A 72,089-nucleotide genomic window follows, 5' to 3' on the forward strand; every position below is an offset into this window, starting at 1 on the left:
TTGAGGCAGAAAGAGAGAGAGATCATAAGCTGGGAAGAGAGGCAGAAGGAGAGGGAGAAGCAGATTCCTCACCAAGCAGGGATTCCCCGAACAGGGCTCAATCCCAGGACTTTGAGGTCATGACCTGAGCTAATGGCAGACACCCAACCGACTAAGCCACCCAGGCACCTCCAAACACATGCATTTTATGTGCATGAATTTTAAATGTGTGCAAATGGAATCATTTATAGATGTCACTCTTGTTTCTATCTTTTCTTTCTTCTTAAAAACTCAGCCATATAATTTTTAGCATTCATTCATGGAACTGTGGGTGTGCGTGGTCTATTACTTCTTTCACTGCATAGTCCTTTATGCTGGAAAGTCTTCACTTTCAACCTGTCTTCCCCCAGGACTGGACAGCAGACTTGCCTCTAACTTTCACCACCAAAGAAAAACTATGATGAGTTTCCTTAAAAAATGTTTCCTTATAGAACTGTGTAAATATGTCTTTGGATAGGTTATTCAGAAGTATGCAGTGGCACTGTCATAAAGTATGGGGATATTTATTTGAACCATGTATTACTAAAGAGTTCTCTGCACCAGTTTCTACTGTCCAGGAAAAATATCCCCATGTCTTCATCAACACTTGACAATGCACAGCTTTCTCTTTTTTTTTTTTTTTTTTTTGCCAGTTAAATAAATGTAAAATAACATATTATTTTTGATTAATTTAACTTTATCTGATTACTAGTGCATTTGAACAGCTCTTTTTTTTTTTTTAAGATTTTTATTTATTTGACAGAGAGACACAGCGAGAGAGGGAACACAAGTAGGGGGAGTGGGAGAGGGAGAAGCAGGCCTCCTGCCAAGCAGAGAGCCCGATGTGGGGCTCGAACCCAGGACCCCAGGACCATGACCCAAGCTGCAGGCAGACGCTCAATGCCTGAGCCACCCAGGCACCCCCTGCCTTTTTTTTTTTTTTTTTTTTTTTTAAGAGAGGGAGTGGGGTGAGGGGCAGAGAAAGAGGGAGAGAAAGAGAATCTTAAGAAGGTTCCATGCCCAGCACAGAGGTCAGTCTCACAACCCTGAGATTATGACCTGAACCAAAATCAAGAGTTGGACACTTAACCCACAGAGCCACCCTGGCAGCCCGTGAGCAGCTTTGCATATGCTTGTTAGTCCTTTCGATTTCCTCTTTGTAAATTGCACAGTCATGTGCCCTAACAAGATTCCTGTCTGGTTGTTGATTTTCATAGATTTATTTCATATCCTGCTTTTCAACCTAAAGAGCAATTAGGTTTGTGGTATGTGCTTAGGATTTCATAATTAGGCTTCTATTGCAAAATTACCAGAGCAATAGTAATAGGCGCTTTAACGTTCTGTGTGGCGCTCTACCAATGACACCGAGATCCAGAATGACACCATAGAAAAGTGTTCCTGCTCAGCAGGTAGTGGGAGCTGAGAGTAATGAATTCTGAATGGCCTTCTGGTCACTTAAAATTTAAAAAATCAAAATATGACCAATTTTTATGCAGGAGAGTAACATGTTTTGAGTCGTTTAATGAGATTGTTTTCCCTAATGGAGGTAATTTATTAAACAATTGTCTGAGTGAAGGCAAAAGTCACAAGGCAGAGAGTTCACTTGTTGGGTACCATTCTCTTTCCCCCACTGTTTCCCAGAGGGAACTAGCTGGCTCAGATGGATTTTACCAGGGCACTCACAAGGCCCAGATCGAGATTTCAGGCTTTTTTTTTTTTTTTTTAAGATTTTATTTATTTATTTGACAGAGAGAAATCACAAGTAGATGGAGAGGCAGGCAGAGAGAGAGAGAGGGAAGCGGGCTCCCCGCTGAGCAGAGAGCCCGATGCGGGACTCGATCCCAGGACCCTGGGATCATGACCCGAGCAGAAGGCAGAGGCTTAACCCACTGAGCCACCCAGGCGCCCCGAGATTTCAGACTTTTTAGAAGTTTTGTTTTGTTTTTGTTTCCCATCTGCTACATTCCAATCCTTTGCTCCATCAGGAATTCTCATCATCATCCAGTATTTGCTAAGTTAACCCAGGTGTTAATAACACACAGAGCACAACATGAGTTCTGCCCTGTCAAAGCTGAGAGAGCCACAAGAAAAACCAGTGATTCGACAGACCATGCCCCTCTCTACTTCAGAGATGCTGATCTTCTAGGTTTCCACTTTTGATAATATACAGACAATTGATATTGATGTCACTTTTGATAATATTTTGATAATATTTAGATTCAATTTGCAAGAATTTTCAGATTGCTCATTGTGGTACTGAGATTGCAGAAGGAAATCCCAAAAGTAGTTAGGATTTCAGTAGTTCTGAAGATGAAGCTCAACACCTAGATTCTAGCTTTCAAAGGTCGCCGTCATGCTTTGGCATGTTAAATCCCTGTGCTCACCTAAATCTGCACCCTATACATGATGACCTGAAGTGAGATCTTTCTTATGAGCGTTCGTGAATTGGGGCTTCCTCTCCTGTTTGGCAATCTGAAGCTGGAAAAGGGCTTCGTGCTGATTGACAGTCACCCTGAGGTTCACTTGGGAGTGCCCAGCTTTCGCTCAAGGCTGCTTTGTTGATCTGATACTTTCTCTACTTGAGTTTGCCTCTACCCCTTTCCTCTCCTAAATCCACTCCTGGTGACTCCATTCACACCACAAGGGTGAGAGGGAGGGTGAGGTTGAGGAAAGAGTTTCTTGAAGCCCTTGCCGGCCCTGCTGAGGCAATAAATCAGGGTAGTTTCTTAATCCCCGAAGGATCTGATCCTGCCAGTTGTCTACACTCCTCTCAGGTGGCTCGACCAGTGGAGAACCTGGTGTCATTCCTTGAAATGGCTCAATGTTCCCTGAGCATGAGAGAGACAAAAACAGGTTAGAGGATATCAGTCCTATTGGCAAGAGGGAAAACAACCAAGTGTGCATGTTTAAATATTGTAAAATTCCCGTAGTCTTTCGTTTTAATGAGATTCAGAGAGGGTATACATAAAAGAACTTAGAAAAATATTAAGCCTACAGGTGGAAAGCACTTTTATCTTGTGTTTCCTTGGCAACCCCTCCTTGCCATTAATTCTCAGTATATAAATGATCTTTGCTCCAACTCACAAATGGGAAAACAGAGAAAAGTTAAGCTTAACAACATGTTGAAGGTCAAGTACAGGATGATTTCCTCCTTTTCCTCCGACTCCCACACTCATTCATGTACTCATTCAACAAATATTTTGTGAACGCGGATTCTGTACAAATCTATACAAAATGTGTATGCTTTTCAATTGAATCTGGTCTTGTGGTTACATGGTAATTCTCTTCTTTGCCCTTGGACAATCCCTTCAGACACTTCCAAAGAGAAGGCTGAAACATATTTTCCTACAGTCCCATAGCAAGACAGGAAAGACGTGGGATGTGAACCCAGCCCCCTCGACTCCCCTCTCGCTGCTGCTTATTGTGACCTAAGGTCATCAAAACCCTTTTGCTCTTCTAATAAGAACATCCACCTTAACAAACTTCACGAGCATTCGTTTCTTCCTTCCTTCCTTCCTTCCTTCCCTTTCTTTATCCTCCTTTCCTTTCATATAAAACAGACACATGTGTGATCAGCCAATTAACAAAAATCCTCATTTGTCTAATTCACGAGCTCAACAGAGAAATCTAACAAATATACTTACAGTCTTATTACTGCACCTTTAAAATCCAATTGTATAGGGGCGCCTGGGTGGCTCAGTGGGTTAAAGCCTCTGCCTTTGGCTCGGATCATGATCCAAGGTCCTGGGATCAAGCCCCGGGTCGGGCTCTCTGCTTTGCAGGGAGTCTGCTTCCCTCTCTCTCTGCCTGCCTCTCTGCCTACTTGTGATCTCTCTTTCAAATAAAGAAATAAAATCTTTTAAAAAAAAATCTGATTGTTGAAAATTAATATAAAACAAAAACTTAAAGTAAACTTTAAAAAATGGCAGTTTGTGGTTTCTTAAATATCATTCTATGAGGAGTTGTAACCATTCTCTAATATTAATGACTCACTGTTGTACATGTTGCACTTAACACATTAAAAAAATACTTTGAGACACACCCCACTTGAAAACTTCCTATAACCTTTGGAAGATGAAAGCCAAAACAAGATTAATGCTCTCCATTTTGCAGGAGATTGATAAATGTGGTGAGTTTAGAGATAGGTGATCAGAGATTACACATGTTCTGTTTGGCAAATCCATGCTTTCTTATACTACTAGTGCATTGTCTGAGAATGCTTCTTTGAGAGAAATTTAGTTGTACAAAACTAAACTTTCTTATAAATCATACAAATCAGAACCATGTAATACAGACACAAGTACGTCCAGGTACCATTTTCTCATCATTTGATACAGACTTAGCCAACCATGAGCCAAAATGAAATGCCCAGTAAGTTTGTCTTTTGGGATCCTATTGTTCTCTTTCATCGTTTCCCCTCCGTGCCACCTCCCCTTCTCCCTTTGGACAGTCTTCAGCCTTCTGCTTTCTTCATACTTTTCCATCTATCCGAAAAGGAAAAAAAAAAGGCATTTCAAAGATCAACATGTTACCCTTCTGGTTGTATGAGGCACAAAAGGATATGCCCAGTCCGTAAGGATAATCCCTGTGTAATCCTAAAGAAGTAGCTCTCTTTTTCCTCTTGGAGAAATTGATACACATGTGCATCTGTGTGTGCATCTGTCAAGAGGTAGGTTGAAGGAGCAGATGGGTGACTTGAAGGGTGTTCCTGATATTCAGGAGAAAGTATAAGCTTTAAACATTTCTATAACTGAAAAACATAGCCACTCATGTATTCATTCACTCAACATTTACTGACGCAATAATTTATTGTGTAGCTACTTTCCATCTGTCCTATGCTTTACAGATCTGGTAATAATCTCCTAGGCTATTGGTCTACTATAGAATAGAAAACAAAACCAAACAAACAAACAAACAAAAAACCCAACTCATAATAATTTTGGTAAATGGTATGTATAATAGAGGCACAAAGGAGGGAAGAAATCAACTTGTAAAACAGAGGTCAGCAAATTTCTTCTCAGAGAAGAAATTTCAGCTGGAGTTGTAAAGAGAAATAAAACGTAGCCCTCCATGCCTTCCAGGCAGAGAAAATAGCACTTGCAAAATCAAGAAGGTGTGGAACGGACGGGCACATGTGCACGACGGTAAGTGGTCCAGGGATGGGAAGGAACAGAGATGGGGGAGACGGACAGCAATCAGTGAGAGGGCGGCATGGCATCGGAAGTTTACTTGCATTTTCTTGTAGGACCAACATCTCTTCACCCTTCCAGTGGTAGCAGCACTCTGAATTTCTTTGAAGAACCACATTTCCTTGTGGTCTTGGTTGGTTGTCTTTCACTGCAACCTCCTGGAGACAATGACTCAAGCTACCCAGTCCGTCTTCCTGGGCTACAGTGATTGCCTGTAGGTCATGTGCCTTCCTAGGCATATGACCTAGGCTAGGCCAATAAAGAACTAAGACTTGATGTGTGGAAATTGGGATAAAAGGTCCTGTCTTTCTTCCTTTTGAATCTTGAACTGTATAGATCATGCAAGCCTGTAGCTGTAAGTAGCTTCCTCCACTCATTGCCTACAAATTGTCTGCCAAATGTCTCAAAAACACAGGGAAAATAGAATCCAGGGACACTGAGAGAGCAAGGGAAAGGGAAGGACGGAGCCCTGGTGATAGCGCTAGTTCCCTGTGCTTGAAGATTTTGATCCATGCCTGGACATTCTCATTACATGGCTTCCACCTGAGCCGCTTTAAATTGTATTTTGGTAACTTATGACCAAAAACTGTCCTGAATGTTAAACTGTGTTAGGGACTTTAGGGGCACCTGGGTGGCTCAGTTGTTTGAGCATCAAGTCTTAGTTTTGGCTCAGGTCCTGATCTCATTTGAGATTGAGCCCTGCACCGGGCTCCACACTCAACAGGGAGTCTGCTTGAAGAGTCTCCTCCTCTGCTCCTGTTGTCTCACTCTCTCGCAAATTAATAAATAAACCTTTAAACTATGTTAAGGACTTTGGAGTTTATTACCTGGACAGTAAAAGCATCTTTGAAAAATTTGGGGCAGTGAACAGATTTGTGTTTTACAAAGCATATGCTGGCAACAGTTTAGAGAATGGGCGGGTATAAGGGAGGAATTGTCAGGGAACCCAGCTATGAAGCTAGTATGACCGTCTAGGTAAGAGAGCAGAAAAGCTTAAACTAAGGTGATGGCAGTAGGTATGAAAAGAAAGAATCTGTTTAGAGGAAGATTTAAGAGGTGATCAACTGGCTAAGTGGTGTGAGGGGGAGGGAGGAAGAATTCACAGATAATTCTTGGCTCTCTTGCATAGATTTTTAGGTTCAGTGGTTTTTTTTTGGTTAACCAGAAGAGGAAATCCAAGAGGAGAAAAATATTGGGAGTGGGAGGAGTTAAGTTTATTCAGGAAACTTCTAAATTAAAGATTTCTGTGGTGCATCCGTATGGAGCTATGTGGCAGTTAGTCATATGGTTCTGACGCTAGGACTGAGATCTGGGCAGGAGATCCAGATTTGAGCGTTATCATTATACAGATAATACCAGAAGCTTTTGCTGTGAAAGAGACAACACAGGGAAACTGGAAGGAGGGAGAAGAGAAGACCAAGGAGTGAATTTTGGGAAATGACAGGGTTTGGGAGGCGAGCCTGCAACAGGAAAAGGAAGGGGAGAGGTTGGAGAGATAGGAGAGGAAGTTGTGAGAGAGCCGTGTCCCGGGGGCCACGCTACCGAGAAGGAGGCAGTAGTCAATGGCATAAAATATCTCAAAAAGGTCAGGTAAGGTAAAGACTATAAAGGGTACTTTATTTGACTATTTGGAGGTCTTTAGTGACAGGAATCTGAACACTTTCAAGAGAGAACAGGAGCCAAAAAGACAAAACTTTATAAGCAGAGGAAATAAGAGGGAATGTGCTCATCTAAAATTAAAAAAAAAAAATTCAGATTCAATATTGATTCTATGTAGAATTTTGCTTCATGTCATACCATATGGAAGGTATGGCAGGTAGGATTTTACAGAAAATATTTAGTTTTTTTATTGTGAGGGCTCTACATCTAACATGGGAAATACCTCGTGTACATGAGTATGTCATAGGCAATCCAGAAACCCCAAAGACATATCTTCCAGAATCATCTAGTTACCACATTTGTGTCTATCTAGACTGTTCACCAATACCACGTGGCTCTCATTCAGGCTAAACACTTTCATTCTGATGAAATAATCAGAGTCAGACTCAGAGAGGTTGTTTAAAATGATCATTTGCTGTCTTTGGCTCAATCTAATTTTACATGGGCTGGGAATTAGATTGGGGTTTGTAGCTATGTGTTTTAATACCCTCCTTAGAGAGATCTCGTGCGTGCGAATCACAGAACAATAGAATTAGATGTGAAGACATGGTTCTAACATAAAATGAATGGGAAGTGGAGAGAGGAGAAAAAGAAAAAAGATAAAAGATAAAGTATAGGAGGGGGAAAACAGGAGAGAGGAAAAGCCAAAAGCAAGTGAAAGGCAGTCCTTATCATCAGAGTACATTCTTAGGATCCCATGAGGAAATGTTGCTAAAACCAAAGCCTTCACAACAGCAGAAAACTTGGCTGTCCTACAGCCTGACTGCGCAGCTAACATTCTTTTTTTTTTTTTTTTTTAAGATTTTATTTATTTATTTGACAGAGAGAGATCACAAGTAGATGGAGAGGCAGGCAGAGAGAGAGAGGGAAGCAGGCTCCCTGGTGAGCAGAGAGCCCGATGCGGACTCGATCCCAGGACCCTGAGATCATGACCTGAGCCGAAGGCAGCGGCTTAACCCACTGAGCCACCCAGGCGCCCCCGCAGCTAACGTTCTTTCAGGATTTTTCTAACACGGGAAGTATAGAAAAGGAAATAAATGGTTTTACTGCCCTTTAAGACCACACCATGGCAATAGAAGTTAAACTTTTGACTGCCCTGGGTTTAAAGATCAGTACAGCAGGTAGAATGTATGAAAGGATGAACCCTGACCATTCTACTATTGATCTGTGCAGCCACAAGACACATATTTGATAAACCTTTGATTTAGCCTGAGGACTGCACAGGTCTTGTGAATGAAGAAGGCTTAGATTCCAGCCTCTAGAGGCTCAAGGACCTTCCCCACACCCCCCAGCCCCCACTTACTTGAGCAGAGCCTGGAGCCTAAAGCCTGCCTCCTTTACTTAATATGCTCTGTGATCTTAGGGATGTCCTTGACCCACTCTGTGCTTCTGTTTACTTACCTGTAGAACGGAGGTAGTGCCAGTGGCTGACAGACTGAGAGATGTGTGAAGATTCGGTGAGCTAGAATGTGTAAAGCACCAAAATCAGAGTCTGGCATATAGTGATCACAATTAGCTGTTATTGCTCTTACCGTTATCATGATTAATGACAAAAGAAAGTGATTTTTTTCTTGGAATTTTTGCCCGGAACATTATTATTTTATCTTATCTAACTGAGTGAAACTTCTTGCACATACTGTGGTAGGAAACCCTACACTAAGCCACAGATTCTTGAGAAATCCTCAGCCTTGTTAGGCTCTGGTAAGTATAACTTCCTTTGTACTCCCTGTGGTTGCTCAGGAAATGAGAGGAGATTTAGAGAATGTCTTCCCTACTCTATCCAGTTACGGCTTTATTTGTTGTCAAAGAGGAAAATGTCTCCACATGTTCACATCCGCAACTTCGAGACATTACCTAAGACAAGCCCAGCAGCGGCTCTACTCCAGATGGGAGCTCTTATTTGGGGAGCTGTCTGCATTTTTTTGATTCTTGAGGCTAGAAAAATCTCTCCAGGCACAATCCTTTGATACACTAACAACCGTAAATTCATTTCCTCTCTCGGGTGGCTCCAGAGCATTCCAGTCGGCTCACAAGTGTGTTATGGAATGTGGAAAAGTAAGATCAAGATCCATGTGCATAAAGTACACTGACCTCCTGCTTTTATGCAAAGTACTGTAGATACTACAGCTAATTGAGTCAAAGGGTGGAATGTGCCACCGAAGTGCTGAGCTGGGAGGTATTCGAAGCATGTTTTGGTATCTAGCTTGTCTTTGGCTAAGAACCTTAAAGATCATCCATGCATATCCTTCTGAATACAGACTTCTTTTCCTTAGCCATCTCCTGAAATGGAAACTTGAACAGGACACCCATAAATGAGCTATATACACTATATACACTAGCAGCTAGCTGGTGGCTCTCTGAGTGTTCTACCCATCACAGCCATCATCCTGGCTGTGTTTTCACCTACTCTCTGTTCCTGAGTCTCCACTCCTTCACCCATCCTAGTTATCTATTGCTATAGGCTGCCACAGAGTTAAACAAACAAGCAACTATCTACAGGGCCCACTCGGGGGCCAGAGATTATGTACCGTCTGTTGTGCATGTAAAGAAATTCTGTGATATAGTCCTTTTCTGTACAGTTTGAAAGACAAAGTGAACACATCTGAAGCAATTAAAAAGCTATAAGTTATCTAAAGCATAATGCATACTTCTCAAAGGGACATCCTAAAGTAAGGGAGCTCTAGGCTTTCTTTAGATGTCATGGAAAGGACCCAAGGAAGAGGAATTCAGCCACACCTTAGAAGACTTAGCAGGCTAGAGAAGGAACACAGGGAGGCTGTTCCAAACAGTGGGAACTAAAAACACAAAAGCTAAAGTGTACAGAGCAAGTATGTGGGACCCTGGCCAAGGGGGTGAGTGACAGGGAGAGACCAAATGACAGAGCAGAAAGTTTTAGAACATTGAATTGCCTTTCCTGGATTCTAACCATCCTTCCTTATGTATTAGAGTCTGTTTATGAATCTTAGGACTCCCTTTGAAAGTGGTAACTGAGAAAACTGAAGGTATTGTTCAGGGAGTAACCTTAAGTTATAGGCGAACCAGAGCGAGCTAGGTACTGTGTTTTCCATCTCCTTGTTAGGGCCGCAGTGAGGACTAGCTACAGAAAGCTCTCATTTCCCCATATTCCTTTCTCTCACTCCTACCCCACATCAGCACCACAATCTAGCATCATAAAGAGCTGTTCACACCAAGAAAGGCATGGGCAAATCCAGCATGGTGCCAGCCAGGAAGACAGGCTGACCCTTGAGTGTTAAGTACATGGCCTCTGTCACACTGGCCTGGGACCCCGATAGGGCCCCCAATTGTTTTTTAGAGAAGTTTTGACCAATTGCTTTTCTGCTTCCAGATTGTAAAACCAGCACTTTAAAAAAAAAAAAAAAAAAAAGAAAGAAAAAAATATTTTAAAGATTTAATTTAATTTAATTTTTTCAGTGTCCCAAGATTCATTGTTTATGCACCACACCCAGAAAACCAGCACTTTCAGCATGATTTTAGTTCTCTTCTAACACTTGCCCAGTAAAAGAAGGCAAAGAAGAGAATTCTCTTTCTCCATATTCCCTCTTCCCAGGACAAAGCACATAAGTCTTCCCCAACAGCCCCACACCCCCCATACACAAATTCTTATCTGGTTCTGCATCCTGACACAATCTGGTACTAGGGTTTATATGTACATTTTTTTGGCTGGACTGTGAGTTCTTTGAGTTCTGGACACTCTGCTACTTTGACCACGCGCGTCTTTGCACCTCAGTGCTTAACAGAGAGGCTGATGCTTGTAGAGTGTCCAATAAATGAAAGAGGAGGAAAGACCCCAAAAGAGTTTCTAGCATTCATCTTGGAATTTTTTTAGGACAAAGTAGATCATGAATGAATGAATGAGTGAGTGAGTGAATGAATGAATGAAAATGTTTACTCCAACGCAATGCCTTTCAACTCTTTACGTTTAGGTTAATGCTTCCTTTAAATGGAAAAAGACTGGAGGTCCCCATTCAATCATTAGATCTCTCCAAAGTGACAACTAACTATAAGCAAGATCTTATGATCACACAGGATGATTTTGCTAGAGAGGAAAATGGAGGTTAGGATATAGGATTTCAGGTCTGTATTGGAACACTAGAATATGGTGATGCCACACAATGAAAGCTTTATATATCTTGTGTGATGGGTGACTCTGGTTATAGGAAAGGTGTTAAGGAGAGAAATGAAAGTGTACAAAGACCACATTACTTCTTCACTTGATCTATAATCAAGTTGCACAATTGTGCCACATTCAAGGAAGAGACCCTGTTATTAACCTTAGAAAACAATTCTTTCCCTCTACTTACAGAGCTTGGCAATTTTTCCAGAAGTTTTCATGCACATCAGGCTGAAATCTTTTTTCTGTCTCCCCCAAAAATGTTCTATAGAGAAGAGAAAAAAATGAGCATTTTAAAACTGGCTGAGGGACAAGAGGAAGAAAAGACAAGATACCACATGGGCGTATTAAGAAAATATGTGTCACAAATAAGTTGCCAAGAAGTAGCTGCTCCACCTTTGAAGAAATTTCTTGAACTTTCCTGAAATGTAACCAAAAAAAAAGCTGATAAATTTGTGGCTTTTTCTAGAGGTCTTCTATGTGCAAACATTGAGAAAATACCCCCAAGGTTCTTGCATGGCTCCCTCCAACAGGGTCATTACCTTATTTTTCTTTGGACCTTGGTATTTTTTATCACCAACTCAAACTCATCCCACCCCTGCCACACGCACAGTGCATTCACACAACCTGATCTGTACTTCCTTCTGCAAGCCTTCCCTGGCTACCCAGGTCTCATTCATCTCTCTTTTCTGTAAACCACCTATCAATGACGATGTCCACTGCGTTTAATGATCTGGATCTTCCAGAGTTTCACATAATTACCTTCTGTCTCCAACCAAAAAGCAAAGTCCTTGAGGATGTGTACTGAGGGACTGTCCTTACACAGTACTTCTCTTGCCTGCTGCTTGCATTGCATTAAACACTGAGAAAGTGATGATTGGTGAATTGTTCTATTTGGAGCCTCTCATGCTTTGGGTCTGTTTAGCATCCCTGTTCTAAGTGAAAACTTTTCAAACACAATGACTGCTGGAGTTACTAAGAGAAAAGATGCAGTAGAACTTACTGTCATTTTTTCCTAATGTATCCAAAGAAAAAAGTGACAAAACAAGTTATACACAGGGGAAACTATGGGGGTGTTTCTCAGCTGATTTTATCTCCTCCCTAGATCCTATTTCCCATGCGGTGGAATGACTGTGTCAATGAGACTCAAAAGGCCAACAAGTTATCCTAGGACTTCAGAAAGAAAAGAAAACAGAAACAGATATTCTTCCTCAAAAACTCTGATGTTAACCCACTAGGAGGGAGCCTCAATGCCAGAAATCATGTGAAAACTCCATTTCCTGGTGATTACAGACCTGCTCCATCAATAGCAGATTTCCAAAGAATGTATCTACTCCTTAATATCCCTTGTCTTGCCTTCAAATCACAAGCTCCTTCGGGCCAACACTCAGTTCCCATCCTTTTGCAGTTCCCTTAGTTTTTCTCAGAGGCTGGTTATGTGGTACTCGGTTAATACTTGGTTAAATGACGCCTTCAGTTGTGATTTTTATTTCAATTACCAGTATGTATCGTACTAGTTATTCTCAGTCTAGGCAATAACTCTTCTCCCACCAACATGGTAACTTGAAAGGATTTCATGCCTTAACTGAGGCTTATAATCTGCATTGATGAGGAGTTAATCTAGCAGAATGGTGAAATGTTTGGTCTCAAACCACCTGAGCTTGTAGCTTGGCTTTGTTACTTATTTCTTGTGTGAACTTGAACGTGTTTTTTGTTTTTTTCTCCCTTTGCATTTCAGTTTCCTTACTCGGCATCTATTTATTTTGAGGATTAGATGAGATGATCCATGTAAAATACTTGGGAAAGCACCTAGTACACCAAATTTTCAGTAGATACTAATTATTATTAGCTATTCGTCTTGTCTAGCTCCAGAGGTTATGTCTGCCGTCTAGACATACCCTCTCTGTACTCCGAATTTTTTCTTCTACTTTGAAACCAGACTCTTAACCACCTTACAGGCTGAAGGAAGGTAATGCCACCCCCTCCCCCAGAGCCGACTGTGGAAGGACAGGGAGCTCCCTGCTGCCCTGTGGAGCTGGAGCAGGAGCACATTATGAAGGCCAGAGTGGCCAACTTGTCCCGAGTTCAAATGAACATTGACGAGCCAAGACATTCCATGACAACATGAACAGCGGCTCGTGTTTTTTCCTCTTTCCTTGCTGCTTCCTTTTCAGTGAAACATTCATACAAACCAGACCACTGTACAACAAAGAGATTTCCAAGCCCTCAGACAAATGATTTGTTTCTTAAATGTTACCTGATCGGACCAAAGTTCAGTACAAATACTTGGAATTGTATACTTTCTTTGAAATGGGTTGTGATCAACATGACTGATGAGAGCTGCCTAGTAATTAAATTCTTCCAGTGGGTGTCAAAAAGTTATCCTATTTCTCATTCTGAGACTGCTATATGGAAAAATTCCTTCTTGGATTACTTCCTTCCTAGATTTGGATTTTCCCCATGATAATCTCTGAAAAATAAGATCTATCTCTACCCTATTGTCAGAGACTATCTAAAAGCACTTCAAGAGTTCCCCACAAACAGTAGGCAAAGGCAAAGAAATAAAAGCCCTTCATGGTTTGATAGTTTCTATGTTTCCATGATAAGCCAATTAACAAAGATGTTGGATGATTTTCTTGCATCAAAACCAAAGAAAATCCAGAAAGACAATCCTATTACATGAGGAAAGACATTATTTAATATGGATTAGCTTTCAGGGTAGGATAACTTTTCGTAGGAATTATTTTATTAAAAATTTCCTGTGACTTAAGATTGCAAAATTCAAATCTTAAATTATCCTGAGAACCCTCCAAACAGTGTCAGTGATTTTACAACTCTGATGATTCACAGACCTGTACCCCTGAAGCAAATACATTATATGTTTAAAAAAAAAAAGACAAGGAAATAGAAACAAAGGGTGTGTAGACTATGGTTTGAAAAATTCATTTCCCTTATTGCTAGAGTTGGTAGCAGGGTCAAAGAAAGTTTTTCAAGACAGAAAAATTTAAACATGTTTGAAGGCACAGAGGTTGGGGATAGAGGCAGAAGTTAAAGATGTCATTAAGTCATTGAAGATTATGGATATGGTAATACACAGCATGTAACTAATATTATTAACTATATTATTATTATTGACTATAGTTAATAATATTATATTATAGTTAATATATAACTATAATTATATAACTATATTATTATGATTAATAATATTATTAACTATAGTTAATAAAACTATTTATTATTATATTATTTTATTATTATTATATAATTATTAACTATAGTTAATTATATTATTTTTATATATTATACCACTATATATAATTATATAATAATATAAACATATATTACAAATATATATTAATATGGTTAATTATATTAACTATAGTTAATAATAATATTGGTTATTTTAAAAGGGATTTTACTTATTTATTTGAGAGAGAAACCTCACAAAATAGTGCATGAGTGGGGGATGGGGGTGGAGGGGCAGAGGGAGAAGGAGAAGCAGGCTCCCCACTGAGCAGGAAGTCCCACACAAAGCTTGACCCCAGCACCCTGGGATCATGATCTGAGCTGAAGGCAGCTGCTTAACCGATTGAGCCACCCAGGCACCCCTATAGTTAATAATACTGTATTGCGTATTTGGAAGTTGCTAAGAGAGTAGATCATAAAAGCTCTCATAACAAGGACAAAAAGCATTGTAACTCTGTATGGTGATGGATGCTAGCTACACTTATTCCGGTAATCATTTTGCAATATACACAAATAGCAAATCATTATGTCATACCCCTGAAACTAATACATTATGTCAATTTAAAAAATTAAGGAAGTGGGGTACATGAGAACAGTTAAACTGAAATGCTCAGGTGAGCATGAAGGCGCAGAAAAAGATCGGTGTACATGTTTTTAAAGTCCAAGTACCACAGTGAATCCTACCTATTTCCCTCTCCATGGCTATTTAAACTACAACATTCATGAAAAGCTGTGCCTTTTTATCATTTGGTCTGTCTGTAATCGGACATTTTGATGTTGGACCCAACTTACTTATCTTCATCTTTAAGAATTGTTAAGTCATATATCCTTGGCGTATGGAAAAACAACCTAGAAAATAAATTCTGTCATATGAGGTCATTCTTCTCCATTCCCATGAAAAGAGGAAGTGCTCCTATGCAATAAATTAGTATGGAAAGGTCTTCAGAATTTGAAGTGAGATGAGTCAGGCTGTTGTCTTTCATCATTGCAGTAACCAAAAGACCGAGTTCTCAGACCATCAAGGTATTGACAATCTTTCATCAACAAGTAGAGACCTCCCATAAGCATTTGCAACGTAAGCCAGTAATAGCTCTTTTGATGCCGCCAACTCCCACAACACACACACACACACACACACACACACACACTCCAAAATTCCAGCAATGGGGTTTTTCTTGGAAATTTCAAGGGATTATGGAGTCAGAGACTGTGGAAGATCCCATCTTGAAGTATTTCAAGACCTTTTACATCAAATGTGTGCATCCATCTAGCCCTACAATGGAAAAGTAGAGGACAAATCTTTCCCTTCAGCAGACTATAGGCAAAGAACATTGAAAAGAAAATCAGTCTATTTGCAGATGCTGCAGAGCTGGATAACAGATCTCATCCAGAAGAATCACCCACTATTCTAAATATCCTCTGCATATTCAAATATTGGGCCAAGAACAACAGCATGAAATTTAACTGGCACAAAGCATCTAAGTTAAATACTACGATTGCATTTGAGCAAAGTGGAGGCGAGCTGTGAAAAAGATCTGGGTATTTTAGTTGATCTCAGGTTTAAGATGACCCAATATAGCTTCTGGTGACATCTGATGCCACTTTAAACATACTAAAGAACAGTGTTTTTACTGAGAAAGCAAATTACCTCCCCATAACCTTTATAGATCAGCCCCGTTCTGAAGTGCTTTATTCCAGTTTAACAACTGGACTGTGAGCAGGGACGGGACAGCCGTGATCATATTTATAGAACGATTCACAGTATTCACATCTTTAATATATTGATTTTGATCCCTATAATCTTACTATGAGATAAATGTTATTCTATCAATTTTTGTAGATGGCAGTACTGAAAGTTGAAAGGCATTAAGTGCTTTGACCAAGATAGGATGGTTAATGAGTGACAGAACCAGGTCCCTGACTCTTAGATACCCTCCTATAACCACTTTTGTAACACAAAGCACATGTAAGAGTCAGTAGACTGAGCTGTGTTCCCTAGGAAAACTTGCTTTCTAAAAAAATGCTTCCAAGAAAATTCCCGAACAAGAGTTTGTGCAAAATTTTCCTTAACTCTCATTCTCTCTATAACTTTCTCTCTATTTTTATTATGAAAGCAGAAGTGGAAAAATGGGAGGGAGCATGTCTTGAAAGTGACTCCGGAAAAGGAAGCACTGATGGTGCCACCTGCCTAAAACTTTAAGATACCATCAGAAAAGCCTTTTATGAAACATACTAATTATTTGCACTCCATGTGAAAGAAGTCCGGGAGTAAGGATGAGAAACTAATCTTTTCCCCAGACAATGTTTAGATCGAGCAGAAGTATATCCTTCCACACTCAAAATTCATTGTAATCCTTCAAAATGTCACATAAAATATCAAGGCAAATTCTACCTAATCCTAGTAATGGAGAATCAAGCCATAGTATATAGAGCACTGAACTAGTAGTCAGAAATTTTGCTGCTAACTGCAGTTCTGCTAGGTACCACCTGACCGGCCTTAGGCAAGCTTGCACTCAGGTTTACATTAGGCAGTGGGGCTGTCAAGGCCTGTGGCGCCTCATATAGAACTTAAGAACATGCTCTCTGTTACAAGGATTTAGAGTGCATGCTCTAGCGTCAGACAGCCTGATTTTAAAGCAATTCCCTGCCACTTAGATGTCACACCTTGAGCACTTCACTAAATTTTTCTAACTTTAATTCCATCATATGCTATTAAAGATGTGGAAAGAAAAATGCATATGAGGGGTGCCTCGCTGATTCAGTCAGTGGAGCATGAAACTCTTGGTCTTAGGGTTATGAGTTCAAGCCTCACAATGTACATAACATTGTCATGTACCTTACCAATGAAGGGAATCACTGGTCATTATCCTTACATTTTTGAGAAGGCAGATTTCAAAAAATTGAAAGAAAATTAAGTAGAATTCAGTGAAATATAATTGGGAGAGGGGAGGGAGTGGACTGAGAAAGTTGAGAAACTCTCAGAAAGAAATGCTGACACTGCAGTAGTGGATCACCCATATGGAAGGAGATGGGTGGCTATAGAAACAGCTTTTATGACGGGCTCAGGTGCAAAAGCATACAAATTAAAGATGAGAGATGGGGCACATAACCAAGACAATTTGAAAACAGGGACACAATTTACAACATCGTGGATGGAACTAGAGGGTATTATGCTGAGCGAAATAAGTCAATCAGAGAAAGACCATTATCATAGGATCTCCCTGATATGAGGAAGTGGAGATGCAGCATGGGAGGTTTGAGGGGTAGGAAAAGAATAAATGAAACAAGATGGGATCAGGAGGGAGACAAACCATGAGAGACTCTAAATCTCACAAAACATACTGAGGGTTGCCAGGAGAGGGGGTTAGGGAGAGGGTGGTGGGATTATGGACATTGGGGAGGGTATGTGCTATCGTGAGTGCTGTGAAGTGTGTAAACCTGGAGATTCACAGACCTGTGAGGGCTAATAATACATTATATGTTTATTTAAAAATAATTAAAAAATTAAAAAATAAATAATAAAACAGTGACACAAGCCTCCCAGAATGAAGGCAGGAACACTTGCTTTAGACTGAAATGAACTAAGGTGTGTGATAAAAAAACATTCTGAAACAAAGAAAAAGACTGTTTTATTTGTGTTTTTGTTTTTGCTTGTTTGTTTAAAGAAGATTAACAAGAAAAGAGTAAGAGCTTGATTCCTTGGAGATAATAGTGCCGTATTAACTTGCAGTCAGAGGAACCCGAGTTTCTCAGGACCTATTTTGCTTTCCTCTCATATCTGTCAGGAATATTTATTGAGCAGCTGTGAAGTGTCAAGCATTGTTTCAAATCCTGAGCCTTTTATAATGATGTAATATAATTGCTCTTGTCAAGAGGTTGATAGTACAGTAAGGAGAGAGGCATGCAAATAAATAAATATAAACTGTATAATTAAATACGCTAAAGTAATTATAGTAATAGAGATGAGTATGAAGTCCAAGGGAGACATAACTAAAAAATTACTCCAGTCCGCCTGGGGTTCTAGAGGAAGAATCACAGAAAGAATAGCATTTAGACTGAGACATCTCACTCCATGAAATGTTGTACAAAGTGGAAAGGGTAACAGATAGAAGATAAGAATAAACTAGAACTGTCCGTCATGTTGAATGAGTTTGGCTCCATTGGCCCTGGTGAATTCATTCATTTGGCTAAAAAAATTTTTTTTTACTAAGGTTTCATGATGTCTGGCAAGTTTTGGAGATTGTAGGGAACTGGACAAATTCCAGAAGACTAAAGACTGACAAATCTTTAGACTTTCCATTTTAAGAGGAAGGATTCAATGAAAGACAATGTTGTTTGAGAGGACAGGCTCCAGATTTACACTGCTAAGATGGGGTTCTGGCTTTACTCCTTACTGTTGTATCACCTTAACCAAGTTACCGAATATCTCTGTTTTTCAGTTCCTCATCTATAAAATGGGAGAATAAGAGGAGATTTCAAAAAGGTGGTAGTGAGGATTACACGGAAAGTGCTTAGAAGAGCACCGGTACAACTCGGCGCTCGATGACTGTGAACTGTTTAACAACTCTACAAGCTACAGATCAAAGTGGTTGGCCTCACTCACAGGAAAGATTCCAAAATACAACATTTAAAGACTCTAACCACAGAAAAGGAAGTGATGATATTTTAGGATGAGGATAGGTTCACTAAAAACAAGACATCTCAGACCACCCCCACCCCCCACCACATATTCAGTTTTTACACATGTGTCTTGCTGGCATGGGAAAAGGATTTTGTGGACTCATAACATACGGATTTTATCAAGGAATTTTTCAATCCTTATAAAAAAGATGGAAGGGTGCATCCAGGTTGATGTTCTGTTGGGGTGCGCCCTTCACTAAGTCAATGAAAGGATCTTGCCCACGACCTAGGAAAGGAAGATACACAGGAGGCTTTGTGTAGATGAAGGTGCAGATGAAGGACTATGCTAGACACTAGAGAAACAAAATAAAATCATATTCCTATTCTCAAGGAAATTATGATAGACTGGGAAAATAGATGTTTATACAGATGCTTACTATAGTAACAAGTATAAGTCAACTACCATTGAAGGCAGTTACGAAGGGCAAAGAGGCCCCAGCAGGAAGATACTTGGCCTAGTCGTGAAAGCTAGTTTCTTGACCTTGTTAAAAATGTTTTGAAAAACACCTTGTCATGTTACTTTAAACTACCTAAACTTCAAAATATATCTGATTGTTTTAATGACGCTAGTTCTATCCATTTATTGCTAAAACAGAACTATCCAAAATAGTTATAACAAAGCCATCATTAGCATAACCATGTCTTATTTTTCAGGATCTGCATTTTCTTATTTGTCCTCCTTTGGCAGAGTCTCCCCTCCCCTCTATTGCTACTGCCACCACAGACCACTCCTCACCTGAGCTGTGTCTGTAGTTCTTGGGTGGCTTTGCTCTGCTTCACCCGCCCATCTGTCACCATGCCCCCTGAGTTGTCTTCTCTAAAACAGATCCCATCGAGTTATGAACTCCTAAAATAAGAAATAAAAAGCCCCTAAATAGTAAAGTATAGATTCCTTGGAACACTGCAGCTACTTGGGATCTGGCTTCCTCTTGTCCAGGATCAGCTCCTATCTTCTCTCTCCACAAGCCACCTTGCCCAGGCCTTGGGACCACCCCTGCTCTCTTCCATACTTCTGTGCCTTTGCTTGCACTTGCCTTTTGCCTGGAGGGCTACTTCCCACTGTGTCATCACACATAAATTCAAATATTCCCCCTTCTCTCATTTGGCTGGAATGTGTTTTTCCTTTATTAGGGCCCTATAGTTATCATAGCACTTGCTCCATTCTTTATTGTATTGGATGAACTCATGGGAAAAAACTTGGCTAGGCTTTGGATTATGTAGATTCCAATTCCTGCATTACTTCTTATCTTCACTGTATCTCAGTTTTCCCATTTGTAAATTATAAACGTGGGATTAATTACAGACTCATGGTTTGACTCATGATTCTTCGACTTTACAATGTATAAAAGGGATACACATGTGGGACAATCCCATCTCATGACTCCCAGGCAACCGGGCAATCAGGAGGATAAATGACTGTTACTGTTAACAGCCATTCTGTAGCCACACAACCAGTTTCTCACTTTCAGTACAGTATTTAGCAAATTACAGGAGATACTCATCACTTACTATAAAATAGACTTTGTGTTAGATGATTTCGCCCACCTGTAGGCTAGTGTAAGGGTTCTTCTAGCAGGACTAAACCAATCGCATTCCTCCATGTCAAGCTCTAAACACATGATAAGTTTCTAGCAATCAATTCTGTTTAAAGTGTCTTAATAAACTTGAAGAACTTGACCTATCCTACCCAACTAAAGACACCCGAATGATTGTTCAAGCTTCAGTGGCAGCTGAGGTTCGCTTCTGGTCCCTTCCACTTCTCTCCCCCTTCAAAAAGTCCTGCCTACATGAACAGGGAATGTGGGGGTTTTGGGGGGGGGACATTAGTTTGCCAGATTCTCAGTTAGGTGGCTTTTTTAAAAATTTTTAATTTTTTATAAACATATATTTTTATCCCCAGGGGTACAAGTCTGTGAATCTCCAGGTTTACTTTACAGCACTCACCAAAGCACATACCCTCCCCAATGTCCATAACCCCACCCCCCTTCTCCCAACCCTCCACCCACCAGCAACCCTCAGTTTGTTTTGTGAGATTAAGAGTCACTTATGGTTTGTCTCCCTCCCAATCCCTCTTGTTTCATTGATTCTTCTCCTAGCCCCTTAAGCCCCCCTGTTGCATCACCACTTCCTCATATCAGGGAGATCATATGATAGTTGTCTTTCTCTGCTTGGCTTATTTCACTAAGCATGATATGCTCTAGTTCCATCCATGTTGTCGCAAATGGCAAGATTTCATTTCTTTTGATGGCTGCATAGTATTCCATTGTGTATATATACCACATCTTCTTCATCCATTCATCTGTTGATGGACATCTAGGTTCTTTCCATAGTTGGCTATTGTGGACATTGCTGCTATAAACATTCGGGTGCACGTGCCCCTTTGGATCACTACGTTTGTATCTTTAGGGTAAATACCCAGTAGTGCAATTGCTGGGTCATAGGGCAGTTCTATTTCCAACATTTTTAGGAACCTCCATGCTGTTTTCCAGAGTGGTTGCACCAGCTTGCAAGTTAGATGGCTTTTTAATATAAAGTTCCTTCCCCTGCCCCAGCACCTTGTCTCTTGGTTTGTTGGTCTGTCATGTGGTAAACAGATGGGATTTAGTTTTGGTAACAGTTTTGGCAAGCCTGCCAGGACAGGTATTGTTCATGGTAGATAGCCCAGTGTTGGGAAGACTATTGGCGTCCCTAGCAATGTCCAGAACTGCTTTCAACCAGGGACCCTCTGTTCATTTTTGAGGTCAATGTAGGTGGCCTCAGCTTCTTGTAGGAGCAAGGAGCCAATATCTGGATTTGTTCGTGGACTCATGTGTTGCTGCACCAGTGTGTTCAACTGCAACTCCCTTTCTTTGCTCTTTGTTTCTATTGTTTGAGGTACAAGGCTAGTAAAAACAACTGATGGATTTTTTACCCAATTTGGTTTTGGTTTGTCAGGTAAGTAGCTCTTTTGTGATTGTGTGATATTCGTGGGAAATGTAATGTCTATTCTACCATGACAGGCTGTTTGGGTGCATTTTGTAGAAATAGCCCAATTTCAGTTATTCGTCCATGTCCAAGAAAATAATCTTTTATTGTGACACAGCACAGACACGAAATATACACTGGAGCCTGTGAACGATGGATTTGAAGCCATTCCATGCATTACCATACTGCTCTGCAATTGGATTTGTATTGCTAGAGAGCTGGCAAAGATGATGTCATTCCCTCTATCAGGAGGAGACTAAAAGGGAAGGATCTAAGCTGATGGTACAGCGACTAGAAAAGAAGATGGACAAAAATGATGACATGCTCCTCTGTCAGGAAGAGACTAAACGAGAAGGGTCTAAGCTGACGGTAACAGAGACCAAAAAGAAGGCTTTTCCCCTGGCACTATAAGAAGATGGAGCATTTTAAGGGAGGAAGAAGGCAGGATTATATTACAAGCTCTAAATCCTTTCCCAGCCCTTCCACCCTTGCTTCCTCCAGCCAATTTTCCATCTCCTCTGGCTGACACACTTTAACTTCTGGAAACTGCTGGAGCTTATTTCCTCCTCAATAGGATACCAGGAAGCACCTCCAGGCTTCTTGGAGTAGTCTCCCCTTATAAGACTGCAAGGGACTCAATTTGCTAGGAGCAATTCCAGCCAGAGAAAACCAGTTCCCTACTGGTGATATAAAACAGCATGGGCAGGTGGCCAGATACTTAAGAACTTACCGTCCCTTTTCTACGTCAGATCAGTTGAATTGGAGGACAATAATTCCTCCCAACAGGCAGATCCCCCTGAAATGACTGAGTTACTTACCTCGATATTTGCAACTCACTGACCCTCTTAGGCAGATATTCAAACTCTTAAATATGCTTCTTTTGGTCAATGAGAAGTGATTAGTGATAGGGAATGCATGTGGGCACCATAACTCCCAGACCAATATTGTGATTCTCTTGGTGGAACCAAACTTGGATCCCAATGACAGAGGAATGCCTGGATTTGATTACTACAAGAAATGCAGTTTCACATTTTCTTTATTCATTCCTCTGTTTGATGGACATCAAGGCTCTTTCCATAGTTTAGCTATTGTGAACATTGCTGTTTTAAACATTCCAGTTCATGCGCCCCCCTGGATCACTGCATTTGTATGTATGGGGTAAATACCCAGTAGTGGGATTGCTGGGTCATAGGGTAGCTCTATTTTCAGCTTTTTGAGGAACCTCCATACTGTTTTCCAAAGTGGCTGCACAAGCTTGCATTCCCACCAACAGTGTAGGAGGGTTCCCCTTTCTCCATATCCTCACCAACACCTGTCATCTCCTGTCTGGTTAATTTTAGCCATTCTGACTGATGTGAGGTGGTATCTCATTGTGGTTTTGATTTGTATTTCCCTGATGCCGAGAAATTTGTATTTCCCTGATGACGTAGAGTCCATAAGTATCTGGCCACCTGTCCATGCTGATGCCGAGTGATGTGGAGCACTTTTTCATGTGTCTGTTGGCCATTTAGGTGTCTTCTTTGCAGAAATGTCTGTTCATGTCTTCTGCCCATTTTTTAAAAAATTTTATTTATTTGAGAGACAGAGATCACAAGTAGGCAGAGAGGCAGGCAGGGAGAGAGAGGAGAAAGCAGGCTCCCCGCGGAACAGAGAGCCTGATGTGGGTCTCGATCCCAGGACCCTGGGATCATGACCTGAGCCGAACTTCTGCCCATTTATTTTTATTTTTATTTTTTTTAAAGATTTTATTTATTTATTTGAAAGACAGAGATCACAAGTAGGCAGAGAGGCAGGCAGAGAGAGAGAGAGAGGAGGAGGCAGGCCTCCCGATGAGCAGAGAGCCTGATGTGGGGCTCTATCCCAGGACCCTGGGATCACGACCCGAGCCGAAGGCAGAGGCTTTAACCCACTGAGCCACCCAGGCGCCCCTTCTGCCCATTTTTTAATTGGATTATTTATTCTTTGGGAATTGAGTTTGATTGTTGAGTTCTTTATAGATTTTGGATACTAACCCTTTATCTGATATGTCTTTTGCAAATATCTTCTCCCATTCTTTCAGTTGTCTTTCAGTTTTATTAACTGTTTCCTTTGCTGTGTTAAAGCTTTTAATCTTGATGAAATCTCAATAGTTCATTTTTGCCCTTGTTTCCCTTACCTTTGGTGATATTTCTATGAAGAAGTTGCTGTGGCTGAGGTTGAAGAGGCTGCTGACTGTGTTCTCCTCAAGGATTTTGATGGATTCCTGTCTCACATTGTGGTCATTCATCCATTTTGAGTCTATTTTTGTGTATGGAGTAAGGAAATGGTTTGGTTTCATTCTTCTGCATGTGGCTGTCCAATTTTCCCAACACCATTTGTTGAAGAGACTTTTCCATTGGACATTCTTTCCTACTTTGTTGAATGTTAGTTGGCCGTGGAGTTGAGGGTCTATTTCTGGGCTCTCTATTCTGTTCCATTGATCTATGTGTCTGTTTTCGTGCCAGTACCATACTATCTTGATGATTCTGACTTTGTTATAGAGCTTGAAATCTGAAATTGTGATGCCACCAACTTTGGTTTTCTTTTTCAACATTCCTTTGGTTATTTGGGTTCTTTTCTGGTTCCATATAAATTTTAGGATTATTCGTTCCATTTCTTTGAAAAGAGGTGAAGGTATGTTGGTAGGGATTGCATTAAATGTGTAGATTGCTCTAGGTAGCATAAACATTTTCAAAATATTTGTTCTTCCAATCCATGAGCATGGAATGTTTTTCCAGTTTTTGTGTCCGCTTCTATTTTTTTCATGTGTACTCAAAAGTTTTCTGAGTACAGATTCTTTGCCTCTTTGGTTAGATTTATTCCTAGGTATCTTATAGTTTGGGGTGCAATTGCAAATGGGATCAATTCCTTAGTTTTTCTTCCTTCTGTCTTTTTGGTGTATATAGAAATGCAACTGATTTCTGTGCATTGATTTCATATCCTGACACTTTACTGCATTCTTGTGTGAGTTCTAGCAGTTTTGGAGTGTCTTTTGGGTCTCCCCTACCAAAATCTATCTCTCTTTATAATCTTTGACTTAAAATTGAATTTGTTTGGTATAAGGATTGCCACCCCAGCTTTCTTTGGGTGTTCATTAGCATGAACTAGTGAATTGTTTTCCACCCCGTAACTTTAAATCTGGAGGTGCCTTTGGGTCTAAAACAAGTTTCTTGCAGACAGCATATCAATTGGTCCTGTTTTGTTTTGTTTTGTTTTATCCATTCTGGTACCCTATGTCTTTAAACTGGGGCATTTAGTCCATTTACATTCAGGGTAACTATTGAAAGATATGAATTTAGTGCCATTGTGTTGCCTGTAAGGTGACTATTACTGTATATTGTCTCTGTTCCTTTCTGGTCTGTTACCTTAAGGCTCTCTCTTTGCTTAGAGGACCCCTTTCAATATTTCCTATAGGGCTGGTTTGGTGTTTGCAAATTCTTTTAGTTTTTGTTTGCCCTGGAAGCTTTTTAATCTCTCCTTCTATTTCCAATGACAGCCTAGCTGGACATAGTATTATTTGCTGCATATTTTTCTCATTTAGTGCTCTGAATATATCATGCCAGTTCTTGCTAGGTCTCTGTGGATAGGTATCTTGCCAATCTATATTTCTACCATTCTAGATTACAAACCTCTTGCCCCAAGCCACTTTCAGGATTTTTTCTCTCTGTCTCTGAGACTTGTAAGCTTTACTATTAGATGATAGGGTGTGGACCTATTTTTATTTATTTTGAGGGGGGTCCTTTGTGCCTCCTGGATTTTGATGCCTGTTTCCTTCCCCAAATTAGGAAAGTTCTCTGATATAATTTGCTATAATATACCTTCTGCCCCCCTCTCTCTTTCTGCTTCTTCTGGGATCCCAAATATTCTAATATTGTTTCATCTTCTGGTGTCACTTACCTCTAAAATTATCTCCTCATAGTACAGTAGTTGTCTATCTCTCTCTTTCTCAGCTTCTTTATTCTCCATCATTTTGTCTTCTTTAGCACTAGTTCTCTCTTCTACCTTATTTATCCTAGCAGTAAGAGCCTCCATTTTTTATTGCACCTCAATAATAGCCTTTTTGATTTCAACTTGGTTAGATTTTAGTTCTTATTTTTTCAAGAAAGGGATTTTATTTCTCCAGAAAGTATTCTCTAGTATCTTCTATGCTTTTTTCAAGCCCAGTTGGAATCTGTATAATCATTATTCTGAACTCTGGTTCTGACATCTTACTAATGTTCATATTGATTAGGTCTCCAGCAGTCAGTACTGCTTCTTGTCATTTTTTTTTTTTTTAGGTGAGTTTTTCCACCTTGTCATTTTGTCCAGAGAACAGATGAATGAGAGAAAAAAATGCTAAAAGGGTAATAACAACCCCAGAAAAATATACACTAGCCAAATTAGAAGAGACCCAAAACTGGAGGGAGAAGAAAGGAAAAAAATATAAGGCTGGTGAATTAAACAGAACCACACACTTGATTTTGGGTGTATTTTTATCTGTTAGAAGATAAACAGCTTCCCACAATTTTAAAGAAAGAAAAACTTCTATATATATGGAAATAAGGGTAAACACAGTAAAGGGATGGAATAAGACTGTAAAACTGAAAATTAAAAAAGATTCTAAAAAAGAAATTGATAAGAAGTTGGTTGAAAAAAGAAAAAAGAAGGAGAGAATATGATCAGGCTGGAGACCAGAACAAAGCTATACACTAGATTTAAGGCACATTTTAGTCTGTTAGAAGAAACTCTACCCCAAAATTTTAAAGAAAGAAAAACTTATGTGTATACAAAAAATAAAGTTAAATATAAAGAATGGATAGAATATGACTATAAAAATGAAAATTAAAAAAAATTGTTAAAAGGTATTGAAAGATTAGTTTAAAAAAGTTAAAATAGGAAAGAGGAAAAATTAAAAAAATAGAATAAGAAAAAATAAAAATTTAAATATTTAACTTTGAAAGATTGAAGCATCATGGGAAAAAAACCATGAATTCTATGTGTTGCATTCCGCTAACACTGGAGTTTTCCAGTTCTTATTAATTGGTAAACGTGGTCTCGGCTGGATGTTCCTGCTGATCTTCTGCAGGAGGTGCTCGTTACCTTGATTCTCAAATGTCTTTGCCTGGGGCAGAACGGCGCGCCCTTGCCAGGGGCCGGGCTAGGCAAACTGCTCCGGTTCGCGCTCGGAGCTTTTGTTCCCTGAGCGCTTTCCGTACCGCGTTGGACGACGGGAATGAAGATGGCGGCTGCCCGGTCTCCAACCCGGAGGAGCCGGGAGCTTGGGTCCCCACTCCTCAGTGCGCCCTCAGATAATAGTCGTCAATCCCTCGCGTCTCCCTGGTCTCCCCCCACGCTCCGTGCTCACCTGGCCTGTGACCTAGTGTTTCTGTCTCTGGCGCACAGCGCCCTTTGGAGTTTCCAAACCCAGCAGATTCCTGCAGTGTGCTCCTGTGCCGCTGCTTCCGTAAGAGGAAGGGGGTTGTCTCCCAGGATCTGCCATTTCTGGGGTCCCTGCTGGAGGAGCAGTGGCCTGACTCTGACTCAGATCATGGTTTAAGGTAACCTGGAGCTGAGACCTCACTCCTCAGCTCCATCTCTGCCCCCAGCTTCCCTGCTCTGATACCCGGGAGCTCTGCCACACTTGGACACCCCCAGTCTTTCCATCTCCCGGAGGGTCCTGAGGCCACACTGTCCCTGCGCGGACTCCACCCCCCTTAGCCACTGGAGCGACGTCCCTCCCTGGAGCAGACTTCTAAACATTCTGATTTTGGCCCCGCTGCTCTCTCGCTTGCTGGTAAGTGGCTGACGGAGGCCCCTCCCCCACCCCCACTGTCTGTCTTCCCAGGTGTTGCCTCGGATTCACTTCTGCACGTGTCCTACCTTCCGGAAAGTGGTCGCTTTTCTCAGTTGAACAGTTTTATCTCAAAGGTTTAAGAATTTCCCTGCCATTTTTGGGGAGTTTCTGTTCAGAGACTTGAGGATCTTTCACTGATAGAGGAATTCCTCTTACAGAATGTGGATGATCTACTAGTAGTTAGTCCTACTTGGGAAAGATATTTAAAGAACGCCATCCTCTTATTAAATCATTTGGCTGACTGTGGATACAAAGTATCCCTCTTCAAGGTGCCAATTTGCAAACAAGAAGTAACTTACCTGGGCTTCAGCCTAACAAAAGGGCAAGGAAGCTTATTGCCTGAGAGGAAAAAGACTCTTGGTTTGCTCAAGGCACCCACCACCAGGCACCCGTTATGTGGGTTCCTAGGCATAGTTTGATTCTGCCCTATTTGGATTCCAAATTATGGACTGATAGCTCAGCCCTTATATGAGATATTAAAAGAATCGAATGCTGAGCATCTAATTTTACAAAAAAGTGCCTGAAACCTTTGATACTATAAAATATGATACTATAAAAGAAAGTCTGCGGGGGCTCTTGGGTGGCTCAGTGGGTTAAGCCTCAGCCTTCAGCTCAGGTCATGATCTAAGGGTCCTGGGATCGAGCCCCGCATGGGGTTCTCTGTTTGGCAGGGAGCCTGCTTCCTTCTCTTCTCTCTCTCTCTGCCTACTTATGATCTCTCCCTCTGTCAAATAAATAATAAAATCTTTAAAAAAAAAATCTTAAAAAAAAAAAAAAGTCTGCCTCAACCGCTGTTTGGGGCTGCTTGATCTAAAGAGAGCTTTTAAATTATATGTGCATGAAAGAGGAGGCATTAGCTTAGAAGTGTTAACCCAAATGCTGGGGGAATCTTCCCCAACTTGTAGCCTATTTTTCAAAACAGTTGGAACAGATAATCAAAGGATGGCCACCCTGCCTCTAAGCAGTCGCTGTAGCTTGTGATGTTTACAGGATGCTGAAAAGTTTACACTGGCCAACCTATAAGGTCTTCGTACCTCCACAAGTGCTGCTCTGTTGGAAGAGAAGGGTGGCTTTTTCTTGCGGTTGGCAGAATGGGGAAATATCCAGCGATTCTGCTTGATAACCTCAATGTGAAATTGCAGGCTACTTCTGTTTTAAACCCAGCATCTCTGCTTCCTGACCCCAGTGATCATCTTGAATATGATCGTTTAGACATTGTGAACTTAGCACATTCTAGCAGGCCAGACCTCGTAGGCCAGGCTTTAGAACACCTAGATTGGAAGCTCTTTATGGATGAAAGGAGCTTTACAGAATGAGGGCAGCTGGATATACTGTGGGGACTGTTGGAGATAACTGAGGCCCAGAAACTGCCCCCCGGGAAGCTCGGCTTGGAATGCTGAGATCATTTTCCTAATGAGGGCTCCTCCCTTTGTCTGCTGGTAAGAAGGTAAATGTATACACTGACTCTCAGGATATCTTTTTCATGGTGCATGTTCATAGTGCCATTTGGAAGGACCAGGGACTGCTGACATCTAAATTAAGTATATTAAGCACTCTGTGGAAATCTTAGCTCTACTGAAGGCTATACAACAGACATCTAAGGTGGCAAACACCAGGGACCTCAAAGAGGGGAAACCATGTAATTAAAGGAAATTCAGCTAGCAGACATTGTGGCAAAATGGGCTGGTAAAGAAACTTTTTTAGGGTACTTTGATTCCTCATAGAGATCTCTGCAGTTATCGCAAGTATACTGCAAGAGACAGGCTGAAGAATGGGGACTTAATAATACAGAGACTACATTCCTCTTGAAGGCCTCAATCTATAGGAAAGATTGGAAAAATGAATCACACCTTGAAGAAAACTATAGCTAAAACTTGTGAAGAGCCTAGCTTAACTTGGGATAAAACATTGCTTTTGTACTTCTCAAGATAAGGGCAGCTCCCCAGAGCAGGTTGAAATTAAGCCCTTTTGAAATTGTGCATGGGAGGCCTCTCCAGGCTAGCTTTGACCTCCCTGTCCTCAAATCAATCATGAATTAAATGTTATACGATATGTTTAAAATTTAAGTTGATAATTAAATAGTGTGCATGTGTTTGTTTCCCCTAGACCCAGTGACCTGATGAAGTACCATACCCCCTTCATCTCTGGTGACCAGGTGCTACTCAGAACCTGCAGGGAACAGGGCCAACTTGCTGAAAAGTGGATGGGACCACATGACCTATTAGTGACTCTCTAATCATCTCTTACACGTTGGCTGCCGTGAAATCTTGGATACATCACAGATGGGTGAAAACAGGCCCATTTGAGGAATCAGAAACAACCTGAAGCTTCCTCGTGGACATGTGAGTCAGTGGAACATAGATTCCACAAACTTACTTCAGCTTTTTATGCTATTTATTTTACTACTAAAATGGGCATATATGTATGTTCATCCAGGTGATTATGATTTGCATAGCTAAGAGGTGCTCTAAGTAGGATGAAACTGATAAGAGACTATTCGCTGCTTTTAAGTCCTCACCTAGCAAGGTTACAAATGATTTTCTAGAACAAGTCTGTTTGTTTCCCTCCGTGACCTCCCTCTGATGTCCCAGTTCATCAGGAACTAGTTAGACTCTGGACGACGTCCTTTTCCCTTTAGTTTTGTAAGGTTATGAAGAACATGATTGATGGGGCGTGGATTTGCAGCAAGTCTAAATTATAATCAGCACATTCCTGCATGTCAACCTCTAAGCACACAGTAAGTTTATAGCAATCAATTCTGTTTAAAGTTTCTCTGGGAACTTGAAGAATCTGGCCCATGTTAACTGAAAACAATCACCTGGTTGATTGTTTAAGCCCTAGTAGCAGCTGTAGCTGGTTCCTCCCCCCATCCACTTCTCTCACCCTTTTAAAATTCCCTGCCTGAACTGAGCTGGGAAAATGGTTTTTTGAGGACATTAGTCTGACATCGCTTTGGTTAGCTGAAATTTCTTGAATGAAGTCACTTTCTCTGTCCCAATACCTTATCTCTGGACTTGGAGGGCTGTTTTGCGGGGAACAGATTTGATCTGAATTCAGTAACATTCTGAGCATGTTTAACGTAGGTTAGATGAAGCTGTGATGTTTGGAAGATTAAGTATGTGAAATGAATTCTCAACTTGTATTTTCAACTTATAATGGATTTATTAAGATGTGACCCCATCGTAAGTCAAGGACAATCTGTATCTTTGTATAAGATACCTTTGTGATTTGAATTCATCTGATTCTCTTACTAGATCTATCCTCTTAAATCTCAATTCCTTATAAATATTCACATTATCCGTAGCACCTAACTACCCTCTGTATCTGGGAGAACCATGATACGTATTTGTTGAGTAAAATGAATGAATGAGTAATTAAGATATTTTCTTGATATAAAATTGAGTCACCATTATTTATGTAACATATACTGCATTTCGATAAAGTATAGCCTCCATTTAACTGTTTCTAGAAAAGTTCTAGAAAAGGCAACTAATAAGAATACGTTACAGAGATTTAAGCTTTTTAATGGTCATCATTCCAAGCACGATGCAAATATCGGTATGCTAATATGTAAAGTGTGAAGAGGTTGCTCATGGAAAGAAAAGGAAACAAATTTAGGGAAAGGCAAGACTGGTAAGTTGTAAGCTGGTAATAACACAAAACTCATTGGCATATATTGAGCTTTCTGTTGCCAGGAACTGAAACTGTACCATGCAGTATAAATAAGCTTCCTTAATTTACTGATGAAAACACCTCCCTCTGGAGAAGCTACACACATTGTTCAAGCTCACATAGAGTGTAATGGGCAGAGTCAGGATTTAAATTGAGGCCTGTTCTAACCCTAAATGCATCCCCTGACCACTGCATTTGATTGCCTCTCCTGAGATGATATAGCCAGAAGATAACAGATGTTTTCAAATATTTTTGAAAGGACATCTTAGAGTTGATGGGCCTCATCCCATCGAAGGGAAAGAACCCACTTACAGTAGCTCCGGGAGAAAGGTGGTTTATAGGCTCTAGAACAGGAGTGAGTATTGTGTCAGCAGCTGCAGCATGGGGGGAGGGGAAGGGGGAGGACGAGAAAGGAAATTTCCTGAGAAAGGAAATCTTCTGGATTTTTCCAGAAGAGGGTACCCTGATCAGCCAACATTAATACCAGGTCTTTTTGCCCCGTAGATGCCTCTTTCGCTCCATTCTCCTGGGGATTACTTACTCTCTACCATTCCACAATTCTTTTCACAATCAAGTTTTTACAGACTAGTGTAGCTTATTGACTCGCCTTCCATTTACTCTACATCTGGCAACTGTGCTTCTCATTTGTTCCTCATTCCTGGAAATCCACATTCCCCCCCCCCACCTTATGCCACTGAAAATGATCTTGCTGATGTCACCAAAAATTATCTACCAGCAAAATCCAATGGGAAATTTTCAATCCTCATAGTGTCTGACTTTTTGGAGCTTCCAACATTGTTGAGCACTCCCTGCTCTTAATCACTCATGGCCCGTTTCTTTGGATCCATTCCACCAGTAGACCTCATTTGTCCCTGGCTACCCATCCTCAAATACTGGTGCTCCCAGCCCTCATTCACTGGCTCCCTTTTCATTCTAAACTCTTGCTGTTGTGATATAATTCACAACAGTGACCTTACCCTAAAGGCTGTTGACTTTTATTTATTCATCCCTTCCCATGAGACTTCTTCTGAGTTCTAACTGCCTGTGAGTCATGACCACTTAGGTAGTCTACAGCATCTCAGACCATACACTTATATATCTGAATTCATTATCTCCTCCATCCCAAACTTTTTCTAGATTCTCTTTCCTGTCCCTTACTATGAAAACACCATCCTCTCAGTATCACCAAGAAGGTCCTTCCCTCTTCTCCATCCCTCACTTTGAATCTATCACTCTACTAGTCAAGACTCTGATTTCAGTTAATAGAAACCAACTTCACCCAGTTGAGGGAAAAGGAGGAATGTTTTACAAAGGTACAGTGATTCTCCTAGGATCCAAGGACAAGCACGTAGCTGGGCCATATAAGTTAATAGTTAAGTGGAGTTTCTTTCCATCTTTCACTGCTACTTCTCTCTGCATACTCCTTTTATTCTTTTGTCTCAGCTAGATCAAATTTCTCTGTTTCTCAGAGAAAACCAGAGGGAATATAGGCTACCCAATAGCTCCACGTTTTTATCTTGTCCAGTTGGTCCTAGGTAGTTAATTCTGGACAGGTCAAGCTCAGCTAAGAGAATAGGGTTACTTTTAAAAACAAGGCTGCTGAAATCTGCCCTGTAGATAGGAAAGTCTGGTAAGGAAACCACTATGAATTTGACAGAAACTCCAGTAGTATCTACCACAATAACTAAAGTCTGATGATTCTATGACCTAAATTTTTCTCTGTCTCTTCCCTATCCCCATGGCTAATGCCATTGTCCTTATTTAAGTCCTCATCTCTATTGTAGCTCATTTACTGCCATTAGAGTGATTATATATACAGTCCTCTGACCATTTGTATACATATCTTTCTCTGCTAAGTTCTGAACTTCTTGAGGACAGGCAATATATCTTTTGATTTCTGTATTCCCTCTGGGACTTAGCATAATATGTGGGATGTAATTGGCCCCAGGAAGTATTTGTTCAATGAATAAAAGGTGTTTCAGTATCTTTGGCCGTTTTTTCATTTGGGCCTTCTACCTAACCACTCTGGTCTGCAGATTATGCCTGCCAATAACCTCCTGGTTGTAATTAGAATTCCCACTCAGTGCTTCCTCAGGGAGGGACGGGCTGACTAACAAACCTCCACCTTCGTTTTTATCTCATGCTCTTGTGAATTTGGTTATATGGTCCCTGAGATATTTATAAACTCTAAGACTTGGATAAAATTCCATTTCTGTACCTATAAATGTGAAGACTGGACATTAGACATGGTAACTTCACCATTCTGAAATAACCTCCCTGAACAGCCTTGTTGAAAAGGCAGCGCATTAAGTAAGGCAGCATATGTCAGTATCTGTGCTCAGAAACTATAGTTCATGTTTATGAAAATATTCACTTGGAGTAAGTAGTAACAAATCCAAAGATTGTCAATGCTCTTGCAGAGGAAATATGTATACATTCTAAAATCTCACATGTTGCTGAGCCCTTTAATTGCTCTATAAAAATATGTGAGGAAAAATTACCCCTGGAGCTATGCTGTGAAGTTCATGAGAAATCGATTTTCCTGAATATGTTTGCTTTAAAGAATGATCAGTACCATAATAACACTGTTGTAAGAACCATTTTTTTTAGAAGATACCCATGGATCTTTCTAATATAAATTTCCCAAAAAAGCCAAGGTAGAAGCTTAACCTAAAATTTGGTGAGGACATTACTGTGGTGGAGCAAAGTACTGTGTTCCAGAACACTGCTTTCTAGGGAAACAAAGATAATGAACTGAGGACTATCATGATGACGGCGGTGGTGTGGGCAGTGGTGATAGCAGCCAACTCTGACTGGGCACTTGTTATGTGCGTACTTAGAAGTTTCAGTGCATTACTTAGAGGTCTAAAAAACCTAGAGGAATAGACGTGAGCATACCATTTTGAGAGGTTGTTGACAGCATATGTATCGTGTAACTTGCTGGTCAGTGTAACCAAGAACCAGAGTTCCATCTTCTTCGCTTATTCATGTCAGTATATCTTAAGCTCTTTTAATGTTCCAAGCACAATTTTAGGTACTGCTCATACCATATTAGAAATATAAAATGGAACTTACCTTACCTTGGGGAGGAGAAAGAATAAAAGAGATGTTAAATGTCTCAACTTGAGAAATGACAAAGGTCAGTAACTTAGGAATAGATCCAAATCTGCAATAAAAATCAGTGGCAGCCATCATTTTAATGTCTACTATGTTCTCAAGAATTTTATATAAATTTAAAATAGGTTTAAATTCCAACTAACTTATTTTTTTTAATTTTTTTACTTTATTTTCAGTGTAACAGCATTCATTGTTTTTGTACCACACCCAGTGCTCCATGCAATCCGTGCCCTCTCCAATACCCACCACCTGGTTCCCCCAACCTCCTACCCCCCGCCCCTTCAAAACCCTCAGATTGTTTTTCAGAGTCCGTAGTCTCTCATGGTTCACCTCCCCTTCCAGTTTCCCTCAGCTCCCTTCTCCTCTCTAAACCAACTAACTTATTATTTGATTCAACAAATGTTTATTAAGCTCCAACTACATGTCAGACATTGGACAAGCAAGAGGAAAGAAACAAAATAAATAAGAAAGGTCTCCAAGAGGGCGAGCAGTTTGTCCAAGATCCAAATAAGTAGTGAATGGCAAAACTGGGATTTGAAAACAAGTTTGACTACAAAGGTAGAAGTTATGATGCTATTGAAATAACCCTAGTGGCACAGACAAGAGACTTAGCAGAAAAAGAGGTCAGATTCTCTTTGAAGGTAAGGATGACATGATTTCCTAACAGATTAAATGTATGAAAGAGAGGGTCCACAGAGGTTTTTCTCTATGCAACTGAAATGAGGAGGGGCTTCAAGAAACGCCAGTTTGGGAAAACATTTCAGAGATGGCGGTTTTGAGATCTCTGTTCTATTTCCAACATGAAGTTGCTGATTCCACAGGTGCATTTACACGTCTGACGTAAAGCAGAGCAACTTGGGCGAAAGAGGAGTATTTGAGAGCTGACAGCACGCAGGCCGATAATGTGGTATTGACTGTGGCAGATAATGTGGTATTGACTGTGGCAAAGCTCAGATGCCTTCGGTCACCAACGTTCAAGTGTCGGAGCTGCCATTAGGTTATGAAAAGCGAAGAGCCTGACCTTTCTTTTCAGACTCAGAGGATAGACGGCCACTGCTTTTGTGATGAGAGACGGGTTTATAGTAAGTCTCATGGGCAGCACCTGTGTTGGTTTTAGATTGTTGTTCGTTTCATTTTGCGTATTTATTTACTTGTCTGTTTGTTTGTTTAGCAGCTTTGAATCTTTTTAAATACTTGGAGAAATATTCAGCTGAGATTCATTATATGCCATAAAATAGCAGCTCATAAACTGTGGTGTGCAGAAGTCCATGTTGGAAAATCCATTTGATCCCGAGTCCTCACTCCTAGAAACATTTATTCGGTGGACTTGAATGAGGCCCAGGAATCTCTTGTTTTTTGTTTTTGTTTTTGTTTTCCAAGCATCCCCAGCGAGTCTGAGGTATACAGTCCATAAACTTCACTTTGAAAACCTCTACCATTGATCATTGAATAAATTGAATAAATTGCTTTGCCCTAGGGTATTATAAAGGTTGTTGCTTCCAAGTATGTCTGCCCAGCAGAGCTTAAAACAAATAGGATTTTGTCCTGTTTTAGTGATTCAAGAAAAGGTAGCTTATTGGCTATTTTCCCTTAATGCAAGTGAATTTATAAGGTTCTTTATCTTACTTATATTAACAGTGTTCCTCAGAACAGGTTTTGATGGGGAAGGAGAGTAGTTGAGAGCAGTAGGTGTTGGGATGAGGGACAGTAAGAACAGGGAGACTGAAGGCTTTCCCCACTGGACACTGTTATCCAGAGTACATATGATAATGCTGAGTTCTTACCAATGCCAAAGTAAATTTATGATTTATTTGTTCACCCAAAAGAGAAAAGGACTATGAGCTAGGTACTGTGTCAGACTCTGGATTCTTGGACATTGGATTCCTTTTAGAGATTAGCCCATTGGTTAAGAGATACAACCCATAAGCATGGAGGAAAGGTTAAAAGTCTCTGTGTCTTCCATTCTGCAAAACCGAAACTCACTAGTTCACCCCAGTCCATCGGACTCTATATGTTTGCAGCCCAGAGTAAGCAACATGCTACCCCTGTAGAAAGCTGTCTGGAAACAATGCCTCTGAACACAAAAATCAGAGATTCCCACTCTGATTATGCAATTGAAGCAAAGAGAGAGGTGGTTTAATCTAATGATTCTGTTCATTGAATTTTCATGTTCCTATTCCTAAAAGTTTCCTGAGTTCTTTGAAGCAGGTCCTAAAAAACCCTCCAGTCTGCTTTCCCAAATGGCATAATGGAATTCATCAATACTGGCTTGTGTCTTTGAGTGGTCGCTCATATAAGCTGCTTGGAATTCCTTAAACTAGTTAACTGCTAACAGAATCTAGTACATTCGAATAAAATAAATGGAAAGTCTGCATTTTACTATCTAGAGCATTCCTTGTGAACCTAGAGAGAGAGTGCTTAAAGCTCAGGACCAGGGGAAAGTTTATTTTTCCTAATAAAACAGTGTGTGTTAAAACAAATTTTTTGGACGAAACAACTCTATTCCCATCATGCTTTCTAATTTTCGTAGATTCTCAAGAAATTAAAAGCAATCTTTTATATTCATTTGTAACACTGTTGTTAAGCCTAACTTTTCTGAACTATAATTTCCCTCTCCCTCCGCCTTTTTATATTTTGTTTCTCTGTGATGAGAGTTTGGAGTGCTTTGTATTTCTGCATATTATCATGGGTCTCTCTGATCCCTTTTTGACATCTAAGAGTATACCGGGATGTTAAAGTGGGATTCTACCTGATATCAAAGTGAGAGTAAGGCAGTTGCCCCCACCAATATGCAGAATTTACAAAAGGAAAGAAGGTAAGCCCCTTTCCTCTGATACTCTTTGATGCATTAGCTGGATCAAGGACATAAAGTGAGGGCAGAGGGGCGCCTGGGTGGCTCAGTGGGTTAAAGCCTCTGCCTTTGGCTTGGGTCAAGATCCCACGGTTCTGGGATTGAGCCCCGCATTGGACTCTCTGCTCATCGGGAACCCTGCTTCCCCCTCTCTCTGCCTGCCTCTGCCTACTTGTGATCTCTGTCTATCAAATAAATAAATAAAATATTAAAAAAAAAAGTGAGAGCAGAGTAATAAGGAGGAGAGTTTGTGATAACGTCTGTAAAGAAAAGACTGTGGCCGTGCTGAGTTCCACCCACTCCATTTACAGAAGGAATGAGGAGCAATGAAAGTTACTAATAATAGTAAGCCTGATGGGAGGACTTCAAGGGAACCCCTAAAAGAACTTTGAAGTATAGTTCTTGCAATTGGGAGATACGGAGAACGAGTGCCTGAGTCCCACTGAAGAAAGCAAAAGTTGATAGTGAGCTTGAGTTTGACCCCACCCAGCAAATCTCTTGGGAAGAGGAAGGCCAGCTCCTTGGTAGTAAAAATGGGAGAATCTTGCTACAGTCCTACTCTCTGAGTTTGTAGGTGCAAAGCATGTACACAGGTTTCTTGTGGATAGATGTGGGACTCACAAGAGTCATGATCCATAGAATGACTTTGCCAGGGTTGCTAGTGACCGCCAAAATAGAGATGCATCCTATCAGATCAAGAAAATTGTATGTACCAAGGTTTCCTTTAAACGTCGACCTGAAGGTAGTTGACTAGACTCCTCACCCATACTTAATCAGGTTTTTGCTGCTTCTTCTCACATAAAAAATTTTTAAAATGTCCTCTCATCCCCACCAATGAAATTGCTTCTTTGAGATCAAATGCAAAAAGACAGGAATTTCATCTCCAAGATGAACAGACAGGCTTCATTTAAGGAGTTCAAACCTGTATTACTTTTCAATGAACTGCCATCTTCAGAAGTAGAGACTTCACCCACAGTGAAATTCCACACTCTATGTAAGTTTTGATGAGCAAAATGGAAGGTTTAAAAAAAAAAAGTTAGTGTAAGAAGTATTGGTGATGGCTTTGTTGTGAGAATGGCTGAGGTGGAGTTGAGGGGTGGGTGGAAGACAGAATGTGAGACTGTCGGACAAACTCATCAGAAATTGGGACAGGGGTGCTTGGGTGGCTCAGTGGTTAAAGTCTCTGTCTTCGGCTCAGGTCATGATCCCAGGGTCTGGGATCGAGCCCCGCATCAGGCTCTCTGCTCGGGGAGGAGCCTGCTTCCCCCCCATCTCTACCTGCCTCTGCCTACTTGTGGTCTCTCTCTCTGTCAAATAAATAAATAAAATCTTAAAAGAAAAAAAAAAAAAGAGACTGGGACACCCGTAATCAAAAACTAATTGCATCCAGCTCTCGCTTTTGCCTAATGCTAGCCGAGCAAGTGTGTTCACGCGGTCAAGGTTTTCTCTGAAGCCCCTGTTCGTTCTCAACATCACAGACGCTACACTGATAAACCCACAGATAAGTCAGCTACAGTCCACTTACCGATATACATTTATTATACAAAAATGTATAATTTTTGTATGTATGTATTATACAAATGTATAATCTTTGTATAATAAATGCATTATTTATTATTATTTTATTTATTTATTTTTTTATTGTCATTTATTACCTTCAAGTATTTGAAGGAAAAAGGAAACAGTATACATGAAAACAATGGCAGAAATGACACCACCAGGAAACTTCAAGGTCACCTGTCAGTAGCCCTCTCTCTGGCTGCAGGTGCTGAGATCACTCTTGCCCTGAGAAATCACTACCAGGTGGGACTCTTGCTGGGAGTATGACAGTTTTACTCTCTCCCTTGCCTGCCTCGATTTTCCCAGGAACGAGGCAGGAACAGAGAGGAGTCATTAAGAAGGAGAGTTTTACAAACAGTGGTGTGCTGGTGAACAGGCTGTCCCAAAGGAAAATCCCTAATTTGCAGTGTCACCAATTCCCATGGTTTAAATAGTCCCACTGTGGCCAATTTCAAGAATGGCTGTAATTAATAACCAGATTGCAAAATTTTGGAAAACTTAACAATCAGCCGTCACGAGCTTAGTGCTTGCTCCCTCCAGCACTGCAACACACTGTTGTTTATAAATCAACAACAATCAATAACAAGTTTTTATAAATATGTGATATAACTTTACTTTCCTGAGAAGATATGCAAATGCAAGAGAAGCAAGGTGTCTAGGTCTTTGCCCAATACAACCACTCAGCAGATGTTTTATTTAAAAAGACTAAAAAACATCTTGGCCTTAGGCTTGCTCTACTCCCCAGCGATTTCTGTACTATACAATACAAATATTTTTAAATTAACTTTATATGTAACACTATTAATTAACATAATATAGTTTTTTACAGATATCCATAAATATTTTAAATGGGCTATCACGTCATCATATTACATAGCTTTCAACAAGAATCCACAGACAGCTAATTGATTTAACAGAGTCTAAAATCTTTAGCAAGCTATCATTGAATTGAAGGTTAGTCATTATTTTTGGAAGTTAACATGTTTGACCAAGATCAGCTCTTTAAAGTGAGGACGGGGATTTGGTTGGAGTAAGCGCTGAGCAACAACCTCATGTGCCCTGCTTCAAACAGGGAAATGAAAAATAGTTTGCTAAGAAAGGAAAGTTCGTTGTAGCTTTATTCTACCCACCTTGAGCTGAAAGGGAGTGCGGCTGATAATCTGCTAAGCTCTTTAGACTTAACTTCGTAGCTGAAATACTAACCCTAAAGCTGAGATATTATGACACATTGGGGAAGACCATGGCCCTATCAATCACTACTTCTATGGGTTGAGGCAAGTTACTTATGTTCCAGATGCATTCATATTTTCACTGTTAAAATTGTGCCAAAAACACCTGCCTCATTTGCTTCATAGAGTCGCCCTGTGATACATGAAAGCACTTTGCCAACTGTGGTGAGCCAGCTAAAAATACGAAATTATTACATGACATAATACATTACTGATGATACAAATTTCTAGGGTTTAATTTTAGGATTACTAATGATTACTCTTTCTTTACTACTGACATGTAGACACATCAACACCTTCTCATGAGCCCTGTGTCAAGGTTCAGAAGGAGGCTTTGACCAGCTTGTTTTATAAAGCCTTCTACATAACAAACATGATGAAATCAAGGGAAATTCCCAAGTAAAGTGCACTCCATTCTATGCCCGCTGTGGCTGCGCCCCAATAAATCTCTAGAGTATTCTCTGTCTTCTTAACATCATCACATCTAAAGTGGGGTGTTGTTGGCATATCTGTGGCCACCCTCCCAGTCTGGTTACTTTTATTAGGAGGGCCTCGAAAGACAGGAGTATGGGAAGAATAAAGTGAAACAGCCCAAGAATATGAGAACAAGGCCAGGCCACTGCCCTGGGATCTTTTTTTGCACACCAGGTAAGGCTCCCAGGGCAATAAAACATTTTTCCCATCCAAGGATTTAAGAATTAGACACAGACTCTTTGAGAACCTTCTGTCCTCGAGCGACCCGCAGTCATTTCTCACGGATTGATAAAGCATCTTTGCTGACCCAAGGTCGAAGGTAAACAAATGTCTCTGGCCTGTCCTCTGAGTCTTTTTTGGATAAGCTTGAGAGATGAAAACTCACATGCAGAGAGGTTCTATGTGTGTTGATTTGTATGCTCAGACAAGCTGCGGGTGTGGAAAGTCTGCCTCCTCCAACGCAATCACCAGCATCTCTCCACGTGGGAAAGATGGCGCGGAGGCCAAAAGGCGTCTCTAGGGGTTATACTGCGGATTTGCCAGCAGCACGATCCCCCAGTATGTGTGGTTTTTTAGTACCTGATGGTCAGAGTTGTATATTAGTTCTAGAATATCCCCAGCACGCAATTCGTAAGTCCCTCCTACATTTTGAATTTTAGAGTTGTTTGTTAGAGCTTGTATGATGTCTTCGTTTTTACGTAGCCGCACCGCAAAAGGAGCTGGTTCCTTGTAGGTTGTGTTGGGAGTCACTTGGCCATAAATGAGATACAAGCCATTCTGAAGTATTTCCAGTTTCTCATTCGCTGTCTTATTCACACAAGGAAGCTTAGGACATGTCATTTGCCATTTTAAAGGGGATGGTCCTGTAAGACATTTACAGAGGAGAAAAGAAAGGAAAGCGTGGTTACTCATTTCATCCCCTTCCTGATGATAGTTCTTTCCCACTTACAGGTTGTTTCTCTCCCTAGTCTGTATTAGTTTTCTCCAACCACAATTTTAATATTTTAAGTATCTAGTCCTTGTTTTAGAGCTCTAAAGAAATGGATTTGGAGGAGAAAAATGGGTTGAATTTTAGGGGTCACTCCATCTGTTGTCAATCAGTATTTGTAAAAGAAACTAAGAGGACTCACACACCAGGACTGTGATGACCAAACTCGACAGGACGCATATTCATGCTTTTCTATGTAAATACTATTTATTGTGTATCATTTTATCAATGAGACCTTCCTCATCAGTCTACAGAAAATAGTGCTCTCCTGCCATCTCTCCCTTTATCCTGCTTTAGTTTTCTTCACAAAAGGTGTGTCATTATCATTATAAATTAAGTGGCTCATTTCTTTATTGTTTGTATTATACCCACTTGAATATAATGTCTTTGAGCACACGTGCTTCTCTGTTTTGCTCACTGCTATATCTTCAGCACCTAAAAGTTCCCCAAACCTACTGTTTGCTCAATAAATATTTCTTGATTGAATAATACATCCATGCTCCTGAATTAGATGTATTATGTCTAAATTATGGCTTTGGATCCCAAGATCTGCTTGGGATATCATGGTAAATTCACAAGTTTGTTTATTTATTTATTTTTTAAAAGATTTTATTTATTTATTTGACAGACAGAGATCCTAAGTAGGCAGAGAGGCAGGCAGAGAGAGAGGAGGAAGCAGGCTCCCTGCTGGGCAGAGAGCCCCATGCGGGGCTCAATCCCAGGACCCTGGGATCATGACCTGAGCTGAAGGCAGAGGCTTTAACCCACTGAGCCACCCAGGCGCCCCAATTCACAAGTTTATAAATGGAAATTATTTGAATTTTTAAATACAAAAATTTAAATTTTTAAGTGTTTAAATATAAAATATCCCTAGTTTAAAACTGTCAAGGGATGGAGAAAGAGTCAAGACTTTGTCACTTATTTTTATAGGGATATGGGGAATTTACATATTTTTCTAGTGTGTATTGTTTTTGCATAGTAATGTATTTCAGAGCCCCAGGGAGTATCTTGATCATTCAAAAATACTTATTTGGCCTGTTATCTAATTCTCTGTAATTTTTTTATGAGGGAAAAGCTTTTATTTCATAATTAGAAAGAAACCTCGACAAGAAAGCAATGCACAAGAGATCACACATTGACTTAAATTGTTATTTATATATAACTGATTGATTATAAGACTCTGAGGGTAGATTCTGAAGGATAATGAAGGAGGGATCACTAGAGCAAGTAGTAAAGTCTCTCTGTACCTTCAATGAGCTCAAAGCCCAGAATTTCTTTCTGCTTTACACGTAATATTTAACAGACAAAAGGCAAGTCACCAGGAAAAAGTGTCACTGGTTCTCTCATTCTACAGTAGGAGCCACTTAAAGACTTGAGGCCACTTAGCAGCACTTGAGTTTCTCAACATTTTATCACCTCGAGAAGAAATTTCAAACATATTATTTTTACTCCATTTACTAGAAAAACAAAAACAAATTACAAAGGCAGAGACAAGTACTAAAAAGAGATTCCGTAATTCCCACAAGCCAGGGAAGCCCGGCATTTAGAACTTTATGGGAAAAGAGGGATTGCTGTTAACTTTAGAAATGTTCTGCTCTTGGCTGAAATGTGTGTGTGTGGGGGGGGGGTGTCCTGAAATATGTAAACAATTCAAATGCATTTATTTTTTATGGATTCTAAGGCATTCTCAGTGTACCTATAAACTGTAACGTGTGTTCTTAGTGAATACCGGGTCATCACTCTAAGGGAAAGGGGCTCAGGAGCGGAGAGGACAGGCACAAACAAAGTGGCCACTTCCCTGGTGTTCATTCCTTTTCTATGTATTTGGAAACAAAAATGTCACCCTACACACACTCTACTGGGTACCAGCAACATGTGAACTGTGAGAACTTTGAGTTCGTCAGAGGGAAAGGTGGTAGAAATTTGAAACATGTGCTTATTGAAGACACAAAATTAAAGGTGGATTCCGGGGTTTCAGGTGTCTGGCTCTGGAATAGTGATGTGCATTCCTGCCCAGATGTGTGACAGTGAATGCAAGCTTCATCGAGGCATGAACTTGTCTGTCTGGTTTACTTCTCAAGTCTCAGCTCCTAGAAACTGCTCGGACGTGATAAGCAGTTATAAATAGTAGTTGAAAAGTGAGGAAAGATGGGCTTCCTTCTTGGAACAAATACTACGAAAAGTAAAAAGGAGGCGTGCAAGACAGGTTACTTACCGAACTTAGCTATGCAGGGTTCACTGGCAGTCTGTAGGGGAAGAAAAAGAAGAGCCAGTCAGGAGGGTGGCCATGGCACAACCTTCTTGATGGGGTTATTTGGTAGAGGCTTCAGATCCTGAAGCAAACTTCTTTTCCCTCGCCATATTACAAAATCCTGCCCTCCACTTTGCCTTGCCTGTTTCAGCTCTCCTTTGCAGATCACTGGCTCCGTCTTCCCCTTTCATCACCCAACAGCCCTTTTGGGTGTTCTCGGCCAAAGTGAAGGTCTCATCCCATCCACCTAACAGGACAACTATTTGATCTCAGACTCTCCTCCCCGTGGGCCATAGGAATTATCTATCAACAGTAGTCTCCACACCCCAGTCCCTACACCATGATCCATCAGCATGTGAAAAGAAAATAATAGAATCTCTAGTTAAGTTTATCTTTATTTTTAATAACGTTAAACTATAGAAGTATTCACAATGCAGACTGGTAAAGCCGCCTCATCTAATATCCAGACAATCACACCGTTTACAGTAACTGAGGTAACATGAGGAGGCTAGCTTCAAACTGTTGCGACATATCACAGTTCACTTGCTACAAGAAGCCACCAGTGTGCTTAATTCTATAAATATTGGTACTTAAATGCTAAAGACTTTAAAATACTTAGTAGTAAAATAAGGCATAACCACAAAAAAAATTTTTTGTACTGTGTAAAGTTCATTAGTTTCCTTGCGGAAAAGGGCTTAGGGGACTGCTTGAACTTAAAGATATTGCACATTTTTCTTTGATGGGATTTCTTTGGCTGCTGTGGTAGGAATAAAGCAAAGAGAGGACAGGGCAAAAGCAGTGAGACCAGCCAAAAGATCACTGAAATCCTCTAGGCAAGAAGGCATGGTGCCTCTGACCAAGGTGCTGGCCATCCGGACGTGGATATGGGATGAGAAAATGAGAAGACGAAGATGGTCCAAGATGTGGGGCATCGGTAACTGAAAAGGTAAAGTTGTTCATCACTGAAATGAGCAAGATTTAAGAGGAGTAAATTGAGAGGAAAGAATCATGAGCTCACTTTTGGACACATCAAGTTTATGACTCATGCTTCTGACATACCCAGGCAGACGCGAGTGTCAGGTAGGCCTTTGGATCTACAAGGATGGAATTTAAGGAGTTTTGATGATATACATTTTGGAATCTTTAGCTTCTCTGAGACACTTTAAGGCGTGAGGCTGTGCTAGATTGTCAAGGGGATGAGTACAGATAGAGAGGAGCACTGGAACACTGCAGGGTGTGGAGGTCAGGAAATGAGGAAGAAACACCAAAGGAGACCAGTGAGTCAGAAGGGAAACTTGAAGAGTGTGATGTTGGAAACAAAGAGAAGAAAGTATTTCAGAGAGATGTGATCAGCTCTATCAAATTGCTGCTGCTGGGTCAAGTGAGGTGAGGACAGGGAATTAACTGATGGATTTGATAATATGGTAGCCATTGGGGTTCTTGGCAAAAGTAGTTGCTGTGATGTGGTGAGGACAGAAGCTTAATTAGAATGGATTTAAGACCAGATGAGAAAAGAAAAATCGGGGGAATTTTGGTGTAAGGGAAAACAGAAAAATTAAATGGAGCCTGGATGGGGATGAGAGGTCAGAGAAATGTTTTGATTTTATTGTTTTTCATAGTCGTTGGTTTTGTTTGAACATGGAGGAACTGACAACATGGTTATCTGTTGCTATTTAAAGGGAATGTTCCAGCAAAGGGGAAGGAGGGGTGTGAAATAGAACGCAAGAACAAGGAGATCATTGTTGAAGCAGTCAATGCCCTTAAGTAAGAGGGACAGAATCTGGTTCATAGGAGGCCTTAGATAGGTTCATGAACAATTCATGCACAGTGACAATATTGTGAATATACTATTCCAAGCATGTCATTTGGTTCCTTACAAGTTTTCATTTTGTGTATCTTTTTATTATACCTTGTATTAGCCCTTATAGCTAACATAATAAATTAGCATATACGGTGGGATTATACTCAAAAATATTTTGTTGATAAGGAGGTTCAATCAGAAAGTTTGGATTCCTACAATTGTCTTTGCTCTTGCAATCATTTCATTACGAGACACCCTTTTGGGGTGTCTTAAATGCTGAAATTCAGTTTAGTTTGATCCATGATAGGCATGTGCTAGATTCCCTTATCTTCTGTTTTCTCACTTATAAAATGGGAGACATAATAGCACCTAGTTTACTGATGGTGTTTATGGGCTTAAATATAATAATCGTGAAGAAGGGCTTTGCCCATACAGATCTGGTCCTGCTTATTAAATATTAGCTGTTTCGATAATGATGCTGGTCACAATGAAGAACGGAACAAAACATTGATCCTATAATCCCAGCCAGCATTGTAAGCAAGAGAAACACACACAATTCATAGTCCTCGCCTCTTAGGCAGCTTATGACTTTTCCAGAAACACATGATCACACACATGAGGCAATTGGGTAACAACCTAAATATAAGTGAGTGCCAAAGAATGTGGCACAGATAGCATCTGTGGTGTCTCCCATCATGCATAGAGAGTGTGTGGAGAAACCTGAGGCCACAGACAAATTAGTTGCCAGAAACAGAAATCGTGGGTGCTGTACTAGGGCTGCCTTAATGTCTACTTAGAACTACAGAAACCGCCACTGACATTTTCTACTGCCACAAATGAGAATCTGTCCAATCACAAAAATCCTCTATTTGGCAGTGAGGTATAATCTTTATTTTTATTATTATTTTTTATTGTGTTATGCTAATCATCCTACAATACATCATTAGTTTTTGATGTAGTGTTCCAAGACTCATTGTTTATGTCTTTAGCTGAGGAAATGAAACAGATGAACAAGGAATGTCCGTTTTGTTAAAAGCCTTTTTAAATTTATCCTCATTAAGTTTAAATTTTTTTAATTAAATTACAATGTCAGCAATAATGTGAATATGAATCACTGTAATCTATCAGAGCCCCCTACGGGTCAGGCACCCTCCGATCTCATTAATCCTTACTGTAGGTCTATGGGGTAGGAAGTAGCAAGCTCATTTGCAGATGAGGAAGTACGTCTGCGAGGGATTAAGTAACTAACCCAACGTCATGCAGCTGATAAGAGGCTATGCGGAGATCCAAACAGCCCGTCTGATTCAAAAGTCTCACCCCTGCTCCTCTGTGGGGGCAGTTTCTATTTATAATACCGCTGATGTTTACGAGAGAGGTAAATAGCCATTTATGAAGAAACAAATGGGACTTTCCATTTAATTTAATTCATTTTTGCTTTGAAGGAGCAATTGCTCTTGTAACTCCATTATGACATAAGCCCAGATTTAAATGTTTGGGTTCAAATGACCAAAACAATAGTTCTTTCTTCAAACCAACAACCAACCTACGTAGATCACATTTGGAAACAGACTCTATTTTGCTTCTAAGTACAAGCCTGACTTCTCCTTTTGGAAGCATCTTTCATTTCATTGAAGCAGGGAACTCTTCTGAACATTCATTTTTGGGGTTTTTTTGTTTTGTTGTGCTTCATTTTAGAGATAACTTCTGTGAGGTTATTTTCACTGAGGGGGTAGACCAAATTCCTTGGGTTCATAGCCAATCCTTCCAGTTGAATGTCTTTCGAAAGATAGGGATGGGGCAGGAGAAAGATTGTGCTCCCAAAGAAATTTTTGTTGGTGTGGAGGAAGCCAATCTTCCTGTCTAATCCTTTTTGAATTAGTGCCTGGGGATGTTGGAAAGTGGGGTTTTGTATATAAAAACTAGAAAGGATTAAAAACAACAACAACAACAACAAAAAACAACAACCAATCCTCCAAGGTTCATGCGTGTGGTGAGAAGGTGGAACAGCCACCTCATAATGACTCACCATCCGCTAGCCACACAGCCCTCTTTTCCTGAGATACTTATTTGTGGCCAATGAGGAACGGGAAGTGCAGGCAAGTGGAAAGTGAGTTACTGCATCGCGTCAGCCAGGCCTTTGGCTTTTCCTATAGGAAATAAGCCTTTATGACATCCAATCATGATCGTATCCTGAAAACCTTTAAAATCTCTCCAAATTTGAAATAAACTCTAGGCTATTTCTTTAGAGGACGAACCTTTCATTGAGAAGATGCATGTTGTCTAGGAGAGAGAATCCGAGCTTAAACACATGGGCTTAGTCAAGTTCAATTCTGGCAAGAGGCATTCTAGGTCCCTCTGGCATTATTAGACATCCTCTTTCCCTTTGCAGAAGCCGCTGTGTTCCTTTGAGAAGGACATATTCAGCCCCTTCTATGCATTGGTTCCCTAGCCATATGTAGGAATGGATAACACCTATAACATTATCTTATATTCTTCAGGAAATCTGGTTAAAAATGGAGGTTGCTCTAAAGGGGCGAAATCTTCCGAAGTTAAGCTATTGCTATTCTCACCCTTCCTTTTCTTCACAAATCAAAACCCTCAGAATTCCTGACAATTCTTTTCTTTCTGTTCAAGCATCACTTCTCCAGGAAGTTCAGACTTCTGCTTGATACATTCCTGGAGAGAGTAGGGGCGTGATTAGAAAGGCCTCTGTTGCATATCCTTGTGTACAACTGGGGAATACAGATTAATGGTTTAATGTCTAGGAATGTGACCAAAGCTACACTTCCCCTAACTAAATTAATACCAGCAACTACGTGCCCTTCCCCTGCATCTTTTCTCGGTGGCTTTTAAATTGAGTCACAGAAACACATTTTTGGAGATTTCACCAGCCAGTCCCCTTAGAAAAATGTGTCTGCAGGTGCTAATTTCATATGGCCCTTTCTTAGATAGGCATATACTACTATATTATCTCCAAGGCTCAGAATCTTCAAATGTACCCCCAAATAGTCTAGCTCTTAAGTTAAATAAAACATTTCTTATTTTCTTTTAGTCCGTGCTATGTAGTCAACAGTCAGAAAAACTTAAGAAGAGTCTAATATATCTCCAGTTCTTTTACTAGACCCACAACTTGGGTTGGAGCTCAATGGGAAATTCCTGATAAGCATCAGGGGCTTCCCAAATACGAATGTGCTTCCTCCTTCTTCCATGAAGCCTTCCCTGATCACTCTAGCCCAAAGCCATTGTCCCCTATTTTGAATTCCTAAAGCATTTATGCTCTCTATTATCCTTAGATGAATTATTAATCACTGTATTTTATAGCTGGAAGGGGCACTGGAGTGAACAAATCCATTCTCCTACCACCATTTTTCAGATGAAGAAACCAGAAAGACTAAATGTCTTTCTTAAATTCATACAGCTAGGGAGACCTAGAACAAGAATCCAGATCTTACCTCCTAGTTCAGTGCCATTTCCTTCCACGAAGATGCACTAATCACTGATCACTCACCTCCTTCTGTCTTCCATTATCTCCTTTTATCTTTTCCCTCAGTAAGACTATATGTTGCATCCCATTCCTTGAAGGCAGGCATATGTTTTATACCTCTATACATACCTTTATTCCACCAAGAGGGGTTAGCAGAGTTCCAGAAAGGGAGAAAGTATTCCAAGGCATCTATCAATTGACTGATTTAATTAAATGATTCTATCTGACCCAGCTATACAACTAACATGTAGCATTTTCTAGTACCTTTCATTTCAAAACATTTATATAGACCTCAAAAGCCATATGCCATGACAAACTTGAAACTTTTTGCATTTTCTATACCAACACGTCTCTTCCAACTAGCTCTAACAATACTGAATGGCAATGATAATAAATAGACTTGAAAAGAAAGGCAGCAATTTTAGGTACTATGATCTCCTTACCTTGAGTGGAAGAAAAGTGAGAATTAGTGTACTGAAGGAGAAAAGCAACAGCAAAAGAGCTATTACTGAGTAGAGGCACCATTGCTTCCAGGATGATCTGCGTGTCCCTTGAGGACCTGAATGGCTTAAAGGCATATCTTCCATGAGGCTCAAACTCGTTCTCTGCAGGAATAAGAGCTCTGGAAAGCAGAAATTCACAAGTGATGGTCCAGTGATGCAACTAGTCAGTTTTGTGGTATGATAATTAGCAGTGGGTGTAATAGGCGGGGTTTTCCTTTTGATTCTGTGTGTTGGAAAACGATACTTTTGGGCTAAGTGATGACTCTCATTTGGCAAACGACCAAATGCACTGAAAGGAACAGAGGGCTAGAAGCCAACACAGACAGAGAGGATGAAAAAAACCAACACAAGGAACTTACAGAGGGAAAAAGTTCTTTTCCGAAGAGGAAGTAGAGTACTGTGTAACATTACAAATTAATTTCAGATAAGAAAATTACTTATAAAAGAAGAAATAAAGTTCAACATTAAGCCCTGTCATGCTCTCGATATCATGTATGTGTGAGGCAGGGGTTGGGGATCTAGGGAGGCTGGGGTGCGTGGTTTGGAAAAAAGAGTTTCATCAATTTCTAGGATATAAAATATGTTCCTTTTGAAATAGTCTCTAGAATACAGCGGCATTACTAGAATTTCATTTTTTAAAAATATAAATACAACAAGCCCATTTTTCTCACATCTAGTCATTTTAAAACGCTGAAAGTTTCATACTGGCATCAAATAAAGTTATCATACAAAAGGATGTTTTCCCTCACTTGCACATGTTGTGAGCTTATACTCCAAAATACTTGAGTTTCTTCCTGGCACCGAAAGTGCTGATTTACTACAAAATTGAGGAAGTCCCTGGTTCTCTGTACTTCAGTGTTTCCATCTGTTCAATGGAATACCTACCTTTTTTTTTTTTTAAACAGAATGCCAGGATCATGTGCTAAAAAGAACATGGATTTTTAAATCAGAACTGAGATGAGAGCCTGGCACTATCCAGCTCTTACCTGGCCTTTGGCATGATACTTGACTTCTCTGTTTTGTTCATTTTTAAATTGAGAAAATTCCCACTTCACAAGGATTGAGAATGAAATAAATGTGAAAAATCTGCCTTATATGAGATGTTCCATAAGTGTTTATCTCTTTTCCACCTTCTTAAATACTATACTGTAGTATACTATATACAGTCTAAAGTTGGAATCCATCACAAAATCCTGGAAAGTAATGATTTTAAAGAAATATGTACAGCAGGGTATTATTCAACTGAAGTTCTTTTAAATAAAAGTTTAAATGAAAGCAATTTCTTCAGTTGAAGAAATTGTTTTTTAATCTAGGAGAATCAAAGGGTTTTTTTTTTTTTTAATTAGGGGGAAAAGGCTTACTGATTTACGATCCTATTTATAAAAGAGAAAGCTAAAGATAATAGAGGTTTTGTGGTGGGTCACACCATGCATTGCTGGGTGTAGTGGAGTGGGAACCTGAGCTCAGGGATACTAACCATCTTCTAACCTACCATCTTCTCTTAATATCACACTATTTTTTTTTTTTTTTTTAAAGATTTTATTTATTATTTATTTGACAGAGAGAGAAATCACAAGTAGGCGGAGAGAGAGAGAGAAGCAGGCTCCCGCTGAGCAAAGAGCCCGATGCGGGGCTCGATCCCAGGACACTGAGATCATGACCTGAGCCGAAGGCAGCGGCTTAATCCACTGAGCCACCCAGGCGCCCCAATATCACACTATTTTTAACAGTATTTCTCCCTGTGTTGTCACATTTTAACTTGGCCTTATTTTACCTTGATCAATCAGTTGTCTCTGAAGAAGAATCCAGAGTCAGAGAGGAATAATTTTTCAGTACAACAGTGTTTCTGTCACTCTGTGCTAGGTGTTGGGATACAGAGATGAATAACAAACTGACCATAAAAAAACCATACATTGTACCTAGAACTCCGGTACTCATATCAAGTCTGCAATGCACATGCACAAGGACAGAATTTAAAACTGACTCCTGAAAATTTAGACTTCTGCTTCTTTGAACTGCTCCCTCTCCTGTCTCCTTTCCAAACTATAGATGGAAATGTCTCTGCTTACTCACTTCAGTAAACATTTATTCAAATGAAGAACTGTTCCAAATAAAATCCAGTTCCTCCTTCTACCCTTAACCAACGTTGGCCTCTGCTATACCCTTATTTATTATTTTAACTTAATGAAAGTATCTTAAGAAAGATAACATGCTTATCTCAAGAAGAATACATTCCAGGGCTTCTTTTCATGAAATGGGGTTCCAAAATGAAGGAACTTCAAGTTAGAACAAGTGCTAGTAGGGAAGACTTTTGAAATTCTAGAGTAATGAGTCACCATTGGTTCATTTTTGGTGTAAGCTATAAGAATTGACATCTCAGGGGCGCCTGGGTGGCTCAGTGGGTTAAGCCTCTGCCTTCAGCTCAGGTCATGATCTCAGGGTCCTGGGATCAAGCCCCACATTGGGCTCTCTGCTTGCAGGGAGCCTGCTCCCTCTCTCTCTGCCTGCCTCTCTACCTACTTGTGCTCTCTGTCTGTCAAATAAATAAATAAAATCTTAAAAAAAAAAGAATTGACATCTCAGATGTGACCTCTTAGGATGCGACAAGAGCACCAAACTCAAGCTTTTGTATTTATGACCTAACACTGGATCACATATTTAGAATGAGATTTTTTTTTTCAATTAAGTATATTGAACATTTCCTATCAGCTTGCTACTGTTCTAAGAGCTTTGGGGGATATAAAAAGTCACAGGTGTCAAGGAATTTCCCACACACTAAATTGAAACCTTAAGCAGAGGGAGGACAGAGTCTCAGAGAACAGAAAGATCTGGATAAACTAAATTAACTGAGAACACAAGTTAGAAATGGATTGAGAGGAGAGAGGAAGGAGCTCTTTCTTGTGGGAGCCATAAAACCTGAGGAATAAATATTCAGAGGTATAAACATCATCAAATGTTAGAAAACATTTTAAAAGTTTAATATGAACAAAGGCAAAATGCCAAATTTTTGAATGGATCTAGTAGTTCTCATTCAAGGGCTGCAAAATGAGAAACTCAGGAAAACTTGTAAAAGAAAACCCTGTATGTTTTGGGTTTAAAAGAAAGAATGTAAGACATGTTTGATTAAGTTGTTTTAACTGTATTCTTGGTTGTTTCAAATTTGGGATGAGTTCGATATATAGAAATGTGGCTCTAGCTCAGTTATTGTCCACATTATACTAACATGAATTGGGCACCGATTATGTGTCTTCACTGTGCACAGATGGTTATATATGAGCATTTAGCAACCCTCTATTGACATCCATATTTGGCTCAGTTGGTTAAGCAGCTGCCTTCGGCTCAGGTCATGATCCCAGCGTCCTGGGAGCGAGTCCCATATCGGGCTCCTTGCTCGGCAGGGAGCCTGCTTCTCCCTCTGCATCTGCCTGCCATTCTGTCTGCCTGTGCTCGCTCTCTCTCCCTCTTTCTCTCTCTGATAAATAAATAAAATCTTTAAAAAAAATGATGAGACTGACATTTGAGGGGATAAATCAGTAGTCCATACTAAAAGAGATTGAATCCCCATCTTTTGGATCCCAGAGCTCTAATTTTTCTGCCTCTATATGCTGAAATATATGTGAAGTGGATGCCTTGTGGAAGAAACAGAGTGGGATACATATTAAAATCTGTGAGAAAATATTAGATGGACATAAGATTCCTCCAAAACCATGTATTACTCAGGTCTGCATGCCTTGCCACATGACTTTATCCTTGGGACAGTCTATGGTGTAGCATACTCCGTCAGAAATACTCAATATATCAGAACTCAGTAATGCTGCACAGCTGCTTTTGCTTACTTTAGATACCAGAGTATTCACTCTTGTGACAAATAAGGCCCATTTAGCTTGAAGTTACAGAGATATAGATAGATAGAGAGATGATAGATAGATACATAGATGATCTATAATAGGCATGATACATAAATAGGGTCTTAAACTCAGAATTTTATAAAGACAACAATATATCTACTAAAATTAATAAACACATTTAATAAAGAGAATTGTGTACAGCTAATTATACATAAATATATATACAACTATACACATATATGTATAACATACATATTTATACACATATTTATATGTGATATGTACAAATTTTAAAAGATACTCAGAAATCTCTTGTATCAATTTCCAGATCATTCTAAGAAACAAAAAATAACCCTTATCAGGATGGTCTAGGAAATAGTTGAAATTCAAATTGGGTTTTCCTTATTTCACTATTTAAAGATGACATGATACTATACAGAGAAACTCCTAAGGAGTCCACCAAAAATTACTGGGACTGACAAATTAATTCAAAGTAAAATCACAGGATACAAAATCAATGTTCAGAAATCTGTTCCATTCCTAAACACTAATAATGAAACAGCAGAAAGTAAAATTAAGAAAACAATCCCATTCGCAATTGCATCAAAAACAATAAAATATCCAGGAATAAATTTAACCAAAGAGATAAAATACCTGTACCTTGAAAACTATAAAACAGATTAAAGAAATTCAAGACAATGCAAAGAAATGGAAAGGCATTTCATGCTCACGTGTTAGGAGGAAAAACATTGTTAAGATATATACTACGCAAAGCAATCTGTTACAGATTTAATAAAAATATCAACAGCATTGTCCACAGAACTAGATCAAACATCTTAAAATTTTTATGGAACCAGAAGAGAGGAGTACTCAGAAGTATCCAAGACAATCTTGAAAAGGAAAACCAAAATTCAGACTTCAAGTTGTATTTTTTTCAAGCTGTAGTAATCAAAACAGTATGGTAATGACACAAAAATAGACACATAGATCAATAGAATAGAAAACCCCAAAATAAACCACAAATAAATAGTCAAAGACAATAAATAGTCTTTGGCAAAGGAGGAATGAATATACAATAGGAAAAAGTCTCTTCAACACATGGTGTTGGGAACACTGGACAGTTACATGCAAAAGAGTGAAACTGGACTGCTTTCTTACACAGTACACAAACTCAAAATGGATTAAAGACCTAAATGTGAGACCTGAGATGATAAAAATCTTAGAAGTAAGCACAAGCAGTAATTTTTCTGACACTGGCAGTAGCAGCATTTTTCTAGATGTCTCCTGAAGCAAAGGACAGAAAAGCAAAAATAAACTATTGGGATTACATAAAAATGTAAAGCTTCTGCACAACAAAGGAGACAGTCAACAAAACTCAAAGGAAATTTACTGAATGGGAGAAGATATTTGCAGATGATGTATCCAATAAAAGGTTAGTATTCAAAATATATAAAGAACTTATAAAACTCAACACCCATAAAACAAATAATACACTTAAAAGACATTTTAATTGGATTATTAAATGGGTAGAAGGTATGAACAGACATTTCTCCAAAGAAGATGTAGAGTTGGCCAACAGATACATGAAAAGATACTCAACATCACTGATTATCAGGGAAATGCAAATCAAAAGTACAATGAGCTATCACTTCACACCTGTCAGAAAGACTAAAATAAAAAACACAAGAAACAAGTATTGGTGAGGATGTGGAGAAAAAGGAACCCTCATGCACTGTTGGCGGGAATGCAAACTGGTGTGACTACTGAGGAAATACTTGTCCATCAGTGTTCAAGTCTTTAACATTGTACTTGGTACATAGAATACATTCAATAATGTCTTCTAAATGAACAAGGGGAACAACATGCCCTTTTGTAATATTTTGGAATCCTTTTTATAGAAAAGCCACAGACTTTCTTTATTCATTTAGGCTCCCAGTACCAAAACCAACAAATGTAGCCATGAGCCAGAATATTTAAATCACATCATGTAAGGCTAAGGCTAAAAATGGAAAACCAGAAGATAAAAGGTCTCATAGATTTCTGTGCGAACACATGTCACAGTTGGGTGTTGAATGCAGTGAATGTGATGACCATTCACCACTGGTAGGTCTGTTTTGTATTAGTTTGTCAAATGGGAAGACCAAGTAGAAAAATATAAAGGGAAAATGTCATATATGTCATCTTTGCCAGGGCTTCCCAAGGAAATCCAGGACATTTGGGGAATGCTTAGTCTCAGATATATTAAGACTTTCTTATTTCAGTCAGGTTGATAGGTAGGTGAAATTCATAACTCTTTGATGACCTGTGTGATTCAGCAATGCCCATTCATTATGGCTCCCAGGGTGATGTTTGATATTTTTAAATAGGATATGACACACCATTTTACAAAATGGAAAATCTATTTTCAGTTCAGATTCCAAACAGGAAGTAATTCTTCCAATTTTGTTTTTTGGGTTTTTGTTTGGTTGGTTTGTTTGATTTGTTTTTGTTTGTTTGTTTGTTTTGTTTTGTTTGTGAGTAGTTAGGGAAAGAGACAAATACAAATGGCCATTGCAGAAAAAAGTATGGAAATAGGATGAGAACTAAATACCTGACCTCATTCAGAGGAAGGGAAGTTTTGTAAAGGAGGCAATATCTAAGCAGAGATATACATCTGAAGAGAGGTTAATCAGATGAAAAACCTCATAACATACTATTTCTCTAAGCTAATCAATTGCAGTTCAATAAATGTGTTGATATATAATATGTATGTGTCATATATTAATAATTTTCAAAACACCATAATATATAAATATGTATTCCTTCTGGTATAATGCCAAAATATATATTTAATGTGTGTCCAAGCATGTGTATGTGTTTGTGTATGCATGTGTAGTCTTACAGCTTCTTGGGCACTTCATTTGACAATGGAGAATTCAGAAGTAAGGCAAGTTTATTGATCTTAAAGAATCCCTTGACTGATAATTGCTTTTTTTGTTTGTTTCTTATGTTTTTTTTTTTTTTAACATTTGATCCTTCCAAACTTGCATTGAAAATGTGTTTCAAGTTTCCCTTATCTTTTTATATGATTTTATTTAACTTTCCCAGAGTTACCAGTTAATTCGATTCGGGTGAGAATTGGCAAATCATCTAGAGTTGTTCAGTCCAAGGTACTCGTCTATCCAGTTTGATGACTCTAGCCATGAATACAGTAGGATGTTCCACAGTAAAGAGGAAATCTCAGGTTGGTGTGCCAATGGAAAAAACACTGAATCACAGGCAACGTTGTGGAATGTTGCTTGATGGAATAGTGCCAACTGAAGGTAGCAGGCAGTTTCCATTTGCTAAATAAAGAACGAACAACTTTAAGGAGTTAGCTATGAATATTATACTAAGATAAGGCCCAAATTATTTCAGGGTTTTGATCATCCAACAAGCCTAAAGGAACTATTTTTTGGCTGAAAATAAGGCTGTTCTCCTCCTCACACGTACACAGCCTCTTACATCCTCTTCTGGTCTCTCATCCTGTGAATTAATAGATCATGTCAGACACCAGCCTTACTGATGGCAACATCACTGAGTGCTGATTTCACGTGTAAACCATAAAAAAAGAAGACATAAAATTATAAAGAGTGAAAACAAGGAAACAAATATATATTAAAAGCCGGGCATTGTGTTTAAAGTTTAAACTCTCACAGCCATTGTTAGATTTCTTTAATCCTCACAAAAACATTACAGAGGAACCCATGTTAATCACATTCTACAGATGAGAACATCGAAGTTGAGAAAGGTTTAACAATTTAACCAAGACCAAATTCGAATCCAGATCTGTTTAACTTTAAAATCTATTAATTCTGTCTTGATACATAAACAAGTACCTGAATTTGGCTTTGGTAAGAGAAGGATTTTAAAATGAGAAAACAATTTACAATGTTAAGGATCCTGAAGTGTTTCACGTCTTTTTAACTTTTTGTTGGTTGGTTGGTTGGTTTTTGTTTTTTAAGTAGGTTCCCTGCCAAGCATGGAGCCCAAAATGGGGCTTGAACTTGCAACTCTGAGATCGAGACCTGGGAGCTGAGATCAAGAGCTCGATGCTTAACTGAGTGAGCCACCCAGGCACCCCTGCTCCACTTCTGAATATGATATTTACTAATATATCTTTTGAAGGGAAGGGTCTTAGTAAATAATAGTATCTTTTATAAACGGACATATTTTTTGCTCTGTCTTCAATTTCATATTCCTTCTTTTATTCCTCCTTATCTGAAAATGACTCAGATTTCCAAATGGAGTCAGATGTGAAATGAAATTTTAAATTAGGATAAAAGATATTGATTGTGGTGGAAATGTCAAAATGATTTCCAATCATATAATATCCCCCATGGTGTTCAATTTTTTTTAGTAGAAAATGTCAACTGAAAAAAATTTCTTTACATTCTGTTATATATAAACACTGTATATATAGCATGCATCTATTTTTATTATTTATTTTTTTTTAGCATGCATCTATTTTTAATTTTATCTGTCATTTATCTTAAGGATGAGATAATAGTAAAATTTATGGGTAAACATAAAGTCAGAGGATTATTAATTAAAAGAGAAATTTAGAGCTAGGTAAAGTTGTGGAAACCAAATGGAAAGGTTAGTTGTGGTAATTTCAAGGTAGAAGAAAACAGAGGCCCCAGAAGTTTCAAAGGGAAGACAGTACAGTAACTGTGGCAGAGATGACAGATTATTTCAACAGCTGTTAGAGCCATTCATGAATGTGCTGAAAGCACAAAGACCGGTGAGAAGATTCTACAGATTGTAACTATATTGACAACAGTCACAACAGCAATAGCAGCTAACATTTATAGATCACCTTCTGTCTTTTAAGTAGGAGTTGAATAGCCCATTATAAGGATTTTACCATGCAATTTGAAGTCATCTTATTGGCAAGACTATTTTAGGTTCAAGGTAGGAAATGTAAAACCCACCGCCAGTTGTATTTCTATAAACACATAAAACATGTGATTTGTCAGTGAATGGATGAACAAGAAAATTAAATGGCATGGACTTCTGAAAAGAGTGAGCCAAGGAAAGGAGAAATGGCTCTAGCTCCATCATTCCCCCTTTCCAAGTCCAGCCTGCAATTTGTTTATCTTAGTTTTGCATGGTGTCTTGGAGTTGGTGGACATGGGGAGGCCAGACCTTCCCAGCTGGTATTGCTGTGCTGGTGATGAGATAGGAGAAGAAGTTCCAGGAAAGCATCCTGATAAGATATAAAGAATCTAGTGAAGGGGCCAACCATTCTGAATTCTACATGTAGAAACTCTTAAGTCTCATACAAGTGTGAAATATTCAGGATGTTTTCCTGACTTTACAGTTGAATTCACCAGGCCTCTTCATACTTCATCATTTATTTTATTTTATTCTCAGTTATAAAGAGTTTTCTGCTTTTCCCTATAGAATCTCTCCTACCTGCACGGTCATCTATACACACCACACATACATTTTTTATTATATTAAGTTAGCCACCGTATAGCACATCATTAGTTTTTGATGTAGTGTTCAGTGATTCATTAGTTATATATAACACCCAGTGCTCATCACAACACATTCCCTCCTTAATACCCATTGCCTGACTACCCCCATCCTCCCACCCCCTCCCCTCTGAAACCCTCAGTTTGTTTCCAGGGTCCATAGTCTCTCATGGTTTGTTTCCCTCTCTGATTTCTCCCCCTTCAGTTTTCCCTTCCTTCCCCTATTGTCCTCCATGCTATTCCTATGTTCCACATATGAGTGAAACCATATGATAATTGTCTGTCTGCTTGACTTCACTTAGCATAATCCCCTCTAGTCTTCCATCCATGTCGATGCAAATGGTGGTATTCATCCTTTCTTTTTTTTTTTTTTTAATATTTTATTTATTTATTTGACAGAGGGAAATCACAACTAGGCAGAGAGGCAGGCAGAGAGAAGGGAAGGGAAGCAGGCCCCCTGCTGAGCAGAGAGCCTGATGTGGTACTCGATCCCAGGACCCTGGAATCATGACCTGAGCCGAAGGCAGCGGCTTAACCCACTGAGCCACCCAAGCGTCCCGGTATTCATCCTTTCTGATGGCTGAGTAATACTCCATTGTATATATGGACCACATCTTCCTTATCTTTTCATCTGTTGAAAGGCACCTTGGCTCCTTTCATAGTTTGGCTATTGTGGCCATTGCTGCTCTGAACATCGGGGTGTATGTGCTCCTTCTTTTCACTACATCTGTATCTTTGGGATAAATACCTAGTAGTGCAATTGCTGGGCCATAGACTAGCTCTATTTTTAACTTTTTGAGGAACCTCCGTACTATTTTCCAAAGTGGTTGCACCAGCTAAAATTCCCACTAACAGTGTGAGAAGGTTCCTCTTTCTCCACATCCTCATCAACACTTGTTTTTTTCAGGAAAAATTGTTAATATTTGCCATTCTAACTAGTTTAAGGGGATATCTCAGTGTGGTTTTGATTTGAATTTCCCTGATGGCTAGTGATATTGAACATTTTTTGTCTCTTAACCATTTATATGTCTTCTTTGAAGAAGTGTCTGTTTATGTCTTTGGCCCATTTTTTTGACTAGATTTTTTTTGGGTGTTGAGTTTGAGAACTTCTTTATAGATCTTGGATACCAGCTCTTTATCTGTTATGTCATTTGCAAATAACTTTTCCCATTCCATGGGTTGCCTGCTACTTTGTTGACTGTTTTCTTTGCTGTGCAGAAGATTTTATCTTGATGAAGTCCCAATAGTTCATTTTTGCCCTTGCTTTCCTTGCCATTGGAGAAGTGTCTTGAAAGAAGTGCTGTGGCTGATGTCAAAAAGGTTACTGCCTATGTTCTCCTCTGGGATTTTGATGGATTCCTGTCTCACATTGAGGTTTTTCATCAACTTTGAGTTTATCTTTGTGTATGGTGTAAGAGAATGGTCCAATTTCATTCTTCTGTATGTAGCTGTGCAATTTTCCAGGCACCATTTATTGAAGAGACTGTCTTTTTTCCATTGGATATTTTTTCCTGATTTGTCAAAGATTAGTTGACCATAGAGTTAAGGGTCCATTTCCAGAGACTCTATTCCACTGATCTCTGTGTCTGTTTTTCTGCCAATACCATGCCATCTTGGTGATCACAGCTTTGTAATATAGCTTGAAGTCAGGCAACTACACAGCACATGTGTTATTTTAGGATAGTAAATGAATAAAACTATAAAGTAGCCAAATTTGTAAAGAGTTTATTTAGTTGCTAAGTTCACACATATAAATGAAATGGCAAAGAATTTGGACACTTTTGAGTCTGATATGTGAGTATACAGGTGGGATCCTTAGGATGTTCTTTTGTCACCTTGTAAGCCTAGAATGTAAAAGCTGGAAGAAATTACTTTAACTCCCTCATCTTCCCAGTGAGGGAACTGTGGACCCTTCTTAAAACTCTTGGTGAGTGAAAGAGAGAGTCAATTATCATATGGTTTCACTTATTTGTGGAGCATAACAAATAACATGGAGGACATGATCTCAGGGTCTTGGGATAGAGTCTCTCATCAGGCTCTCTGCTCAGCGGGGAACCTGCTTCCTCCTCTCTCTCTCTCTCTCTGCCTACTTGTGATCTCTGTCAAGTAAATAAATAAAATCTTAAAAAAAACAACTAATGATGTATTGTAGCATGGAAATACATATTTGATCAAAAAAAAAAAGACTCTATCTTAAGAAAAGTTGTTAGACCTCATAAATGAATTCAGTAAATTTGACACAAAGTCAATATAAAATCAATATACAATATACAAAATTGACACAAAATCAATATACAAAATTTAATTGTGTTTGAACTACTAACAATGAACAATCAAAAAATCAGTTAAGAAAACAATGGTATTTACAATTGCATCAAAAAGGATAAAATACTTAAGGAATAAATTTAACCAAAGAGATGAAAGATTTGTATGCTGAAAACTATAAGACATTGAAGAAAATTGAAGAAGACACAAATAAATGGAAAAATACCGCATGCTCATGGTTTGAATGTATTAATGTTGTTAAAATGTCCATATTGCTCAAAGCAATTTGCAGATTCAATAATTTCTTAAAAAAAAAAAAAATCCAATGGAATATTTCTCAGAAATTTTTTAAAAATCCTAAAATTGGGGGACATCTGAGTGACTCAATTAAGCTTCTGCCTTTGGCTCAGGTCATGATACCAGGGGCCTGGGATTGAGTCCCGCATCAGGCTCCTTACTCAGTGGGGAGCTTGTTTCTCCCTCTGCCTGCAGCTCCTCCTGCTTGTGTGTTCTCTCTCTCTCTTCACAGACAAATAAGATAATTTTAAAAATCCTATAATTTGTATAAAACCACAAAAGACCACACAAATAGAGCAATCTTGAGAAAGAACAACAAAGTTTAAAACATCACATTTCTTGATTTCAAACTATATTATAAAGTTTTAGCAATTGAAACAGTATGATATTGACATAAAACCAGATATATAAGTCCATGAAACATGATAGAGGGCCCAGAAATAAACTCACACAAGTATGGTCAATTACTTTACAAAAAGGAGCCAATAATATACAGTGGAGAAAAAACAGTGTCTTCAATAAATGGTGTTGGGAAAACTGGACAGCCACATGCAAAAGAAGGAAATTGCACCATTATCTTACACTATGCAGAAAAATAAACTCAGAAATGATCAAAGACTTAAATGTAAGACCTGAAACCATAAAACTTTTAGAAGAAAGCATTAAGGGGCAAGCTACTTTAACATCAATCTTGAAAATATTTTTGGATTGACACTAAGAGCAAATGCCAACAAATTCTCTTTTTTAAAATTTTATTGTGTTATTTGAGTTACCATCCAGTACATCATTAGTTTTTGATGTTCCATGATTCTTTGTTTGTATATAACACCCAGTGCTCAATACACTTAATATCCATCACTGGAAAACACATTTTGAAAAGGTTCTAACATCACAATTCACCAAGGAAATGCAAATCAAAACCATGATGAGCTCTTACCTCATACCTGTTAGAATGGCTATCATCAAAAAGGCAAGAAATAAAAAAGGTTGGGGAAGATGTAGAGAAAATGGAATCCTTTTGCACCATTGGTAGGAATATACATTTGTACAGCCACTATGAAAAATAGTATGGAGGTTCCTGAAAAAATTAAAAGTAGAACTGTTATATGACATATATATATATATATATATATGTAAACATATATGCATATATGTTTATATATATATTATATAATATATATAATATAATATAATATATATAATTATATATAATATATGTAATTATAGATGTATATAATACATATAACATATATATTATATATAATACATGTAATTATAGATGTTTTGAAATTATGTGAAATTACATATTTATATATACTCATATATATGGGATATATATATTTCAATAAGAAATTAAATGTATATGGGGCACCTGGGTGGCTCAGTGGGTTAAGCCTCTGCCTTCAGCTCAGGTCATGATCTCAGGGTTCTGGGATTGAGCCCCGCATTGGGCTCTCTGCTCAGCAGGGAGCCTGCTTCCTCCTCTCTCTCTGCCTGCCTCTCTGCCTACTTGTGATCTCTCTCTCTCTCTCTCTCTCTGTCAAACAAATAAATAAATAAAATCTTAAAAAAAATAAATGTATATTCATATATATATATGGAAATTGAAACAGGATCTCAAAGAGATGTCTATATTCCCATGTCCTTGCAGCATTATTCACAACAGCCAAAATATGTATATAACCTTAGTGTCCAATCAAAGAGGAATGAATAAAAATAAGCACCACTATATATATACAATATTATTTAGCTGTGAGAAAGAAGAAAGTCCTGCTATTTGTGACTGTATGGATAACGGTAACCTTGAGGGCATTATCCTAAGGGAAATAAGTCAAAGAAAGACAAATACTGCGTAATATCATTTGTATGTGTCATTTAAAAAAACCAAACTCATAGAAACAGAAACTAAAATGGTGGTTACCAGGGACTAGCTGATGTGGAAAAAGGGAAAATATTGGTCAAAGAGTACAAACACCTAGTTATAAGATAAGTAGTTCTGGGAATCTAATGTCCAGCATAGTGATCATAGTTAAAAATAGTATATTACATTTTTTTAAGATTTTATTTATTTATTTGACAGAGAGAGATCACAGTAGACAGGCAGGCAGAGAGAGAGAGAGGGAAGCAGGCTCCCTGCTCCCGCCCGATGTGGGACTCGATCCCAGGACCCTGAGATCATGACCTGAGCCAAAGGCAGCAGCTTAACCCACTGAGCCACCCAGGTGCCCAGAAATAGTATATTACATTTTTAAAAGTTGTTAAAAGAGTAGATCTTAAACGTTCTCAACACACACACACACACACACACACACGGTAAATAGGTAACATGATTCCGTCGTTAACATGGTGATGGTAACCATTTTGCAATATATGTGTATCAAATCATCACTTGTATATCTTAAACTTACACAGCGCTATATGTAAAGTCTCGATAAAGTCTCAATAAAGCTGGGGGAAAATAAGTGTCCCTCAGTGCAGGTTTATCTTTTCTCCCCTACCAGTCTTTTGGGGTAGGCAGCCACTTCTTGCCTGTTACTCCTCTGACACACTGGGTAACTGTGAGAAGGCTTGTCCTCCTACTATTTTCCCTTGCTGCAAATTATTTTCCCCAATGCCAGCCATTTTATCTATACAGGAAAAGGGAGGTTGCTAAAACATTTGGTGGAATGACCCTCTTTGTGAAATCTGCAACAGATAATTTTTGAATTTAGAAGTTTAATCTTAGAAGATAATATCCACTTGTGTATTCTAGGCTGTGAGCTGCCTTTATAAAAATACCTGCACCGGGCATCAAGGGGTAAGACATTGAAGGAGAAGAAAATGGATACCTCTTTTACTGTGTAGTTGCATGGCTTGCTTTTTACACTTCGTATAGCGTAACTAGCATATTCTTTAAACAATTCACAAAATAATATGTAATGGATGCCTGGTACCCATACTGAATGGATATAGCAATAACACTGTTGGAAATTTTTTTTAAATATTGAGGAATATGAAAACTAGTGTATATTCAAGTTCATTCACTTGCATGTTTCTTTCCCTCTTTGGTGCTAAGCAACGTTAAAAAAAAAAAAATCAACAGGAAGTGTCTGGGTAGCCCCTAACCAGTAGAAAACTTGTTGGAGATTATGGCCTATATTCTCAAGCTTATTATCTAAGCTCAATACTGGACATAATGGTTATTCAAGCATGGGTTGATGATTTGTTTAGAGTAGTTATCTAAGCTCTAGAAAGTATTCCTACAAGTTTCTTCAGCTAAGAGACAGTCTTAGGGTTATATGAAGAGGCTTAGTGCTGTTCTGATACTGAAAGTGTCCATCCCTTACAAACAATAGTCTTCTTTGTACTTGAGAAGGGTTCCTGCTGGTTCCCTGCTCAGAGGAAGCTCTTATCTCAAAATAGGCTAATAAGCATTCTAGCTCATGGCAGAAACCTGCTTTCTAGAAGTACCAGTATCAGAGAGGCTAGTATTAGAAAAAACCCTTTGTTTTCTCTCCTTCTTAATCTTCTGCTGACCAACTCTTACATCATCCTCTAAAATCCCACTAGGCGTTACTTTCTGGAGAAACCATCCCTTGACTTCTCATCTTAGTTAAGTGCCTCTTACATTTGCTCTCAAACCTCATCATATTTTTCCATATTATAGCACTTAACCTTCTGCAGTATAATTATCTGCTTATGTATGCACATAGTGGTGATTTTCTTTTTCTAATCTCTTTATACCCCAACCCTACCTAAGGCCTGGTCCATAGATGATTCTCAGTGGACACTGGGTGGAGAGATGGATGGGTGAATGAGTGGCTTTACTAACATTAGATCATCACACAGTAACACCCAGACCAGGTTTAACTCCTAAGGCTTGAGTTTACAAGTCCTATGTTCACCCCATTCTATTCCCACTAGTCAGAATCAGCTATCACCAGAGCGAAGTCTATGTTGAATTTTTTGCTTCACGTTTAACTTCATGATTGTTTTTCCCCTAAGCATAGTAACACTGATAACAACATTTTTAAATAGTACAGCTCAAATCTGGTGGTCTCATAGCTGACTGTAATGCTCAAGCCTTTCTCTCCTATGAGATTCTGACTGCTGAGGGCTTTGAGGTGACATTGCAGAAGGCGAACAGAGCAGTGTTTATGCTCATCATGTAAACCCTATAGTATAAATAGCATGACTCATATTGGTCTTGTCCAAACTGGAGGCCCGGTAGCACCCTGCCTGTGATTTGTAATTACCAGGATCTTACTAGACACCCTGTAGGCACTGAGTGATTACCCTGTATGTTTGTTTCCTGATGTATATCAAACTAAGATGTAATATAAACCCTACCACAAAACCACATCCTGTTAAAGAAGTAAATACAGTGAACAGTTTCTTAGCAAGAAGGATAATCATGATCAGCTCATGTAAAATGGCTTGCCTCCCAAGCAGTTCTTGAGTTTGTTATCACTCTGGTTTTGCTCATTGTTTCACTTACTTTGGTACATTGTACCTATGTCCATAATAGTATTGGTGTCTACATATTAAACTGCAAACCCCTGAAGGGGTGGGACAGTGTTTGTCTCTATATCCATAGTATCTCGCGTAGTGTGGGTATTCAGCAAATGTGTATAGAAGACTGAATGAACGAGTGAAAGAATATATTGATCCTTTTGGAATTAAATGTTCCATATAATTTGAATTATCTTTCCACATAGGAATGGGCTTTCCCATCATCTTTCACATATTTTGTCCTATATTATAACCAAAAAACATTAATTAAGGAGGCTACATTCTCTGGCCTTGGATCAAGATCAAATGAGCTGGTTCCTACTTCGACCCAACATCTTGGTCTCCTTAGGATCATTCTTTGCTTGCTTCATTCAGTTGTAACTGATCAGATATCACTTTACACTATACACAGAATGAAAGTTAACATACAGAATGGGAGAAAATGTTTGCAAATCATATATCTGATAAGGGAGTGACATTCAAAATATGTAAGGAACTCCTACAGTTCAACAACAACGACAACAACAAAACCTCAAAAACGGGCAAAGGAATTCTCTGAAGATATAGGGATGGCAAATAAGCACATGAAAAGATGCTGATATGACTGATCTTTAAAGAATCGCAAATCACAACAGTGAAATATGTTCTCTCCATTAAGATGGCTATTTGTTATTAATTATTAAAATAGCAAGTGTTAGTGAAGATGTGGAAAAATTGGAACCCATGTGCATTGTTGGTAGGAATATAAAATGGTACAGCCACTGTGAAACAGTATGGCAATTCCTACAAAACTAAACATAGAATTTATATATGACCCAGCCATTTCACTTTTGGGCATATACTCAAAAGAATTGAAAGCAAGGACATGAACAGATACATAACAGTATTTTTCACAATAGCCAAAAAGATGGAAGCAATCCAAATACCCATTGACAAACGAATGGATAAACAAAATGTGTATGATGAACTGTATATGTCCCCCCAAAATGGATATGTTGAACCCCAGTGAGGAAGCCTCTGAGGAAGTAATTAAGTCTAAATGAAGTCATAAAAGTAGAGCTTTGATATGATAGGATTAAAGTCCTTATAAAAGGAAACACCAGGGTAAGCTCCTTCACCTTCATCCTGGCAATGATTTTTTTTTTTTATTTGACCCATAATCAAAGTAAACAAGCAAAATAATCAAGTAGGGTCACAACAAACTAAAAAGCTCCTGAATAGAAAAGGAAACCATTAACAAAATGAAAAGGCAACCTATGAAATGGGGAAAAATATTTGCAAACCACATGTCCAATAAGAATTTAACATCCAAAAAATACAAGGAAATCATACAACTCAGTAACAAAAAGTAAATCCCCAATTTAAAAATGGACAAAAGACCTGGATAGACGCTTCTCCAAAGAAGATCTAAAAGTGTCCAACAAGTTTTGAAAAGGTGCTCAACATCACTAATCATCAGGAAAATGTAAATCAAATGGGGAGGGTATGTGATTTGGTGAGTGCTGTGAAGTGTGTAAACCTGGTGATTCACAGACCTGTACCCCTGGGGATAAAAATATATGTTTATAAAAATAAAAAATTATAAAAAAAAAAAAATAAATGTAAAAATATGAAAAAAAAAAAAAAAAAAAAAAAAAAAAAAAAAAAAAAAAAAAAAACCAGAATGAAATATTGCCTCAAACCTGTTGCGATGGCTGTTATCAAAAAGGCAAGAAATAACAAATGCTGGCAAAGATGTAAAGAAATCTTCTATCATCTTAGAGTACACAGAACACACACGCACGCACACACACACACACACACACATATCTTTAAGACAGAATGTTTGTAGAAATATGGACATTGAAGGCCATTCTGGTGAAGACCCTAACATAAATGAGGAAGAGATTCTTGGAAACCAGAGGAAAGATGAAGAATTTGCATGCCTTGTGTTCTAGTGTTTTGTAGAAAGCAGAACATGGAAGAGATGAAATTGGTTATTTAGCTGAGGACATTTCCAACCAAAGTATTTAAGGAGTGGCTTGGCTTCTTTTTACTGCTTATAGTGGAATAGAAGCAGGGAGAGACAAATTGAAGAAATTGTTGAGCAAAAGGAACCAGAACTTGAAGATTTGGAAAATTCTCAGCCTGTCCATGTTACAGAAAATGAGAAAATTCTCTGAAGGGAGTGCCTGAACTATCATTTGGTACAACCATTATGGGCTTGTATAAGCAGAAACACTGCCATTTTTAACTGAAGGGGATAGAGTGAAGGTACAATGAAGGTACGACTTCTTAGATTCCATGGGAAGGGACAAGAAATCTATACAGCTCCAAACACATGCTATTCTTAAAAGAAGAAGGGAGGAGCAGGGGGAAGAGGAGGAGAAAGAAAAACAAGAATGACCCCAAAGGTTATTCAGAGATCACCAGTGTTGCCTCTTTGGTTTCAAAAGGTGGGGCTTGAGACCACTACCTAGGTTTCAACAGGTCAGATGGTCTCTACCTACTCCAACTAGAACCATGAGGTAAAGGTGCTCCTGCTGAGCCTAAAATTCATACAAAATCTAAAAGGACCCAAATAGCACCCCCCCCCCAGCAAAAGGGCCTTGACAAAGATTCCAGATTCCAAAACATTACAAAGCTATAGTAATTGAAACAGTATGTTACCAGCATAAAGATAGACATGTAGACCACTGGAAAAGAATAAAGGCTAAAACCTCCTACATATGGTCAAATAATTTTGACTAGGGTGCCAAGTCTACACAATGGATAAAGGATAGTCTCTTCAACTAGTAGTTTTGAAAAAAAACTAGATATTCACATGCAAAAGAATAAATTTGGACTCTAAACGAACATCATACACAAAAAATTTAACTCAAACGGGATCAAAGACTTAAACATAAGAGCTTAAACTATAAAGCTCTTAGAAGAAAACATGGGCAAAATCTTCAAACATTGGATTTGGCAATGATTTCTTGGATAGGGGACCAAAGACACAAGCTACAAAAGAAAAAATAGAAAAATTTGAATTCATACAATTTTAAATATATATATGCATCAAAGGACACTATTAACAGAGTGAAAAGGCAAGCAACAGAATGGGAGGAAATATTTGCATATCATATATCTGATAAGGGATTAAATATCTACAATATGTAAAGAACTCCTGTAGCTCGACAATTAAAAAAAACAAAACAAAAAACCAGACAAGCAAATTAAAAAATGGGCAAAGGATTTGAGTGGGCATTCTTCTAAAGAATATATACAATGACAAATACATGAAAAGATGCTAATCATCATCAGTCACTGGAAATGCAAGTCAAAACCACACTGAGATACCATCTCACACCCTTTAGGAGTGGCTACTATCAACACAACAGGAAATAACAAGAGTAGGTGAAAATGTAGAGAAATTAGAACCTTGTGCCATATTGGCTGGAATGTAAAATGGTGTATCTGCTGTGGAAGACAGTATGAAAGTTCTTCAAAAAATTTAAAAATGAATTACCGTATGACCCAGCAATACTACTTCTGGATATACACTCAAAAGAACTGAGAGCAGGATCTCAAAGAGATATTTCTACCACTACATTCATAGCAGCATGATTCACGATAGCTAAAATGTGAAATACCTAAAAAGAACTCCTCAAACTTAATCTGTTTGAAGTATGTATTTTTCCTCTTCTCTGACCTACTTCTACATCCAGGACTTAGTCATTGACCAAACTACCCATCAGATTACCCACCTTTACACTTTGGAATCCACTTTGGTCCTTCTCTCTCCCTCAGCCCTAAGATCCTGTCAGTTTCCAAATCCTGTGTATTTAGCCTGTAAGTCCTACCCCTCCCCTTAGTTCAAGCCTTTTATTGCAGCTGTGTCTTCATTGGTCCATTTATCACCATTCCTTCTCCACTAGCAATACATTCCTGAAAAAATGGATTGAAGCACTGCCTTTTTAAAAACCTCTTAATTTAATTTTTTTCAGTGTTCCAAGATTCATTGTTTATGCACCACACCCAGAAAGCACTGCCTTCTTAAAAATTTCTGTTGCCTTCTCAGTGCCTTCAAGACAAATCTGAGCTTCTTTAACAGCTTCCTACAGTCCACTGTCATCATAGCCTCTTCCCTGCTACTGTCTACATGTTTCCTCAGGCTCACAGGTCACAGAGTATCTGTTTCCCTCAGACTTCAAGTTCTTCTCTCTGTCTGGAAACTTTCTCCCTTCTCCATCTAGAAAATGCTAATTCCTTATTTAAACCTAGATAAAAATATTTCCTCACTTTGAAGCCTTCCCTGACCTTCCTAGGAAAATGTAAATACTTTCCACTCTGCACTCTGGGCTTTTGTCATTATTCCAGTGCATCAGTGATGCCTGGCAATTGTCTGTGTGCACGTCTGTTTCTCCTATGACACTCTGAGCATCTGGAGACCAGAAGTCTGTGTCAATAAACTTTATATCCCCAAAACTCTTTAGAACACCTAACACACAATAGGTGCTTAGGTTTTAGTTCATTGATAGAAAGAATTGAGAGAAGGAAGAAAGTTTATTTATAGAAATAAAGAGCCATGTCAGGATAATGGACCTAGATGACTTTCTTAATATCTGTATTTCATGTTTAGTACCAACAAAATTTCTCCATAAAACACAGGCACTGAATAGCACCCTTGGGAGGAGAGGAACTGGATTCTAGTTATACACGCACCACCATTGCCTGGCATGATGTTTGGCCTCTGATAGGCACTCAGTGTGGAAGAAAGAAGGAAGAGAAGGGAAGGAAGGAGGAGTAAAAGGAGAGAGGTCTGAAAGAATGAAATCTGTGGACTCTGTCTCTAGAGTCTATATTCTACCCAACTGGACTGAGTCAGATTCTTAAATATCATGGAATCAAGGTTTGCCTTAAAGGGAGAGTCCACACATTTTCCTTGTGGACTGTTCCAACCTCTTATAAGCTTTATTGCCAGGAAAATCTTCCTGTTGGTTAATCTACATCCTTCTGCTATGCATGTAATCTGCTTTCTACCTTTTCATTTTTAAAAAATTTTTAATTTTTTATTTTTTCAGGGTAACAGTATTATTTTTGCACCACACCCAGTGCTCCATGCAATCCTTGCCCTCTCCAATACCCACCACCTGGTTCCCCGACCTCCCACCCCCCCGCCCCTTCAAAACCCTCAGGTTGTTTTTCAGAGTCCGTAGTCTCTCATGGTTCACCTCCCCTTCCACTTTCCCTCAACTCCCTTCTCCTCTCCATCTCCCCTTGTCCTCCATGCAATTTGTTATGCTCCACAAATAAGTGAAACCATATGATAATTGACTCTCTCTGCTTGACTTATTTCACTCAGCATAATCTCTTCCAGTCCCGTCCATGTTGCTACAAAAGTTGGGTATTCATCCTTTCTGATGGAGGCATAATACTCCATAGTGTATATGGACCACATTTTCCTTACCCATTCGTCCGTTGAAGGGCATCTTGGTTCTTTCCACAGTTTGGCGACCGTGGCCATTGCTGCTATAAACATTGGGGTATAGATGGCCCTTCTTTTCACTACATCTGTATCTTTGGGGTAAATACCCAGTAGTGCAATGGCAGGGTCATAGGGAAGCTCTATTTTTAATTTCTTGAGGAATCTCCACACTGTTCTCCAAAGTGGCTGCACCAACTTGCATTACCACCAACAGTGAAAGAGGGTTCCTCTTTCTCCACATCCTCTCCAACACATGTTGTTTCCTGTCTTGCTAATTTTGGCCATTCAAACCGGTGTAAGGTGGTTTTAATTTGAATCTCCCTGATGGCTAGCGATGATGAACATTTTTTTATGTATCTGATGGCCATTTGTATGTCTTCTTTGGAGAAGTGTCTATTCATATCTTCTGCACATTTTTTTATATGATTGTCTGTTTTGTGTGTGTTGAGTTTGAGGAGTTCTTTAAAGATCCTAGATATCAACCTTTTGCCTATACTGTCATTTGCAAATATCTTCTCCCATTCCGTGGGTTGCCTCTGTTTTGTTGACTGTTTCTTTTCCTGGGCAGA

General features: G+C 39.2%; 1 protein-coding gene across 1 annotated transcript; it reads right to left on the reverse strand.

Moving 5' to 3' along the window:
• Positions 1–38,903: 38,903 nt before the first annotated feature.
• On the reverse strand, positions 38,904–49,835 carry TNFSF18 (TNF superfamily member 18). The gene is made up of 3 exons (XM_013058404.2): positions 49,613–49,835; positions 43,849–43,879; positions 38,904–41,508 (listed from the first exon to the last, which is right to left on the reverse strand). Exons 1-3 carry the CDS (start codon positions 49,754–49,756, stop codon positions 41,162–41,164), a joined length of 522 nt encoding a protein of 173 aa, XP_012913858.1. The 5' UTR covers positions 49,757–49,835; the 3' UTR covers positions 38,904–41,161.
• Between the last annotated feature and the right edge of the window lie 22,254 nt (positions 49,836–72,089).

The sequence above is a fragment of the Mustela putorius genome, unplaced genomic scaffold, assembly GCF_011764305.1.
Source record: "Mustela putorius furo isolate JIRA1106 unplaced genomic scaffold, ASM1176430v1.1 tig00000785_pilon_pilon_pilon, whole genome shotgun sequence".
Lineage (NCBI taxonomy): Eukaryota > Metazoa > Chordata > Mammalia > Carnivora > Mustelidae > Mustela > Mustela putorius.

What these genes read in the sequence shown, in the direction of transcription:
- TNFSF18 (XM_013058404.2), bottom strand. Translation starts at nt 49,756, where the DNA reads ATGGAAGATATGCCTTTAAGCCATTCAGGTCCTCAAGGGACACGCAGA. An exon ending in TCACTTTTCTTCCACTCAAG is followed by an intron (nt 43,880 to 49,612) that starts GTAAGGAGATCA and finishes CTTCCCCTACAG; the next exon opens with ACTGCCAGTGAACCCTGCAT. An exon ending in ACCCTGCATAGCTAAGTTCG is followed by an intron (nt 41,509 to 43,848) that starts GTAAGTAACCTG and finishes AATGTCTTACAG; the next exon opens with GACCATCCCCTTTAAAATGG.